Source organism: Telmatherina bonti (assembly GCF_933228915.1).
Source record: "Telmatherina bonti genome assembly, chromosome: 7".
NCBI classification, from domain to species: Eukaryota; Metazoa; Chordata; class Actinopteri; order Atheriniformes; family Telmatherinidae; genus Telmatherina; species Telmatherina bonti.
In genome coordinates, this window is record NC_136625.1 from 33,605,918 (window position 1) to 33,678,006 (window position 72,089).

General features: G+C 36.4%; 5 protein-coding genes across 5 annotated transcripts; 2 read left to right on the forward strand and 3 right to left on the reverse strand.

Annotated features, from left to right (window-relative positions):
• Positions 1-10,664: 10,664 nt before the first annotated feature.
• LOC306757889 (uncharacterized protein) lies at positions 10,665-11,319 on the reverse strand. Its single transcript, XM_079243064.1, has 4 exons — positions 11,209-11,319; positions 11,033-11,122; positions 10,873-10,949; positions 10,665-10,786 (listed from the first exon to the last, which is right to left on the reverse strand). The coding sequence occupies exons 1-4, from the start codon at positions 11,279-11,281 to the stop codon at positions 10,712-10,714; spliced, it is 315 nt and encodes a 104-aa protein (XP_079099190.1). The 5' UTR covers positions 11,282-11,319; the 3' UTR covers positions 10,665-10,711.
• A 3,148-nt stretch (positions 11,320-14,467) lies between these two features.
• ccdc39 (coiled-coil domain 39 molecular ruler complex subunit) lies at positions 14,468-30,822 on the reverse strand (the record flags this gene model as incomplete). The annotated part of the gene is made up of 24 exons (XM_079243881.1): positions 14,468-14,645; positions 16,293-16,426; positions 16,513-16,692; positions 16,792-16,932; positions 18,848-18,954; positions 19,056-19,215; positions 19,299-19,422; positions 20,270-20,478; positions 20,808-20,945; positions 21,056-21,220; positions 21,740-21,835; positions 22,094-22,165; positions 23,927-24,121; positions 24,243-24,375; positions 24,452-24,555; positions 24,631-24,822; positions 24,921-25,049; positions 26,881-26,973; positions 27,053-27,211; positions 27,508-27,654; positions 27,736-27,855; positions 28,874-28,987; positions 29,090-29,160; positions 30,765-30,822. The coding sequence occupies 24 exons, from the start codon at positions 30,820-30,822 to the stop codon at positions 14,468-14,470; spliced, it is 3,219 nt and encodes a 1,072-aa protein (XP_079100007.1).
• A 1,099-nt stretch (positions 30,823-31,921) lies between these two features.
• Positions 31,922-37,358, reverse strand: dcun1d1 (DCN1, defective in cullin neddylation 1, domain containing 1). Its single transcript, XM_079243653.1, has 7 exons — positions 37,313-37,358; positions 36,132-36,345; positions 35,889-36,057; positions 33,714-33,844; positions 33,541-33,623; positions 32,572-32,668; positions 31,922-32,475 (listed from the first exon to the last, which is right to left on the reverse strand). Exons 1-7 carry the CDS (start codon positions 37,313-37,315, stop codon positions 32,399-32,401), a joined length of 774 nt encoding a protein of 257 aa, XP_079099779.1. The 5' UTR covers positions 37,316-37,358; the 3' UTR covers positions 31,922-32,398.
• Positions 37,359-38,226: 868 nt separating this feature from the next.
• Positions 38,227-39,198, forward strand: setd9 (SET domain containing 9). The gene has a single exon (XM_079243977.1). It carries the CDS (start codon positions 38,253-38,255, stop codon positions 39,081-39,083), a length of 831 nt encoding a protein of 276 aa, XP_079100103.1. The 5' UTR covers positions 38,227-38,252; the 3' UTR covers positions 39,084-39,198.
• Positions 39,199-40,928: 1,730 nt separating this feature from the next.
• On the forward strand, positions 40,929-46,119 carry eif4a2 (eukaryotic translation initiation factor 4A2). The gene is made up of 11 exons (XM_079243178.1): positions 40,929-41,005; positions 42,444-42,501; positions 42,589-42,721; positions 42,943-43,082; positions 43,493-43,661; positions 43,752-43,861; positions 44,143-44,286; positions 44,633-44,770; positions 44,846-44,935; positions 45,167-45,246; positions 45,319-46,119. Exons 1-11 carry the CDS (start codon positions 40,977-40,979, stop codon positions 45,461-45,463), a joined length of 1,236 nt encoding a protein of 411 aa, XP_079099304.1. The 5' UTR covers positions 40,929-40,976; the 3' UTR covers positions 45,464-46,119.
• The last annotated feature ends 25,970 nt before the right edge of the window (positions 46,120-72,089 follow it).

A 72,089-nucleotide genomic window follows, 5' to 3' on the forward strand; every position in this document is an offset into this window, starting at 1 on the left:
AACGCATCATAAGTGTCATATGATATCCGTCATATAAGAGGGAGATTTATGAGTGAAGGAGCCAGTGTCAAAAGAAAGAAACTATACTAGAAAGGACGAGAAAAGTCTGACTTCTTGGAAGTACAGTTGTGCTCATATTTATTCATCCCCTTTCATCAAAGAAGAAAAAAAACAGCTGCCTGTAAAATAAGCTGAAATTGACTAAAGTAATAATAAATAAAAAAAATTATGAAAATCATTACATTATTTTCTAATTCTGGTTCAATAGAAATATTTTTTTTAAAAAGCAAACATATTATATTATTATATTTTTGACAGGTATTTTGTCCCCCTGTCCAACAGAAAAGTGCTCTAATTTGTCCAGGACCAATTTGTTTAGTTTTTTTTTTCTTTCTTCAACTCAATGAAATGAAAAACAGTGTCTTATATTACTAAATTATATTTTTGCAAATTTTTATTTATTGTTCCTTTTTAAAGTCTCCAGTTATTTGAGTGACTGTTGTAAATTCAGTCTTTTCTTTAATGAAAGGGGATGAATACATATGAACACAACTGTACATAAAAAAAATAAGGGCTGGGTCAGGAGTGAAATAAAGCTGATTTAAATTTACAGATCAACGTTTATGCTTCTGATGAGGAAGATTTCACACTTACAGTCACTTTGCAAATGGTGGACTGCTCGAAAAGAAACTGAAGGCTGTTGACTCTCTTGGTCCTCGGAGACGTATGTGCTGCTTTGATCAGATAAGGAGCTGAAGAGACGAGCTGACAAACAGTTTAAACTCAGTCAGACATCACATTCAGCTCTGTCAGCAACACAAGAAGACAAAAGCTTCAATAAAACAGCTTGGAAGCAAAGTCGCTAAATCAGATGTGGCTTAAAGACAGATGACTGATGCCTCTGACCTCATAGGAGCACCTCTCTCCCTCATGAGCACAGCTCTGGCTGATCTGCCAGGCCTGGATCTGGCTCACCAGCTTATCGCCCACATCTCCACATGAGATGCCAAACAACCTGCAACAATGGCAAAAAAAAAAGAGTAACTGCTCATGTGAGCAAAGAAACTGTGTTTTTACAGGACTCTACAGGTGAGGAGACCACTGCAGGCAGGCAGAATCACGTTCCACTGTATAAACATTCACACTGCTCTGACTGGGTCTGCAGTTTCATTGTTTCCTTATGAATTATCATGATTTTTATCAGGTGACTGAATCAAAGCTGCCATTCAGAGAGAGGAGGAGGTGATGATGAAGAGGAGCTTTAGTGGTCCACGTCATTCATTAAAAATCCAATCAAATTCTGTGGCATTGCAGCCGGTCACATACATTTTCCTTTTCTAATTGATGACAGCCACAAGGATGATAATATGCTGCATTTGCTGTTATATCCTTTATTGTTTGTATTTCACTTCAAGGTTTAACTAAGTTGATGACTTTGAGTTGCAGTAATTGTAGATTTGCTCCGTAGTACAAATGACTTTCTTGTGTGAACAAAATTTAGCAGCCAACGTGTCTTCATCTTATAAAATGACAGAAATCATGAAGAATTATTCTGTAACTGTAAATCTTTTTATCGGTCACTAAAAAAAAGAAATAGTTTGTGTTTTGTTAGTCCAGATGTTTTAACTACTTATTTACATGATATTGTAAATAAACAATCACATGAGCAACAAACCACTTTTTGTCCCTACAAACACCTGTGGATAGTAGGCAAGAGAAACCCCCCTGTACATATTTCTGTATTCATAAGCAGTGTATCTAACACACATTTAACCCTGTTAGAGTGTGACAGGAGTCATGCAACCCATAAAAACAACAAACATAGCAACACCTGTGTACATTCACTCAAATGTTGCTGCATTTGTTGGTTAAAAATGATACACAAGCTCAGACTGTCACCTCCCCAAATGAAAAAAGGAACTTTTCACATTATAACATGATACATTTTACATATTTACAACAAACTATCACATTATAACATGATGCGTTTCAAGTTTTTTATAACATGAAAAGGTCCTGGTTTGGTTTTTTTATCTGGTTGACATCTCTAAGCTGCAGCTGAGCTCAATATTAGTTTAGCCTGTAAATCATAAGAATACTCATCTTCCTCATGCAGATGATGGTTACCATTTGATTTTGCATTGAGCTGTGCGATCTGCCAGAGAGACGCCGACTGCGAGTCCCACGATGACAGCAGAAGTGAAGACGAGGAATCTCAGGTTCATTCTGAAGTCCAGGCTGCAGCGTGTAGGCAGGTGTGGTGGAGGTCTCCAAGTGTCTAACAGATCTGCCTCCAGGGCTTAAAAGAGCATCTCATGGGTCATGTGGGAAACTGGAAAAGGGGGAAGTAGACTGATTAACATGGACCATGTGAGACGGAGGACATGGCAAAGCAGGTCCTGATTTACCGTTTGTTAAACCCCTCCAACACAGAGTCAAGCCAAGTCAACTTTATTTATCAGCGCATTTAAAACACAAAGTTCTGTGTAACAAGGAGAGATAAAATACAAATAAAATGAGGGCAAAACAACAATAAAACTGATTTAAAAGACAGTAAAAGACATGCATGAAACTAATATTTAACAAATGAATGCCCAAACACAGTCTGGTTTAAAAGCTACAAAGTAAAATGAGTCCTTAAATGATATTTGAAAGCATCCAGATTGGGTGAGGTTAAACTAACATCTGCAGCAATTTACTAATCAAATATTTAAGTGTCAAAATAAATTTTACAAAATGCCCAAAATGGATTTAAAATGTTTTTTACCACAGACACAACGAATTAGCAGATGTTATCTAAATCGTAAGAGCACACATACCTGAAAATGGGAACCCACTGACGGAGACGTCTCGCGCTGCTCAGTCTGGGACCAAGCGGCAACCTCCGGCGGATAAAAGTGAAGCCTATGCGGAAGTGCATACAACTGCAGTTCCCCCTTCATCCACTAGGGGCTGCAAAACAGAGTAAATCCCCATAGACTCCCATGTTAAAAAGGCCAACCTCACAACCAGAATAAACATGTTTACAGCCTGGTTCAAAAATCCATTTTCGGTTTATAGGTCGGGTTTACCTTCATGACAACTGTGGGGGGAGTGAATTTTTTTCTAACTCCCCTGTTTAATAGTAATTTAATCTCGAAGTTTGGCAAATTTAGGGGCGTGTTCTTTTGATTGACAGGTACCAATCTCTGGCTTCAAGTAAGAAGAATGTAGAACAACCGCGGTTTTTAGCCGGTTAACAACATCACTTAGCTTTAGCCCTCTGACCTCCATTAGCTGGTTAGCTCCCGTTATCTCCGGGTTAGCTCGGTTAGCTTTTAGCTACAGGCAGCTCGGAGTCAATCATCTATCATGACGCTCACGGCTGCCCTCTCAGTTCCACCTCTTTGCCCATATTTGTATTTTCCGGGCTAGATGACACGCATGACGCTGCCAACATGGCGACGGTAGGAACCGCCCACCGAGCTTCAGTTCAGCTCCTCAGAAACCTATGGGTGACGTAACGGAGACTCCGTCCATCTCTTTATATACAGTCTATGTCTGGGACCAGTCTGGGACGCACGTCAGGTCACGTGCTGCGCGTATCCGCCGTGTGATTTAACGTAGAGGGATTATTTGAACTCTGTAGCCTATATCTCTCATAGCATATGTAGGTATTATTTATCGATCACGAGTCTTTTTTTCAGGCTCAACAGACAGATCAAAGAAAACTCAACTGTCAAATATATTCAAAACCGTCTAAACATTAGCAAAATGGAAAAAAAAAAAAAAAAAATAAAAACTCTTAGTGCGTTTTCCTGCGTGAGATATTGGTGGTGTGGCGTGAGAGCGTGTGAAGTCACGCAAATGCGTGAGTCTCACGGCCAATGCGTGAGAGTTGGCAGCTCTGCAGTTTGGAAGCAAACACAACAATTTCCAGTCTGAGTTTCAGCCTATTTGACCCACTGCTTACTCAAAACCATAGACTGTATATCGATTAGCTTCAAGTAAAACTGAATTATTGCAGTTTCTGGTGTATTATCAGTCAGCAGAGCTCGCTAATAGACAGCTAGCCAGCTAGCTATTAGCTAGCTGGCTAGCTAGGGAGCGTTGGCTCACTTATCAGATTGTATGAACTTGTTTGTTTTTCTGTTATTTCAACATAAGACTGCAGACAAAACAGAGCATACACTCTAAAAGTCTGTATTAGATCTTGTAGAGCAAAGCAAAATAGTGATTTATATAGAATAAAACTTGAAAGGATTTCTTGTAGAAGAATGCGATCAGATCTAAAGCTCACGTTGAAAGTTCCTTAAGACAACTTTAACCTTTTCACCTCAGTCTCTGCAGAAACTAAACACATACAATATAAAGTATCGCTGGGGTTAAATACAGCTTTTTGTACTCCATTAATTTAAGTACTTTTTTTTTTTTTACATGTTTTGAAAGTGATATGACATCAGCCTGTTATTTTGGGTCTGAATAGATTAACCCTTTCAACCTTTATCGGGCAAGTGACTATTTTTAATCACTTTGTTTTCTTTCATTTTCAGCATAATACAATTTTTTTTAATGTAACAACAGAATGGAGGTCTTGGTACATGCCAGAAAGATATTTCATTGAGAGTCTATAAAGAGTTAAGACCCAACCCATGAAAAATAGTTCAAAAAGTCAATTTTTTTAATATGAGGTGTTTAAGATTTTTTAAGGTTATTTAGCCTTTATTACCATGTCAAAATTCTCATTGTGTGATCTTCTGCTTTGTGGTGTCCACCAAGGGGCAGAAAACCAGTACCAGGTTGTGTTCAACAGGGTTTTGAGCAGTTTTACCATAATGTGCAGAAACTGTATATATTATACATGTTACGCTGTTGCATGTTGCATGTTATTATACATGTTTTATGGGTAAATGTGTTTATTGGACATTAAAAATAAAAACAAAAAAGGTTTTTATTTTCATTTAATCACAAAACATGACAGAGAATATGCATGGCAAACCGTTACAGAGGAGCTTTTCACTTTTTCTGTCAAGGAAAATTAAAGTAGAAAATCAGAGCGTTTCACATTCCTTTCTGAGAAACTGTGTCCATCCTGCTTGGTCCTGGAAAATCAGCTACTCCAAATGTTTCTGCTGGATGGCAGGATGCAATGTCTGATCAAACAGCTGAATTACTGCAGCCTGCAAAAGCTGATGGAAAGAAAGATGGCAGATTCTGTCCCAGCAGGAAACATCCTCAGTCATTGTAGAGGCATCTCTTTGTATTTATTATCTTTTATTTGTCCTGGAGGGACAAATAAAAGATGGGACCTGGAATTAGCTTTAAAAATATGTATTTTGAAAAAAAAAAAAAAAAAAAAAAAAACCACACACATCAATGAAAACAAATAAAACACAGAAACTTTGTGTTTGTGATTTTCACAGTTATTTTTCTCTCAGGAACTCCTGATGATTGTCTGCTGTGTTTTCATCCCACTTGGACTGTTTCTTTCCAGCTGTAGCTGGTTGCCTTGTTTGGTTTGATTGTAGAGTTGTTGTGGTTGTTCTCTATCTTACTATTCTCACTTTTCTCTTTCTTCTTCTCTTCTCTGTTCACCCACTCTCTGTTCCATCCAACAATTATGTAAACTCAGCAATAAACAAGCCTTTTATAAACAAATAAATAACTGAGTAAAATTGAGTATATTCCTGCTATCATTCTTTCTCTATCGCAGAGCATCCAGGTGCTTTTCTGTCTGTAACAGCTAGCTCTCCAACAATGCATCCCAGTTACAGATAATGTTTCTAATAAAAACATTGTTACAATGTTTTTATTAGAAACATGATCCTGTCATGACTCCTATATGTAAACACAGATGGACACTCCTGGACCAAAAACTCTGGAACTTGAAACTCCTGTTGCCTAATCAGAATATAATTGCAAACAAAATCAAGGATGCACGCAACACTTGTACATGTGGATGTGATGGAGATACTATTCAGCATGTTTTTGTTGATTGTTTCCATGTAATTTCCTTTTGGTTCCACCTACGAAGATACATCTCTCCAGAGATGAGAAAAGATTTTTAACTGAGCAACCTGGATATACTTTCTATATTCACTAACTCAAATCTGGCATAAAAAATGTACTCATTTTAAAAGTTTACAGTAACAAATCTTGGCGTGTATTTGAACAACATGGAAAATTTGAAGGAAAAAAAAAAGAAATGAACAAAACAATTAAATTATGGCAACAAATAAACCTATATGTATAACAGATCTTTTTGAGGGGTTTTGTTTGTTTTGTTTTGTTCAGCATATGGTTGCAATAACCAGTAAAATATTGAAAGCTGTGTGGCATATGCTACACAATTATCATTATAATTTACTTGTGAAATATTACATTTCACAAGTAAGATTAAATAATAATAAGCTATTTGACCAGATAAAAATAGATCAATTTAATACATCAATAAACAATGAAACATGTTAGAATCAAATTAATGTATACATTTATTTATATTGTAGCCACCTTTGTTATATGTGATTTGTTAAATGATTTATAAGTGATTTGTTATAACATCTTTGTTATATAGCATTATAAAATATATTTTATCATGAAAGCCTGTCGTTTTTAAATGTTTGACAGTGACCTGTATCATAACTACATTTCTGCCTTTGTAACAAACCAAAGAGAGAAAAATCAGAGAAAAATAGGTGAAATTATTGTTGTGATTGGGCGGGCCTACACTGACAGATAAATGCACTGGAGGCACAGGAGACCAAGGCCGGATGATCCAATTGGCATTATGGGTCCACTTGGGGGTCATGTAGGACGTTTGGACAACTAAACTAAAACTAAATGTACATAAAAGCCAGATAGTTACACCACAGTGTCTAGTGTATTGCTATTGGTACCATTAGCTGAGAGACGTTAGAAATTTTTTTTTTAATTTATTTTATTTTATTTTTTTTTAGTGTTTCATTCCCAATTTTCACAATGTTGCGGCGGGGAAGGGGGGGGGGGGCCTGGAAAATTCTGGGCCCAGGGGCCTGTGTACTTTTAATCCGGCCCTGCAGGAGACCCATCGTATCTTATGTCTATGCTTCTATTATATCTACGGTGGTTGTTTATAACGAGTTTTCCGCGGATTTTTGTTACAGTTGTAACCTGCTTCACCTACAGGCGGGCAATGTAAATGTAGCAGGTTAATTAAATTGCTTTACTTGTCCGGCAGATGGAGCACGATGCATAGAAGTGCTCTCAGAGGGATGAAGGATGATGAAGACGAACAACGGAACTACTGAGGCTGAGTAAAAATCTTCTCTAAAATCGCTGAAGGATGATAACTATTGTGAAGCTTCGCACGAATCTCCTTTAAAAACGTCTTGAAACCTAAAAGTAAACTCTATATGATACTGTCGGTTCGGAAACTGAAGGCAAATCCGTAAAACCGATGACTTTTGGAAAGATGGGTTTCTCTTTATTTTGGGTAAGAGTGGAATTCAAGCGTTGGTGGTATAGTGGTTAGCATAGCTGCCTTCCAAGCAGTTGACCCGGGTTCGATTCCCGGCCAACGCAGTGTTTTGGTTAGCACTGAAACTCTCTTTTAATGTGACTCCCTAAAAAGACGATTAAACATCTGCAGCTCACCAAAATGCTGCTTCTAAGAGTTTAACCAGGACTAACACCTCTAATCACATCACACCAGTTTATATCTTTACACTGGTTTCCAGTCACAGGACAGTTTAAAACACTTCTGATAGTTTACAATAGAGAACAGTGTAGGACCAGAATACATCAGTGATATGTTCACGAGAATATAAACCTGCAGAGATCTTAGATCCAAAGACCCCAGTCAGCTAGTCCAGACCAGAACATAGACCAGACCAGACTCCAGACCAGAACACAGACCAGAGTCTAGACTAAACCTGGAGAAGCAGCATTTAGTGGAACAAACTGCCCGTGGAGGTTAAACTCTCACCATGTCGACACTTTTACATCCATGTTAAAAACATTTCTTATCTCTTCACACCTCATGAAATCTGCACAGTAACATTAATCTGATCTTGCTTTTAATTATCTAAATCTCTAATATTATTTTATTGTGATTGTTGCTATTTGAGCTGTCTTCTTTTGAAAACACCTATAATGTTTTTATGTGAATTACTTTGAAATGTTCATTACATGAAATGTGATGTACAAATAAACCTGCCTTGCCTCGGTCTAGGGGAGGTTTCACTGTGGCTTTTTTGTCTTTGCATGTTGCATGAGTAGGTTCTCTCTGGGTACATGGAAGTCGCTTTGCCATGTAACTGCAGAATAGAATAGAAACAAATGAACTAGTTACATGTTTAAGTGTTGGTTGCATTTTATAAATTTACCATTTTAAATGGGCTCTGCAGAACCAGTTGGACAAAAGTGTGTGCATGTGTGTGATCCAATTTTATAGTCGCAGACACAGGATAACTTGTAATAGACACAAACGACACTAAACACAAGATACGATTGAGTTTCCTGAAATAAACTTTGTTCTATTATTCAGTGTTTTCAAGCAATTCCCCTACCTGGGGAGAAACAATAATGACAGGAATTTATTTCAGTGTTTTATCAGAATAAAAAGTTTATTTATCGTCAGTGAACTGGCGTCCCACTACAAAGCAATTTGACTTGCAGTACAACCTGACCAGAGTAGTTATACACAACTAAACAAACACAAACACATGGAGAAGAGATGTGACAAAAAGATGTGATAAAAGTTTTTATCATCAGTCTCCATGGCTACCTAAAGGCTGCAGCAAGGTCACATTCTATACACTATAGTTCTATCTATCTATAATTCTATAATCTTTGGGTTGATGAACTTGTCACTGAAACTAAGTATTATAAAAATTACATTGTTATTTGGTGCCATGTAACTTCTTGAATACACAACTACATGTACGGAGTCCTGTGATGGACTGGTAATCTGTCCAGGGTATATCTGGTTCTTACCCAGTGATTGCTGGGATAAACTCCAGCTTCCCACATGACTCTTAGCTGAACTAAGCAGTTAAGCAAATGGATGGATGGATGGATGAGCTCCAGAATGTTGCAAGATACATCTGCGTCTTTATTTTGCCGTTTAGCAGAAGCTAAATCCGGCTAGTTAAGGCTAATCAGCTAAAAACCAAAGCTAACAAGACTCCCAAATCATTTTTGACAAGTTGGGCTGGTTTGCAGCAATAAATTGACATAAGAATGAACAGAACAGCATCTGGCCTGATTTAGTTCTATGGTTTTCATATGCTGTTCTATAGAAAGCATTACTACTGTAATGTCCTATAAGCTACATCCTTCTTTCATCCAGGAGCTGCTCACGGTGAGAGGCGCCGAGCGGGTGTGGGCATTCTCATTGGCCCACGGCTTGGTGTCTGTACGTTGGGGTTTACCTGGGTGGATTAAAGGGTAGTTTCCCTCTGCCTTCAGGTGGGGGGGACGGGTTTTTGCACCGAACAGCAGTTCAGAGTACCCACCCTTTCTGGAGTCCTTGGAGGAAGCGTTGGAGGGTGCTCCCTCTGGGGATTCCCTTGTTCTGCAGGGGGACTTCAATGCTCACGTGGGCAATGAAGGTGAGACCTGGAGGTGAGTGATTGGAGCATGGGGAATCACACTCCTCAGCCTCCCTGGAAAGGTCTATTCAGGGGTTCTGGAGAGGAGAGTCTGTCGGGTGGTTGAATCTCGGATTGAGGAGGAGCAATGCGGTTTTTGTCCTGGTCGCGGAACAGTGGACCAGCTCTGTACCCTCTTTGGGGTCTTGGAGGGGGCATGGAAGTTTGCCCAACCAGTCTACATGTGCTTTGTGGACTTGGAGAAGGTGTTCGACCGTGTCCCCCGGGGGCTTCTGTGGGGGGTACTCAGGGAGTATGGAGTACCGGACCCCCTTGTACAAGCTGTCTGGTCTCTGTACGACAGCGTCTGCAGTAATGCGGACTCTGCGCCGATCTGTCGTGGTGAAGAAGGAGCTGAGCCAAAAGGCGAAGCTCTCGATTTACCAGTCGATCTTCGTCCCTAACCTCACCTATGGTCATGAGCTGTGTGTTGTGACCAAAAGAACGAGATCTCGTATACAGGCGGCTGAAACGAGTTTCCTCCGCAGGGAGGCCGGGCTCTCCCTTAGAAATAGGGTGAGGTGTTCGGTCATCTGGGAGGGGCTCAGAGTAGAGCTGCTGCTTCTCCGCATCGAGAGGAACCAGTTGAGGTGGCTCAGGCATCTGGTCAGGACGCCTCCCGCGTGAGGTGTTCCGGGCACATCCCTCTGGGAGGAGACCCAGGACACGCTGGAGGGACTATATTTCTCGGCTGGCCTGGGAATGCCTTGGGATCCTGGGAACGCCTCGGGATCCAGTTAGTTAAACGACACTGTCGTTAAACTAACCGGCTTAACGCCCCTACTGGGCAAAAGTTCCCCGGTTTACCTTTAAACCAGTAAACTCACAAAGATTCACTTTAGTTCCATTTAACTTTATTTGTATAAAGCCAGTTCATAACAACATCATTCCAAGACACCTTTACAGATCCAACCCAACTCCAGCAATGACTTAATTGATTATTGATGCATTCTCCTTGCTGGTAAATTATCATTAAAACAAGATAAACAATCAGTGGAATATTTTAGTGCTTAGTTTGACCATTTCTATACATCAGCTAACTTGTATGATGTCCAGTAAATATCACATTAGTGTGTTTACATCCAACCAGGACCTGTTTGGTTTCAGACTTCCATGATGCTTTTTAGCGACAGACTGAAGGTTATGTCTGGCTCGAGATCATGGATGATTTCATGAAGCTGAAAGACATAGTTTTAAAGTCATTCACACATAAACACATGGAGGAAATGTATTATTCTTCATCAGAAAGTTTGTAATGGGAGACCTTGCTTAAGACTGGAAGTGCTGTAGTTTCATTCAGCTCCAGGTTGGATAAAACAGATGCCTGAAGGATCGCTATCACTGACAAACAAAAGCAGGACACAAAAGATTTAAAGCAAAGCCAGAAATGTTCATCAGATTCTGTCATTTTAAAATACACTTACCATTAAGTTGTTGGTTAGTGGAGGGCAGGACCGCTGTTGTCTGAACCGAAGCAGTCGTCATGCCTGATGTCTCAAGTGGAGAAAAGGCCGCTGAAGAGACAATGACCACATTGAAAAACTTACAGCACCTTACCACTTTCTTTGTTTTTAATTTACCAATAATCCCTGCTCCTCACTTGTCTGTGCAGCAGACGAGGCCAAACATCCCATAAACAGGAGCAGAAGCAGCATGATGAGGCTTGTTTCCATAAAAAGAGGGAAATGTAATGAGAGGAAAGTGGATCTTGGTGTCCCTGCTAAGTTTCTGGCTGCTTTCTCTGCGTATGAGGAAATGACACCTTAAGAGAGGGCGTGGTGGCGTACGGAACAATGACTTTCCATGCAGACAGGCCTGAAGTGGCACAGCACCGCTGAATGAGGGCAAAACAAGGAAATCAGTGACACATAAAAGAGATTACGCTCCTTTTCAGGTATAAAAATAACGGATTATCATTAACCAGTGGAAAAGAAAGCAAGCAGTCCTTTTAAACTAGTCAGTCTTTATATGAGTGGGTGTCATTTTATGAGAGAAACATATAATAAAAATCCATACCAGTATATCATAGCAGAATGTCTTTATTATTTCTTCTCTGCTTCTTAAAGCGAGCAGCTAACTGCTAAAGCAGGTCTTACAACTGTCCCACGGACGTCCCAAAGTCCGTCCAGAAGCAGCCGTGGTCCAGCTTCAGATCCTGGATTAAACAATAAAACTCCCCAAGTTCTCCTCTCTTTTCTAGAACAAAAGGAACAGAGTGCTTTTTTTTTGGTCTTTATTAGCATCAGCGTCATCATTTATTCACTTTTCGCACTATATCGCACTTGGTGTGAATAGACAAAAGCGTTGATAATTTACCTCAAAATTATTCACAGTTTTGTGTAGTTTACTAGCATCAGTACCGGTGTGTAAAGGCCTTAATACATTATATAGGGTCAAAATCATCATTATCATTTGTAGTAGTTTTTTTCCAGATATCAGGAGCAGAAAAAATAAAAGTTTAATTTAGAGTTGGGGTAGGTAATCTTGCTGAGAGACATGTTCCTCTGGGTGAAGTGGTTCCTCATCCTGATAGTAGTCTATAAGTTTTGTAATCATGAACAATAAGAAATATAGTTAGACCCCTCAGTTTACTGTAAATCTGTAAAAACTCCAAACATTCAGACCAAATTGAAGTGTATTTCTTATATTTGGTAAGCTTCTTCTCCCAGCTCCCCTCCTCCCCCTCCTGCAGCGCATACCCGATAGCCACACCCTGCATATAAACAGCGTTAGGATGAAAATACAAATTAGTGAAGATGAAACTCGGAAGGCAAACATGGCTGAGAAAATGCAGGAAGGATTTCCCGACCCGGCTCGGTTTATTTGCGTCCTCCTGCTATACAGCCGAGAAAGAGAAAATCGTTGCTGCGAATAAAAAAGCCTTGGACGACGCAAGGAGCAGAACCAGAGTGCGAGAGGCCAGGACAGGGCACCACTTTCACATCTTGCTGGCTCCCCAACATTACCTACCCCAGATTTAACTCAGACTGGAAAGCAAACAGAACCCAGATGATCTTAAAATGACGACACACACGATTATCTTATTGTTTATCGAAGTGAATTTCCCCTTCCTGACCAAAAACAGTAACATTTTCTGAAGATGATCCCATAAAATGATCCTGTGGTCTGAAGTGTGTTGTGGGTAAATTTGTCCCAAAAATCTGCTCTAAAACATGTCGAAGCTGACAATCGCATGTAATAAACTTGGTCAAAAATCTCCACGTGTTGTGGGAAAAGTGACGACTTCCGAGTTGCGGCTTTGTGAATTGTGAGGTGGAACAAAATGTAGCCAATAAGGAGAGTGAGCTGACTGGGGAAGAAGGACTGATGCAAAAATAGCAACAAACATGGTCGTAGACTATAAAGTCTGAGTTCCAGCTGTCTCCAGGCTGGTTCCTAAAGCTTCTTTTGTTAGTTTGGAATTTTTCTGTCTTCAATAGTCCCCAGACCACCATCCTTTCCTCGTCTTGTATGTCCTCTTCCCTCCTGCGTGTTGTCGTTTCCAGTCGCGGCTATCTTTCTTCTTTTTCTTTCTTTTTGTATATCACACGTATAAACTGTGTATGAAAGATGGGCGGAGCCTCAGTGACGTCACCTGTAGGTTTCTGAAGGGCTGAATTGAAACTCATTGGACAGTTTCCAAACAAACTTCATATAACCGTGGCCAAACTAACCGTTTTCATCTAACCGTGTTTTGACCTTTCAAAAAATCTGCTGTCTTGCAGCGAGCTATTGGGCACCTGTCAATCTAAAGGACACGCCCCTAATTATGCCAAATTTTGAGATGATATTGGTTGTCATGAAGGTAAACCTGACCTAATAAACCGAAAATGGATTTTTGAACCAGGCTGTAAACATGTATATTTCTCTTGCGAAGTTGGCTTTTTTGACATGGGAGTCTTTGGGGATTTGCTCTGTTTTGGAGCCCCTCGTGGATGAAGGAGGAACTTCAACATTTGGACAAAAATATGTCCCTTTTGTCCAGACGCTCTTGGCTGCAGCCTGGAGAATGAGGCAGGGCTGGATGTCCAACCCAGGCCCCTCGACATTTTGCCTGGATTAACCCCAACCCTAACTCTAACTCTAACCCCACGCCCATTTCCCATCCAACCACGCCCATTGGCGGTCTAACCACGCCCATTGGACATCCAACCCCGCCCCATTCTCCAGGCTGCAGACGGGGATTATTGCCTTTTTCTGGACAGGAGCAGCAGCATTTGGATTACCTGTGGCTGACTACTGAAGACATGAAGTTTTCTAAATCCTGCTGATCCATCAGTCTTCTTATTCTAGATTTTCTCCAGGCGGTAAAAGGCTGGTTTGGGTCCTGCTTTATTATGAATAAAAGATTTCTAGATTTATCCTCTTTGTTCATCTCAAATTGATATTTATTTAGCTGAGGGAAATTCTGACACGTCCAGATGTGGATTAGAGTGAGACACATAGTTTCGCTTTGTGTGGGACCAGAGTCTCCTTGTGAGGCTGTAATGTAGAGTTGAGTCACAACGTTAATCATTAGTGTCAGAAAAGTTTAAAGTTTGTTTTCTTTGTTTGACTTCTAAATACTTTTTTTAAATCTTGAAACATAAAAAAAAGCAAACATCTTAGGATTCATCAACTTTATTTCTTTATTATAGGTTTATATGTTGGAACCATGTTACATATTTAAGACAAAATAAAAACATTAAATAACAGGAAAAGAGCTGAGTAGAAAAAATAGAGACATTGAAGAATGCTTAAAAACCACCTGAACATTTTCTGACTGCAAGTATCAAAGTAATGAAGTTTTATCGTCTCTAGTTTACATTTCTCCATTTTCTCCTCTGTGAAGAAGCGTAGTGAATGAGAGAAGCAGCGTTTTACAGCTTCTTGGACCTCCTGCTGCTGTTGCTGCTGCGGCTGCTGCCTGCAGAGCATCTGGACGTGGTGAGCGGAGGAGAGGCTGCTAGCAGCTCGGAGCTCAAATCCACTGTTCTCAGAAGGGGGGAGGAAAGTTCAGAGACTCTGGGACTGCTGCTAGCTGAGGACACAGGACACCTACAGGACAGAGGCAGAGTTCGGCTTATGGAGGCTGAAAGCAAACCCTGTCGTCCTGAACACAAGAGCCGTATAGAGTAGAGCCAGGCGATATGACCAAAACCTCATTTCCCGATATCGCTTATTTTATATTCCCATAACGATATACATAACCATATAAACCTGTGTGTAATGTTGTGTCAGTCATCAGTTATGTGTCAGATGTGCTTGGCACAGTGATCACCTTCCATCTGGGGGAACTATTATGAGCTTTCGCCTCCACTTGACGCTGCTTTTACTGCTTTTACTTGTTGACTCTATTCTTTATTGTGTATTCTTTATCCTGGTTCCTGCGCAGGTGATAAAATGAGTTAGTTGTGTCGGAGTCCGTTGTTGGGACTGTGAGCTAGTCTGTTGTCTGTTCCACGTCGGTCTTTTTATATCCAAACCGCATCCATGCGACAGAAATTTCCCTCTTTTATGAACAAGCTCATCAGTTTGGGTCGGCTAGTCATCTTTTAGTGAACTATCCTGCTTTGAAACACGTCTGCCACCGTCTTTCTCCAGTGCATCTTGGCGTAAAATACTGCAGTAAAGCAGCTTATTGTGGCGTAAACGACTGAGCCTCATATGAAACGTTAGACTTTTCTATCGTCCAAACGATACGTATCGTCATATCGCCCAGCCTGAGTATAGAGGATGCAAACCCACGTTACCACACACAGAACTGTGATCCGCCATATCAGGGGAACCAGCGCTGTTTCAGACCAGTTCAGCGCTGTCTGCTTTATTCTGAATTTCTAACCAGTTTTTCATCTTTTCACCGAGTTGAGTCCTCGGCTGCTGCAGCGGCTCGGAAAGGAGATGAATGGTAAATGGACTTGTACCTTTATAGTACTTTCCAGTCATGTTAACCACTTAAAGCACTTTAAACTCATCCATTCACACACACTCATACCCCAATGGGCACAGAGGTCAATGGCGGGTTTAGTGTCTTAACCAAGGACTTAGACATGCGGTCAGGGGAAGCCTGGAATCGATCCACCAGCCTGGAAGACAACTGCTCATCTATTTGAGCTACAGGTGGCCGGCCCCCATCCCTGCTTTGTTTGCTTAAACAAGACGTGTTTAAAGAATTATTCAGTCGTTTATCTGCAGACGTCTTTTCCTTTCATAACGCCCAGAATTTATTCAGTTATCTGAAATGAATCCACAGATCGTGTCCTCCAGATCCCCCAGATCAATAAATATTTCATTCACAGACATCAGTCGGTCCTCGAGGGCCGCTGTCCTGCAGGTTTTCCATGTATCCCTGCTCCAACACTCCTGGCTTTCTTTAAACGGATCCAACAGCCATTTAAATCAGGTGTGTTGGAGCAGGGATACATGGAAAACCTGCAGGATTGTGGTCCTGAAGGGCCGGAGCTGGACACCCGTGACATACATTATCAGTATGATGATGTAGTTGGTTTTAATCCGCATGTTTGTAAAACGGCATTAAGCGCTTTGTGTGTGTGTGTGTTTGTGTGTGCTTGAGTGATTTAAACATGTTGTAACATAGTTTACTGGTCAGAAACAAACGTGTGAATCTGGGTGTGTGCTTCAGGTTGTGTTTAGTTCCTCGTGCTCATCTTCATCACAGGGCTGATAGATGCAAACCCTTGTTACTCCTCATCATCACTGCTGGAGCAGAAGGTTGAGGAGGAATGTGTGAAATCAGACCTGAGGGAGGACAAGTTTCTGGCGGAGCTCGGTGTGGAGCTGCTGGGAGTGGAGGAAGGAGCCGGAAGGGACAGACTGGCCTGAGAAACAAAGCAAGCAGAAACATTAAAGCTAGCAGAAGTTTAGCTCTGATGGCTCCACGCTTCGTTGGGCCTCCTGTCTGCACCTCCTGGAAGTATTTCTCCAGCACCGGTCTGAGGGTGGGATCCTCCTCCATGGCCTCGCTCAGCATCTTGTTGATCCTCTTGTTGAACTCTTTCGACTCCTTCAGCTTGATGTCTCGCTCCTCCAGCGTCTCGCTCGTGGCGTTCTTCGCTGAGCGGATTTCTCTGGTCAGTTTAGAGCACTAGCAAACAGAACATGATATTTTTACAGTAAGCAGCTCCTTGACACCCGTCTTGTGTGTGTTTCCACAACATGTGGACTGTGGCGCGACAACACAAACCTGTTTTCTGGCTCGGTCGATCTTCTCTTGCAGGGAAGCCATCTCTTTCTTCAGTTTTCCACTGACAGACTGTTTGTGAGAGATTTTATCTTTCTCCGCCCGCTGCTCTCGCAGCTGACTTTCAAAGGTGTTGTTCATGTCCTGGAAATGGAGAGCAGTACACACACATAAACACACACATGAGCAAGGCACAGAGGAACACACTTCACACGCGCTCAGTTTCTCTGGAGGGCGTCGGCATACAAAGAGGCTGAGTGGGTTCGTTTTCTCGTGACGCTCCTGCAGGACTTCAGAAACGCCGAGGATGAGGTGAATTCTGTGGTTTAACCCGTAAAGATTTACTTTTTACTCAGGAACACAATGACATTTAATCTAAAAATACAAGACGTGGTAAACATCCAATGCCAAATTCTCCCTGATTTTATTCAACTGGAGCGCGAGAGGTGGTTTCTCTGTGTGAAAACTCTCCTTTTGATTTTCAAACACCACTTTCTGCCACCTGCTTTAGGAATGTTACTGCACTTCCTCTGACAACAAGGTCAGGGCTTTCCTTTCACTTCTGAGTGTTTTCATGCACAACACTGTGAATTAACACCACCAACCCCTAAAGGAAGCTTTTGTGTGTGTGTGTGTGTGTGTGTGTGTGTGTGTGTGTGTGTGTGTGTGTGTGTGTAGACATATGTGCATTCTTCTCTCTGCACACATAAAAATAGTGAAAAATATAATATTAAATTTAATATTACGAGGGCAGTGACGATATGCTTTTGTCCCGATTTGATTCCGATTTTATGAGTGCCGATTTGATTTAAATTGTGATTCTCTATGATTCTTCGATTTTGCAGATTTTTGAAGATTTTAAAAAAAAAAACGGAAAAAAACTTTTTTTGCTCGTCATTTTTCTTGATTTCAATTCGTAAAAAAAACATCACAGTAGCCAGACAGTCATTCTGCTGCTATAACGCCTGAGAAGACAAGTAAAAAGATCAATAACGACAATAAAAATTACACAAATTTTATAATGGATTATTTGTATTTATTTGAAAAAAAAATTATTTTCTAACATTAAAAAAAAATTAAATTGTGAAGCAAAAAAATCCCGATTTTTTTTTTTTTTTTTTTTTTTTCCCACCCGATTTCCCACCCCTAAATATTACTGTAATAAACTCAAATATTTATGTTAAATTCCACAGTTTCAGGGTTTACTGACTGGAAGGGAACAAGTCAGCAGGATGAGTTTAAAGCTGTTTTCTTTCAACACAGGAAATATCAGGTGATTTTCTAGTCATCAGGTGAACAGACTCTCAGAACTTCAGGACTCTGATGTGAGATAAATCCTTACAAAAAGTACAATAACTTCCATCCCTGCAGTCGCAAAGCTGCGTCTGCACTCATAGAATCTGGGTTTACGGTACATAACCAACTGGTTTTACTGGTTGTGTGTCAGCTATACAACCCAACACTGCCCCCACCATTTCCAGTGGTATTGCTGTTTCCTGCATCAAGTCATGGAAAGTTAAGCTTCTTGAAAACAAAGTTGAGCACGTAAGCAGTGCAGACGGACGAAACAGCCGTCTGTCTTTTACACCAAACCGCCTGCATCCCAAAGCTAAACGGGTTGACATCCAGTTTCACTGGTGTGAAAAACTGTCAAAACCATGAACTGCAAACACAGCAGCAATAAGTATGTGTGTGTGTGTGCATGTGTGTATGTATCGGTTTGTATGTGTGCAGGTTGTGGATATGTGTGTGTGTGCATGTGTGTGTGTGTGTGTATGAAACCAGGCTAATGTTCCAGTTTGGACTGGAGAAACTTCATCCAGCCCTGCGATGGACTGGCGAGCTGTCCAGGGTGTACCCTGCCTGTCGCCCAAAGCCAGCTGGGATAGGCTCCAGCTTCCCCGCAACCCTGAATTGGAATAAGCGGTTTGGAAAAATGAATGAAACTTCATCCAGGCTGTTGTGTGGTTCTCCCACCGAGCCAGCTTCGCACGTTGATGTGTTGTTGCTTAGTAACCGAGCAGAAGGCAGAAATGGTGGAAGAAGAGTTGGTTCTAACCTCTAAGTCCTGCTGGAGCTCTTGGACCAGCTGTTTCTTATACTTCAGAGTCTCCTGGGCGGCTCTCAGCTGCTCCTCCAGCTTCACTTTCTCCTGGTGCTCCGGACCTTTAAGGAACACGGTCAATGTTAGGTTCTGAGGAGCGACGGCTGATTCGTTAACCTGTCGAGTCGGGATAAAAGCGGCTGCGTTTTCCTGACAGACGTACTGGATGCGTTCACTTTGCTGAGAGATTTGCGGAACGCAGAGCTGTGGTTGTCAAACAAATGGATGGTGTTCTCCAGAGCTCTTGTTTCCAGCTCCATCTTGTGGATTTTAGCCTCCAAATCATCTCTCCTCATCTTAAGCTCCTCTTTCTCCTGTACAGCCTGTTAACAAGCAAACAGCCATGTTTTATGGCGTTGTTAGGTCCCAGGAGGCTGTGAGGACAGAAAGCACGACGACTTCTCACCTTGGTGATGTAGTAAGCCTGCGATTTCTCCTCCTCTCCCTCAGGATGCGCCATTGAAAGTGCCAAAACCTCAAAACGTGCCTTCATCATGTCCACCTTGGTTCGTTTCTCACTGAGTCCGACGCTGAGACAGAAGCACGTGTTAAACCAGTCATCTCACCTGTTACGGTGTGTTCACACCTGAACGCTCGGCGCTGGTCACTAAACTGTCACTTTTGTGTCCAAACTCATCCTTTTTCATTTGCCGCTTGTCTGCAGTGAGAGGGAGGAAAGGCGGAGCTTTCCTTCCGGTCAGTTAGGACAGCAAAGTTTCTGCAAGCAGCCTGCAGCTCTTGTTTGTGGAGAGATCTGCAGCGTTGAGGATCATTGTGACTTGTTTAGAGAGCATTTTCAGAAAGCCAGTGGCTGCTTCATGAGCCGCATCGTAGGCGTTCTGAGTTTGTGAATTTCCCTGCAGGAGCTGCGAGCTGATCGCTCTGATTGGTTGACACGCCGCGTTCCGCTGCAAAAGTTTGGATTTTCCATTTCTGGCGTTTGCGGCGCGTCAACCTTATAAAACTTTTTAAATTTTCGGCGTGTGACGAGCATGATGCCGCGGCAAACGCTGAAAACGCGCCGCGAGAAAGCTTGACGCCTCCTTGACGTGCCTCCACATAGACTTTACATGTAAACCTCTCAAAACGCGTCTGGTGTGAACACACCGTTACAGATCCACACTGTGACGTCCTGATGACATGAAATATAAACCACGTTGTGTTAAGCGTCACAGCTTTGATCTTTCAGATCAAATCGATTTTTATCAAATCGATAATACAATTAAGAGACAGTCATTTAGGGGTGTGAGTTCATGTAAACTGGTGTGTAAGGGATGTGTATGTGTGCTGTGTTTGTGTGATTATGTGTGAAAGAAAGCTTTTTTTTCTCTGTATAAACAGTTTTTAGAGCGTAAAACACTTTGGTGTGGATCTTACCTGACTCTCTGCCTCTCTTGCTCGCTCATCTTGAGCTGCTGGCTCAGCATGTTAATGTACTCCTCGATCTCGGCCTCTTTCTCTTTCATGGCTCTCTGCAGGTCCAGCCTCCTCTTCTCCAGCGACAGCACGCTGTCCGCCTCGTTGTACAGCAGATCCCTCATGCGCTTGGCCTCTAGCTTCAGAATTTTGTACTCCACCGTCTTGTCCTGACAAGGTTTACAAGATGCTTTATTTTTTTTGGCTTGCCATCAGATCCATGCAGCCTCACCTGTCCTGTTACGCTGATGTGAGCATGCTACAGCGGTACATTCATTTTCCATACTGCTTAGAACAATTCAGGGTCGTTGGGAGCCTAAACCACTAATCAGCTGGGAGAAGCGGATACAGCCTGGCCAGCCCACCAGTCCACCACAGACAGGAGACATTAAGAAGACTTTGTGTGTGTTGAAGCATTGAAACATGTACTCGCGACCTGAGGATGGTAGTTTAAGATAAAATATGATAGAAACAACTAGTTATTACCACGGTTACTAACCTGTTTCCTCACTATGAACTTTTTCAGTTCTTTTTCTTTGTTGTTGCAGAGAACAACGAGCTCCTCGACTTTCTCCATCAGACCCGTCTTCTGATCCTCAGATCTCTTCTTCTCTTTTCTTAAAAAGCGCACGCTGTCCTGCCGGAGACGGACACACACACACACACACACACACACACACACACACACAGCATGTGAGACGGGAAAAGGGAAAGACGCTGAGTTGTGTGGTGATGCGTCAGACTGACCTCGCACTCCTTGAGCGAGTTGTTGAGCACTTTAGTGGCTTTTTTCTTCTCCTCTAGGTCTTTGGTCAGCTCGGCGATCTTCATCTCCAGCATTTCTTTTTCGTCTGAGTGAATGTCCCCCTGCAGCCGCGCCAGCTTTCTCCTCAGCATGGCTATGTCCGTGTTCTGCGTAATGCAGGGAAGTGTGTCAACTCAGCTTTCCCACAATCACATTCGATCTCTTCACAAGGATCAGTGGTGAACATTAAAAAGCAAATAAACTCAGCAGATCGACAGTTTGTCAAATCAATCAGAATATGCTCGTTTTGCATTGATGTGTATGCGAACCCTAGAATATCGCTATTTTCGCTGGGTTTGAGGTATGTGCCAAGTTTCACAACTTTTCACGGGGGCTAAGAGTAAGTAAGTAAGTAAGTAAGTAAAGTTTATTTATAAAGTGCTTTTCACAGATAAAAGTGCTGTACATAAAAATGGGTACAATAACACAATCAGCAACAATCAGCAAGAATTAAAATCATCCAAGAATCAACCAAAAGCTCTTCTAAACAGTAGAGTCTTTAGCTGCATTTTAAAAGAGTCCACAGAGTCAAGCACACGAAGGGACAGAGGCAGCTCATTCCAGAGTCTGGGAGCAACAGACTGGAAAGACAGGTCACCACGAGTTTTAAAACGAGTTTTTGGAACCTTCAGGAGGTTCTGGCCAGAAGACCGAAGAAAGCGTCCAGAAGAGTATGGACATAGTAAGTCGGTGATATACTGAGGGGCCTGACCATGTAACGCCTGAAAGGTCAATACTAAAATTTTAAAATCTATGCGAAATTTAACAGGAAGCCAATGAAGACGTGTCAAAACAGGGGTGATGTGGGCTGTTCTGGCTGCACCTGTCAAAAGTCTGGCAGCAGAGTTCTGCACAATTTGAAGCTTATTTAGAGTTGTCTTATTTATGTAAGTGAAAACAGAGTTACAGTAATCAATGCGACTCGAGATGAAAGCATGGATGATCATTTCAAGATCTGATTTTGACAACAACCTCCTTACTTTAGAGATGTTTCTTAGATGATAGAAACTGTTTTTGGTCAGTTGTCGGGTGTGACTCTCCAAAGACATGGCCTGATCAAACACAACCCCAAGGTTTCTGAGACTGGTTTTCACAGACACAGAGGGTCAAATTTAAGCGAGTTGTGCTGAGAAGAATAAAAATTTCAACAACAATCAGCTCCGCTATACTTTGTATAGCTCAGACCCTAAATATACAAATATGAAAGCCATTAAAAATCCAATAAATAAACTAAACCTTGCACATAAGTCAAATAAATTTGTTGATTTGGCCTAAAATGAGGGGGGGGGTGTCTGTGTTTACAAGTCTGACAGCAGCAGTAAAGACTGAATGTTGACTGGTTGGAGGATGTTGTTTGCTTTGCAGACGCCTGTTTTCCCAAATGATTCTGCTGAATACCAACAACCTTCCAGAAAACTTCAACAATAGTATTTAAGATGTTCTTTTTTTACTTCAGACAAAGATAAAAGTTCATTCATTCATTCATTTTCGGAACCACTTAATCCAATTCAGGGTCGCGGGGAAGCTGGAGCCTATCCCAGCTGGCTTTGGGTGACAGGCAGGGTACACCCTGGACAGCTCGCCAGTCCATCGCAGGGCCACACAGAGAGACGAACAACCACTCACACTCATTCCTAGGGGCAATGTAGGGGAACCAATTAACCTAACATGCATGTCTTTGGACGGTGGGAGGAAGCCGGAGTACCTGGAGAAAACCCACGCAGACACGGGGAGAACATGCAAACTCCACACAGACAGGCCACTGACTGAACCCCTCCCCAGCCAAGGATCGAACCAGTGACCTTCTTGCTGTGAGGCCACAGTGATAACCGTGCCGCCCAAAAAGATAAGAGTCTTTCAGTAAAAGATTTATAAAAGTTACAAAAAATAGTATCACAGACAGTAAGCTTGAAGTTCTGCCAGTTTTCCAGCACATCTTAGCGCAGCGGCTCACTTCTCAGTACCGGTAGCGTGTAAACTGTGATGGACAGTAGCTTATTGTTTAGCTGATCTACAGACGTTTTCCAGGTACAGGTAGAGATGTATTATATTATATTATATTATATTATTATATTATATTATAACATACTATATAATAACATTTTATATTATATTATAACATATTATATATTACATTCTTCAGCTACATGTCCTCTAACTCTAAATCACAAAATATGAGGTGTCATAGTTTTCCAGATAGTTTTGTTTGATTGCACAACTCGCTCCAAAAATATCGATATCGGCTGATATCAGTATTATAAACTAAGAGTTGGACAAAATCAGTTTATTGGATATCTGTAAAAAAGTCAACATTGAACATCGATCGGAAAATATGTAAATAGTTTCTGCTGTGTGATCGTCTCAGTGTCAATATTTCTGATCCTGAAAGGCAAGACGTGAGAGAATGATGCGCAGATGTAAAGAGGTTTGGTCTCTGTTGATCTGTGTGTTAATTCTACAAAGTTCTGTTGGTAATAAATCCTGTTTGTTGTTTTATTGTAAGGTGCCTGTAAAAAATGTTTATTATTATTATTACATAATTTTACCCTGAGAGACTGAAAGCTGAAGCCGTCCTGAAACAATGTCTGGATGCTGACTGATTACAAGGGTTCAGCTTTTACATGAAGTTTTATTAGGACAGAAGCAGAACTAGTAAAACATGACTCGGACATTTAAGGTTAAAAATAATTATAATTGTTTTTGCATTAAACAAACTCTTTGTTGACCTTTTTGTTTTTAACAGTAAACTGGGTGTTTTTTCTTGAATTTGAGCTGTGAGTCACTGAGAGTTGTGAGAAATGATTTGTGCGTGCCTGCTTATTCATGATCCGCTGCTGTCGGATCAGCTCCTTCTCCAGCTTCCTGTGCTGCCTTTCCAGGCTGCTGATGGCGGATCTGGTCTTTGAAGCCTGTGCGATCAAATCCCTCTCCTTGGTCCTGGCGAGCAGCAGCTGGTCTTTGTGGAAGAACAGCTTCCCCTTGAGGTCTCGCAGCTGAGCATCCAGGTCCTACAAGATGAAAACAACAGGGTTCATCTGGATTATGTCTGCTGGGTTTTAAGCAGAATACCGAAGCAAATCCTTCAGATTAGGACTCAGGCTGTGGATCTGGCATTGTCAGCCGTCTCACTTTGATGGCCTGTTCCTCGTCCTTCAGCATCTGGTCCATCTGAGCCGCTGTCTCCTCCTCACTGAGGGCGGTCTGGGTCACGGCGTTCACCTTCTCCTCCAGTGCAGCGTTGTAAGCCACAGCGTCTCTCAGCCTACAACACACACACAGGACAGTGTGTGAGTCAAAGCACTGCAGCAGCCGTTTATGTCTCGTAATAACTCACTGACTTCTCGTTCTTATTCCGGATGTCTTTCTTTGTTCTGGCGATCTGGCTGCTCAAGGACCCCACTTCGGAGGTTTTTTTGTCCAGTGCACATTTGGAGGCCTTCAGCTGCAGAGTCACAACACAACGACATTACTGTCAAAGCTCTGCGAGCCCTGGTCAGGAACACGTTGAGAAGCTGACCTCAGTCCGCAGCCGGGTGCAGTTTTTCTCCTGCTCCTTCAGATCCTGACGCAGCTTTGCTGCTTTCTTGTTTGTTGCGTGTATTTTCCTCTCAGTTTCCTTGTTGCTGTTCTTGATAATATCCAGCAGGTATTTCTTCTCTGTAATGGTGGTCTCCTTCTCCCTGATCTTCTGGTGACCCTCGGCAAGTTGCTGGGGGGAACGGGGACAGGAGGTAGTTACTCAGGTTGCTGGTTTGTGTTTAAAGTCTGTTCTCAGGTTTGAGTCTGGTCGTATTTAGAGAGTTGTACCAGCGCATACTGCTGCATCTGAGCATCTTGTTGCTTCATCTGCTTCATGCTGTTTTCAAACTGATGGATGAGCTGCTGCGTCTCCAGGTGAGCCTGCTGCAGGTTCTCCATGGTTTTATCCAGAGCTATCTGTTTGGACAACAGAGGTACTAGTTTTATGGAGGACAACACAGAGAGAAGTGTCAGTGTGTAGAAAACATCCTAATAAACACACATTTACACTCACCAGCCCACCTGTTCAACTGCTTCTACGCACAAATATCCAACCAACCAATCACACAGCAGCAACTCAACACATCTACAGTTGTGTTCATATGTATTCGTCCCCTTTCATTAAAGAAAAGCTGAATTTTAGTCACTCAAATAACTGGAGACTTAAAAAAGGAACAATAAATAAAAATTTGCATAAATATAATTTAGTAAAATAAGACACTGTTTTTTCATTTGAGTTGAAGAAAGAAAAAAAAAATTGTTCCTGGACAAATTAGAGCACTTTTCTGTTGAACAGTGGGACAAAATACTGTCAACAGGTCCAGAAGTCTGACTGAGAGGAACAGAAAACACCTGACTGGAGCGGAAACATTAAAGGATTGTTCAACTAAATATTAGTTTATGAGTAATGTAAGATGTAATAAATTATATTATTTGTTTGCTTTTCAAAAAAATATTTCTATTGAACCAGAATTAGAAAATAATGTCATGATTTTCATAAAATTATTTATTACTTTAGTCAATTTCATCTTATTTTACAGAAAGTTGTTGTTTTCCTTCTTTAATGAAACGGTATGAATAAATATGAGCACAGCTGTAGTCATGTAGACGTGATGAAGACGACTTGCTGAGGTTCAAACTGAGCATCAGAATGAGGAAGGAAGGAGATTGAAGTGACTGAACGCAGGATGGTTGTTGGTCTGAGTATTTACTGGGATCTCCTCCATTCTGCATTAAATTTTGCACTTTACTCCAGAAATTCTCTTGAACTTTTCCTTATTACTGCAGTTCTTATTTGCAGAAAAGTCAAAACTGCTACAAGCTAATAACAGTCTGAGATAAAAGTTATGATCAAAACGGACTTTTAATGGCAACTTATTGTATTAAGGAAAGTAAACAGTGTGAGGGTGACTTGATGAAGTTCACACTGAGAACCAGAATGAGGAAGAAATGAGATTTAAGTCACTTTGAACGCAGGATCATTGTTGGTCTGAGTGTTTTCTGGGATTTTCACACACAACCATCTCCAGTGTTTCCAGAGAAGGTCTGAAGAGGAGAAAATATTCAGCGAGCAGCAGATTTCTGGACCAGAAGGTCTGGTTAATGTCAGAGGAGACTGGACAGACTGGTTGGAGATGATGTGAAATGAAATCAGCGCTGGCTCCAACTAAGATCTGCAGAACATCATCTCTGAACACACAACAGGTCCAGCCTGGAAGCAGATGGTCTCCAGCAGCAGAAGACCACAGCGGGTTCCCTCCTGTCAGTAAGAACAGGAAACTGAGGCTACAATTTCCACAGACTCACCAGAACTTTATCCTACGTGGATTTTGACTCAGCTGTGGTTAAATCTGACTGTTTAATCCACGTTTCTTCAGCTGAATAAATGTATGTATTAATGTTAATTTCTCTGTATGTCCTTACCTTATTTGTAAAATAGTTGTAAAATAGCTGTATTTCTACTTTTATATTATTATTCAGTGTTTTATTCTTATTTTTATTATCCAGCACCTTATCACCGAAAGAAGTTCCTAGTCTGTGAATTGTTCAAAGACAATGGCGACAGAAGTCTTTCTGATTCGGGTTCTAAAGGGCAGCTAGTTTAGTCCACAGTTCAGTAGAAAGGAAAAAGCAGCATCACCTCATCCATGGCGTGATCGCCTCGTAGAGAATTATGCTCCGCTTGGACACAAACACGTCTTCTCAAACAACACAGTCACTGGCAGCATGATGTGTTTTCGTTCTGTACCTGAGCAGATTTAGTCTCCGACAACTCTTTTTCAAGTGCTTTGCGCTTCTCGTTGGCCTCCAGCGTCTTCTTTTCCACAGCTGCGGTGAGCGACTGCGTCAGGGAGATCAGAAAGCTCTTAGCTGGTCTGGACTCACATTTCTTCACACGCTTCCCATATTTTCCTCTCTACCTTGATCCTCTGCTCGTCCTGTTCAGCATATTTGATGATCGCCATCGTGTCCTCCTCTTTCTGCGTAGACTCCTCCAAGAAGGCGTCCAGGGTCTGCTGGTCCCAGTTCATCTGACCTTTAAACTCTTCAAGCTTCTGTTTCGCCTTGATCAGCTTGTTCTGAAGACACAGACGGAAGGTGAGAAAGAACTTTCTTCATCTTAAGTGATTTATACGCCAGAGCAGCGTCTCCGACTCCGTCCTCGGTCCTACCACTGCAGGTTTTAGTGTCTCCCTGCTACAACCCACCTGAAATGAAAAGGTTCTCCAACATGTTGTCATATTCTGCACCTGCCTGTTAATGAGCCGTTGGTGTGTGTCGGGTGTGTCACAGCTGGGAAACCCTACAACCTGCAGGATGGTCGCTCAGGAGGACCAGAGCTGGAGACCCCTGTGTGTGCAAAACAGAGACAAACCTCTATCATGTCCTTCCTCTCTTTTAGAGATCTGAGCTCATTCTCTGTCTGAGCGGTCTGCTGAGCCAGGCGACCGGATTCTCTCTCGACGAGGGCGGTCAGGTGTTCCTCCAGCTCTATCTCTCTCTCCTTTGCCTTCAGCAGAACCTGCAAGCAGACAACCAAAAGTCTCAACAGCCAACAAATCTGTGTCCATACGCAATCTGTGCACAATATTTACGTTCTTACCTCAGCGTTTTCCAGCTCTTGTTTAGCATTTTTGAGCCCTTCAGTCATAATTTTCTTTCTTTCCTGGTTTACCTCGATGGTTTTGTTGACTTGCACCAGTTCAATCTCTTGTTTATGAAGCTGTTGTTGAATATCACATGACATAACAAAGTGTTGGAATATTTTCCCCAGATAGTTAACGTGTTTCTGCCTAATCCAGTCCACTTCTGTCATTTATGAGTCCACTTCCTGTATTTGGTCCACTTAAATGGAATGAAACCGGCGTTTATTCTTTGGTCCGAACCAGAATTTGTGTCACACATTCACATTTCCCCAAACAAAGCAAACTTTCCAAACAAATGGACTCGGATTCAAATCAAAAAGGCTGATGTGAACGTGTCCTAAACCCTCTCTTAGGTGTCACATAGGACAGTAGGGCTGTGACTATATGTTTTCATCCAGATTCGATACCGATTTTTTGAGTGCTGAATCGATTTAAATTGCATTTCTCGTAATTCTTTAATTCAATTCAATTTTATTTATTTATTTAAAACAGCTTCTGCTGACCAAAGTGCTTGACAGTTCAGAAAATACAGATAAAATCATTGAAAGTAGAATAAAAAAAGAAAAATAAACCTTAGGGTGATTAAACGATAAAACAGAAACGCTGAACGGTGGACCGCACTAAGCTGAGAACTATGTTGCCTTTTCGACACTCAGGACTGAAATATAATAATAGTAGTAAAAAACATTTTTAATTTGTCAAAAAGTTAACCATAAAAGAAAGTAAATATTTATTTTTCACTTATATATATATATATATATATATATATATATATATATATATATATATATATATATATATATATATATATATATATATATATATGTATATATATATATAGATAGATAGATAGATAGATAGATAGATAGAAAGAAAGATATATGGTTGCTAATTGAATCGTCACGCGACAATAAAGCGCGTAATTATCGCGGTACTTCACGGGATAAGCGGCAACTCAGTAAACCGTTCTTTTGACGTTTTTAATAGGTTTTATTCCATAAAAAGTCTGTAACTACTTAAACCACCGCATGTATTATGAGAGAAAGTAATAAAGATGTTTCTATAGTATGCGTAGAGTCATTAAAACAAACTTACCTCCTGTAAGAGGGCCCGGTTTGCCTCGTTGAGCTCCGGGATAGCGAAGCGTTTGTCCCAGCCTAAAGCCAGCAAGACCTCATCAATCACCGTCGCCATTTTCCTGCGCTGCGTCTTAAAAGATACAGAAAACAAGAAAATAAACAGCTTTCTTTTTCTCTTTGACAGAACTGATGACTGGTCCCTGTCTGCTGCTGTCGCCGCCGTTTGTTGTACGTCGCCCCTAGCAACCACTCCGGCTTGTTTTCCCACGAGGAGACTGCGCGAGACCCGGAGGACTGGCTGGACTGTGTTCACACAACACAAACAATAACACATTAAATAAATAAAAAATACAGTCTGTTCACAAAGATGTGTCACAATAGCTTAAAAAAACAAAATAAAACAGAAATTAAAATAATTACAAATTAAAAATATTAAAATAACATTCACAACATAAATGGTGTAATTTTATGTTCTGACTTAGATTTTCATATATATATACATATTTCATAGTCCTTGCGTATATTTATTTCTGATTATGGCTTTGTGGGCTTTCTGAAAAGGTCATGATGAACTTCAGAACTTAAGCTTAGTTACACAGCTTATTCCCCTTTACAGACATAAAGTCATGCTCATATTCATTCATAACCTTTCATTAAAGAAGGAAAAAAACAACTGCCTGTAAAATAAGATGAGATTGGCTAAAGTAATAATAAATAAAATGAAAATCATTACATTATTTTCTAATTCTGGTTCAATAGAAATATTTTTTTGAAAAGCAAACAAATAAGTAAACTTATTACATATTCCATCACTCATAAACTAATATTTTGTTGAACAATCCTTTAATGTTTCCGCTCCAGTCAGGTGTTTTCTGTTCCTCTCAGTCAGATTTCTGCACCTGTTGACAGGTATTTTGTCCCACTGTTCAACAGAAAAGTGCTCTAATTTGTCCAGGACACATTTGTTTGTTTGTTTTTTCTTCAACTCCATTAAATGAAAAAACAGTGTCTTATATTACTAAATTATATTTTTACAAATTTTTAGTTATTGTTCATTTCTTAAGTCTCCAGTGATTTGAGTGATTGTTGTAAATTCAGCCTTTTCTTTAATGAAAGGGGATGAATACATGTGAGCACAACTGTAGCAATGTGTAGAGATCTGAGATGTCTGCATTCAGACATCTGGGATCTGATTCGTTAAAACACTCTCTTCCTTGAAAAGGGTTACAGCTAACAACAGACATTTCTTGTATAGAAAAGTCAGCCCGGAACTCAGTTAGAGCATTTTCAGACTTCTGTCCTGTCAGACCTCTGGACTGTCTCTCTAAATTGCAGTTTGTATTATTCTGTTCTTTCTTTTTTACTGTTCAATAAACTTTGTAATCTTTTTCACTTCAGAACCAGACTCCTCATCACTGACAGACTTTTTCCACAACAGCCATGTCTTTCATTTTAAAGTTGTCCATTATTCTTTTACTGTCAGGGGATGTCTAACTGCAATCACCAAAAATTAAAAAAACAAAAAACAAATTGATGTTTCATATACTATAAATAGGCCAAGATAGATTACACATTTCTAGTTTAACAGCTGTATACAACTGTTGTTTTCATGTTTTAAAAGTATAGATGGTCTCATACATATTTATATTTATGTACATACATTATATATCTTCATATGAATAATTACGGCAACGTCTTTAGCTTATTTATTATAGGTGCCCATATATAATTTAATTCAATTAAATGTACCACTGAACCTTAGAAAAGGGGTAGGATTTCATTGTTTTCTATTTTTTGTTGAACGAGGATTATGTATTTGGTTGTTTTTTTTTCTATTTTTCATTCCTTTCACTTGGACTTTGCTGATTTGGTTGATTTTGCTGATTCACTGGGTCCATAGCATTTACTGCCAGGGTGACCCGGTGGCGAGCTGGCCGGGTGGGCGATCAGCCGGATGACACCCATTTTAACCACAGGTGGAATAAAGTCGCTTTGCAGATTCCAACTTGACAATTATCTAATGGTAATATGTGACACGAATTAATATTCATTAATATGATCATTTACTTTCCAGTCTGCACAAACGGCGCACTGTGTCCGAACTGCGCTGCAGTTTGTTGTATGTTTGTTGAATTGCGTCTCATTACTCTGGTCCGGTTAGAAAGCAAGTGAATTCTCCACTGTGAGAATTAAGCAAGTTCAATCAATCAACTTATACTGATTCTGTTATTTTTTAGCTGCTTTAGGCGGCAAAGTTGTGCTTCAATCCACCTAAAGCTCCTTAATTGTCCTACAAAGGACACTGTTGCACTTTACAGATGACAACCTGCAATAAATGTAAACAAAATTATGGCTTTATCATTTACTTTTTATTTTTATGATCAATTTCTCCCTGAAAGAACCATGCCTGTTTGTTTTGTAAAAAGTCTCTTTGCACTGGCAAACGCTTTCACCGCCATTTAAGCGGCCCACTCCCCGTCCACCCCTTGGCATCACTTCTCCACGGTGATGTAAAGGAGCGGACATTTGGATGTAAAGCCAAATGTGGTAATTATATTACCACATAATTATCTGTGATATTAAACAGATTTATTGTAACCAATTATGCCAATTATGTAATAAGCAATAGTGTAGTATTTTAGGGAATTTTAACTGTAAAAAAAAGCTACTAATGTCATGTTTTCCCAATAATGTTAATTATTGGCTTAGAATAAAACTATTTGTTGAAAATGTACAAACTACAGCTGCTAATATACAAATGAAACTATATTCCGCATTCTTTTTTTTTTTTTTTGTTCTTTTGCAATTTGATAGTCAAAAACCAATAGAATTATTGGGTTTATTATGTTTAAAATGCAACAAATGAGGTTTTTAGGAGCTTTAAGTGCCCATAAATTAAGAGTACCGGAACAAAAAACCTTTTTTCTAGGAAAACATTTTTCGCCATTTAAGTCGTGTTTTTCTCCACATCAATCACAAACAGAAAGGCCCGGTTAAAGATACTGAACTTAGACATTTATTGTATCTGTAGACATTTGTGTTTAAACAGCATTGTGATTAAAAAAAACAAAAACAAACAACTTACAATCAAAGTTTTATATCAACTTGTCACACAAACGCATCATAAAACAAAAACAAAATGAAGAAAGCACACTAATAATAAAATTCAATATTTAAAGAACGTCCCTTTGCAATACCTTGAGTTTACGTTACAATTCAGGCGTTTTATCGGCCTGCGTTCGAAGACAAACATCCACGAATGACACGAGCCCAGATGGCAGCGCCTCTGCCGTTGGCTTGAGCGCACACAGAAGCTCAATACTTTAAATGAAAGTTTAGATGAAACCATCGCAAGCTGACCAGCAAAGAGATCTGCCTTTCATCTGTTTACATACAGACAGGTTTTTATAAAGTCTCTGAAGAGTAAAATATTTCAGTCCTGAGTGTCGAAAAGGCAACATAGTTCTCAGCTCAGTGCGGTAAACCGTTCAGCGTTGCTGTGGAAACCTCCTGTGGGACGTTTCCTGCGTAACATCAGCACTTAAACGGCTGTGCTTCTGGTCCCGACATGCGGCCGTGCAAACTCCACAAAGTCATCGATGAGGACGGGCCACGCTCCTGTTGACACAGCAGAAACGTTCTGTCACATGACCGTGCAAAGCATGCTGGGAGACATCAATGCTGGGCAAGCCACTTTGTTTCCATCCAGTTTACCTTCCTCATCATAATTCGACATGTCATCTGTGATCATCGTGCTGAAGTCTAGTAAGAGGTTCCAAGTGTCCTTGGGAATAGATCTTTTGTGGTGTTCCTGGAAGAAAAACAGCATAATGCTTAGAAATACAGTGAAAAAGCATTTACAGGTTCTTTTTTGCATCTTTGTCACACCTAAACTCTCAGATAATCAAGAAAATGATTAATAAATACAAAAAAATCATGAAATAAGTTTTACATTTAGGGGGAAAAAGTTATCCAGTCCTGTTATCTCTCATTTGGTGTCCGCATGAATGAACTTTGTTCCTTCTGTCTGTTGCTTGCAGTGACTTTTTATATCCAGCAGATGTCGCCGACGTGCGACACACACCATGAAGCATCCTCGACCAATCACTGCTGCTTCTTCAGGCTCGCCTGCCCTGCTTGTTTTAGACATGATCCTCCTCTAAAGCACCTGAGTCAAATGACTGAACTTCCTCATCAAGTTCTTTGCAGACTGTTAACGAGCATTTATTTCATTCAGGTGTGACGAGGTAGGGTCGCCTATAAAGCAGGGGTGCCCTAGTCTGGTCCTGGAGATCTACCATCCTGCTGTTTTTAGCTGCAACCCTTCTCCAACACACCTGAATCAAACAAGTGGCTCGTTAGCAGGCCTCTGCAGAGCTGAATGACATGCAGAAGAGGAGTTCAGCTGTTTGACTCAGCTGTGCTGGACAGGGGTTGCATCTAAAGGTTGCAGGATGGTAGATCTGGAGGACTGGATTTGGGCGCCCCTGCTATAAAACATGCAGAGCATGAGGGCCTGAAGACCGGATTTGGGAAACACTGCCTTAGTCTGATGACTGTTTATGTATGTTTTGATTATCCGACATGTTGGAGTGTCACAAATAAAGAGAAGTAAGTATCTGTATGTTTTCACAGCACTGATGAGACATCAGTCAACACCTGATGTGTTATTTACAAACTTACAACTAAAAATTTGTTCCACAAGTTCAGGAACTTGAATCTTCCAGCCAGAACTAAATTCCAATATGCGATTGCCATATCCAGATCTGGAAGAAAAGCGGAAGAAGATCAATATAAAAACATGGAATAAATCAAAAAACCTATGAACGATATGAGGGATGATGAAAGCTCCTTACCCAAACCCTTCTGGCCGGGGTTCTTGGCAAAATTAAATGTAAACTGGTAAAAGTCCTTAAATTTTCCCTGGTCCTTTAACTCCTGCTCCATCTTTGGCAGCTGGGCTTTGAGCTTCTCGATGCTGTCACAGCTGTGAGGCCACAGAGCAAACGTTCAGTATTCATGAGGATTACAGCAAATCTAGCACACACACACACACACACAGGTAGATATTTCTAAGCTGAACACAAAGTGTAAATTACTCAGACTGGAGGATATGGCCTAAACATACGATCTGAGCCTATTTTATTTCATTTTTTCTTTATTCTATTAAACTTATTTAAATCATGCAAACGTGACAGACTGACTGAAACGGCTGCATCTATCGCACAGATCTGCAACGTGGCTGCATCTGCGGTCTCTTCCACCTCGATCCTCCATCGTCAGACGTGATCCACTGGGAAAATAATTCCAGGATAAGTCGTCTCTTAATGGGAACTTGTGGGGTGAACCCGCCTGGTGCATCTTGTCAACAGCAGGTGTGTGAAGCGAGCGACAGCTCATCTCACTGTTAGTGCTTCCAGAGAGACACTATTGTGGTCCTGGTTCAGTTCTGGACCCTCAGGGCTCTCTGGTGAAACCGGTGTTGTGCCATAAATCGATTATCTGTCAGAAACGGATTAGGTGGTGATGTGAACAGCCTGTTAGTACCGTGTACCACAGTCTCTCTCTGAGTCTTTGCTCTGCAGCTCTTCCTGTATAAAATCGACGTAACACACAAACACCAGTGAGTGTGTGTAGGGTTTGGTTTTATGAGTTAAATGGATTAATCTGCAGACTACTACAAAACAAAATCTAATTCAGCCCATGTATGTGCTAAATAGCCTTTTTTTTTTTTTTAGTAGCCAAAGGGGTTGGACTTTTGCTTTTTCTGGCGACTAACAGCTCCTGCTGCTGAAAGGAGCCCTCAGGTTGCAACACGAACAAGTGAACTCAGGCATGAAAGACAAACGGGGCTCTGAAACCAGATGCTGTAAGAGCTGCCTGATCACCAGACTAAAAAGGAATCTGGAGAAATAAAAGAACTTATTTTTCCTTTTCAAACTATTTATAAAGCACTTTTCTTGCAACCGGCAACAAGAATAAAAGAACCAGTTTCTGCTTATCAAAATAAAATCTTCACAAACCAAAGTATTATTTTAAAAACACACACCACATAATCTCCTTCACACATGACATGTAAGCACAAGCTTTGTACCAGCGTTGTATGGTTTAACCACCACAGTCTGAGTCCTGCTGCTGACCATGTCCATCCCTTTATGAGCACAGTGTAGCATCTTCTGATGGAAACTTCCAGCAGGATGATGCACCATGTCACAAAGCTCACATCATCTCCATGACGATGAGTTCACTGTCCTCCAACGGCCTCCACAGTCACCAGATCTCAGTCCAGCAGAGCAGCTTTGGCATGTGGTGGAACGGTAGATTCTCATCGTGATGAGGTGGAACGGGAGATTCTCATCACGATGAGGTGGAACGGGAGATTCTCATCACGATGAGGTGGAACGGGAGATTCTCATCATGATGAGGTGGAACGGGAGATTCTCATGGTGATGAGGTGGAACGAGAGATTCTCATCACGATGAGGTGGAACGGGAGATTCTCATCAAGGTGTGGTGGAACGGGAGATTCTCATGGTGATGAGGTGGAACGGGAGATTCTCATGGTGATGAGGTGGAACGAGAGATTCTCATCACGATGAGGTGGAACGGGAGATTCTCATCAAGGTGTGGTGGAATGGGAGGTTCTCATGGTGATGAGGTGGAACGGGAGATTCTCATGGTGATGAGGTGGAACGGGAGATTCTCATGGTGATGAGGTGGAACGGGAGATTCTCATGGTGATGAGGTGGAACGGGAGATTCTCATGGTGATGAGGTGGAACGGGAGATTCTCATGGTGATGAGGTGGAACGGGAGATTCTCATGGTGATGAGGTGGAACGGGAGATTCTCATGGTGATGAGGTGGAACGGGAGATTCTCATCGTGATGTGTAGCAACTGTGTGATGCTGTGTGAGCAAAACCTCAGAGGAATGTTTCCTACACCTTTTTTAATCTATGACACCAAGAATGAAGTCAGGTCTGTAGGAAAAAGATCCAACTCAGAACTAGCAACGTAGAACATAAAGTCTCACCCCTGGTCCGTCATGCCATCTATGAACTCCTGCTTTGAGAACTCGCACTGTGTTGCTGCCCTGAACTTCCAGGCTATGAGAAGGACACTTATACTGGCAGGGTCCAGACCCAGGTCATCACAGAACTGCTGGATCCCATCAATGCCTATTTTGTTGTCATCGTGAGGATCTAAATGAGAGAAGAAAAGAAATTTGGCATTTCTTCAAAGCAAAATGTGAAGCTTTCTCAGTCATTTTTCATACCTCTGTATCTGTTGTACAGCTGTTCAAGCTTCTTCTTGTCTAAAGCCCCCTTAAGATTTGAAACATAGAGCTCTGGGTTTTGGAAAAACTTGTCTGTGGCAACATCTAATTTCCAGTCATTTTGAGACAGACAATTGACTGCAGTCTTCTCGTTGGATTGTGTGAAGATCACAAACTGTCGAACTTTATCCTTCTGAGAGGACTTCAGCTTGTTCTACACAAAGACCACACAACAAACACACAGACTAATCAGAAACAGGAACATGACACACATTTTATCATTAACTACGTGATACTTTGGTCAACATGTTACAGCAGGAGTTGCTAGAGCATTATGACTGCAAAGATAAGCTAAGTGTTAGCTACATACGAGGTTGAAGTTAACTTCTGATTCGCAATATGTGTTAAGGACAATTCCACTGAATTTTCTGAAAACTAGACTACATTAGACGAGGTCCTGACAAAAAAAACTACAAGACCTAGACTCTTAAAACCTGGACTGAACTATTCTACATACTATGCAGATTCAAGAAAATGAAGTTTCTGATTTGTGAAACCTTTAATCTATTTGTGAAAATGCAAATTAGGCTCATTTTGGGACATTATTGGCATCTGGACCACATTAGACCAGGTCCTGACAAAAAAACTACAACACTTAAGACTCTGCAAACCTGGACTGAAACATTATATATACAATACAGTGTCATTAAAACATAGTTTCTTATTTGCGAATCAGAATCAGAAACGATGTTTTAATGACTCTGCATAGTATGCAGAAAATATAAACAATGATGAACAACATTGTAAACTACCAGAAACAGCTGTTCAAACCGACATGCAATGTGTGAAAATCTTATGGTACATACAACCTTTAAGTCAATCTATTTTTTTAGTTATTCATAGCTGCTTCAAATATGTAGAACTTAATTATCAGATAGCTTTGAGATTTAAAAAAGAAGAAAAAAAAACTTAGCATGCCAGCTAAGCGACCGTATGCTAGTACCTTAGCTAATGCTAATGCTAACAGGAGCTACGTTTGCTTCAGTTAACTAAATAAAACTTTCAGTGCTTAAATGCTTTTTTTCTTACTGAATTGAACACCTCTTATTGACACTTTTTGTGGTAAAAAAACTGTTAGTACTTTTTCAAGGGGGAAAAAAGCGTAAATAGTCATTTTTTACCATGTTTGTCTTAGACTGAATCTCTTTCCTCCCATCCAGCTCGAAGCTGAAGTTAGCTTCCGGTTCATAGCTTCAGGTTCTCCGTAAAGGCTTTTTTCCCCTTCTTCTTTTTTTATTTTTTTATTTTTTTTTTTAAATTAAAACAAATCTTTAAGAAAAATGGCTAGAATTAAAAAAGTTTCAGAGTTATTCCACAAAAATATATGTATTTTCCAGGTCTGTCTCATTCATGAAATTGTCATTTTGTTCATGAAATGCTAATAATTTAGCACACATTGTTTCAGGTAAAGGACTCTTATACTGTCTGATTTTGACTTATTCTAGAATTATATAGATTCATAATTGCCGTTTATATCTGTAAAATGCTAATAAAATAACTTATTGTGGTATAAAGCCGTATGGGAGGAAAAAAAACACTATTTGAATTGTCTTAAAAAATCTCATTAAATAACTGCACGTTCGTTCATCTACATGCTTTGTATTATATGTCAATTCTGATTGTGAGTTTTATCATTTTTAGGCAGGACTTAGTTTAATGTGACATAGGACATAAATAAATTAAAAACAAACAAACAAACGAACAAAAAAAACCCCAACAAAACTGGGACTCGGAAGCAGTCAGCGCCGTACCAAATGTCAAGTTTAGCAAATAATAACAAAACACCATTTCCGGTTGTCGCATTCCGCTCTGAAACAAAAGTGTAGCATTAGTTTCTTCGTCAGTTATAGCTTCCTCTAAATCATGTTATTGTCTTGTAATTAGTTAGAAAAAGTTATATAAACTTCTCGTTGACTGATCATATTTTAATCAAAGTCTGATTGGTTGAGAACAAACTCTAAAACTATTACATGCGCTTTTATTTTCTTAGGCAATCTTCCGGAAGTAGTTTCACATATCATGGACGTGAGCTTGTTCCTCAACCGAAACACGTATTTCTGGATGTTTACAGCGGCGCTAAGAAGATTTCAGAAGAAATGGAGATCTTACCGGCACAGGTTCGTGCCGTGGGTCGTGTTCAACCTGTCTAAAAACGAGAAAACTCTGCGGAAGGTGTGTGATGACAAAGTGATCCCGGATGAGCAGGTTTCTCAGAGTCTGCTGAAGCTCTTTAGAGCCTTGCTCAGGAGCCAAAGCAAGATCCGAACCTCGCACTTTCTGCAACACTTTACTAGTGACCAAGAGCAGTGTGGTGAATATCCAGCCAGACAAGATGTTATGTTACAGTCTCTGGGGTTTTGCATTGACCGGCAGCCCAGCTCTTTACCCTCTGCAGGAATTGGGGTGTTTGTCACCATGGGGTTTGTACCAAAAGGAGCAACAGTTGCCATGTATCCTGGTACCATCTACCAACCCTATGAGCCCATCCTCCTTCAGTCCATCAGGAACCCCTTTGTTTTCAGATGTATTGATGGAATCTTGATTGATGGAAACGATAAAGGCATCTCCAGGATGGTGTTCAGGTCATGCAGTGGCCGAGACAGAATGGGTCCTTTCTTGACAAGTGACACCAGCTGGCTGACAGACAGTCCTCAAAACCCACTGGCAGTGGGTCAGTATGTCAACAACTGCTCCAATGAAAGGCCCGCTAATGTTTGTTATCAGGAGTATGATGTGCCGGAGAAGTTCCCCATGGAGCTCCGCCAGTATCTCCCCAATGTCAACTACAGCCAGGACACACACCGGCCTCTGCGCTGTGTTGTCCTGGTGTCTCTCAGAGACATTCGAGCAGGGGAGGAACTCTTCTCCAACTATTACACCATTGTGCATTAAAATATTTTCACTCCAACTAAAAAAAATTGGTGTTTTTAAGTAACTATTACAGCAATGTTGTTACTGTAATAAATGGAATAATATGTACAAGCAGTTCTTTGTACAATTAAGAATACACTGGAATAAAATTTAAATATACTTTATCATTGTTATGCTAAACGATACTCCTTTTGTAAACTCAAAATTGCTTTAAAGCTACTCGCCTCAATTTACAGGCAGAATATAGAAATGGTAAAGATAGAACAGATGGGTGACTTTTTTTTTTTTTTTTTTTAGCAAATAAAGGTACTTATGTGTCAAACAAGTCAGTGTTTCAGAAGCATAAAAATAAAGTAGTCATTGGGACACTTTAAACATCTCATTTTAACGTTCTTACTAGTTACAAACCTGCTCTATCTAAGTAGACATTAAACTAGTTTTGTTGAATGAGAGGATGAGATGCTCTGGTTTAACTAAGTTAAAAAACATACAGATTTTGACATAAAAAGAAAATTCCTTCTCAGATTTAATCAAGCTCAACCAGAAGGTGGAGAAGAATGATCGAGGTAGGAGCACCTCCAGTTAAAATTCAGTAAGATGTTTGTTGGATTATTTATTTAGTGTTTATTGTTAACAATGTCTTTTGGCAATATGCTGTTAGAAAACGTGTTTATTTGGGTTTTAAATGGAGCCACATTTGTTAGGAAATTGAATATGTGTGATGAGCAGCATAGTTGAGTATGTAATTCAAAGATTTCTTTATTTAACAGTCAAAGAACCATAAACAGCCTCACCAGGGCCTAAATCCACAATGACAGCGCTCTTCCACCATACAGCAGGTTTTATCAAAGCCTTCCAGGCGGCTCTGGCTGTGTGTGCTTCTCTTATACACTGCTGAGGCTTCTGTTTGTTAAATGAAGAAGCTGTTAACTTGCCAACATGTCTTGTTTTTTCAGACTTCAGTGATCTAATCCTTCTAAACGACATGATGTTGGGAGAGACAATCTGGCAACTTTTCATACAACTTACATTCCCATCTCTGCTGCTCGTCCCACAAATGCATTTTCCTTGTAAACATGGCTCCATTTCAAAGGGGTATAAACATGTTTTCTATAGCTGTGGCATTTATTACAAATAAGCATTGTTACAGGTTACAACAATCTACCAAACAGTAATTTAGGACTTTTTGTGCTAATTTTACCCTGAGCGGTAACTTGCAACTTGATGCTGTGGATAAAATAGTTAAAACTAGAATAGTGATGAGGGAAAACAAGAGAAACAAGAAAGAACTTGTTCTTGATCTTTTAAGCTTAACGTGTTGGGAAGGAAGCATTCCTGAGACGTTTTGACAGTCTGACCTGCAAAAACTGCTTGTGTCAACAGTAAAAGTTTGACAAGTTACTCTGTACAGTCAACTTTCTTGGAATTGTTGGGGACAGATCTCACACTGAATCAAGATAAGGTAGCTTATAGAAATATGTTGGTCCTTTTAAACTATTACAGTTTATACAGTTGTTTATTTTATTTTATTTTATTTTTATTTTTATTTTTATTTTATTACTTCACCACAGCCCTTCCTCAAAAAAGCATCTTGCGCAACCTTGCCAAGCCGAGTTTTGACCCGTCAGAGACACTGTAGCAGCCGGCGCACTGACTATTACTGCATTATCCTTCCGCTGAAAAATCTAGTTCGTAACTATTTTAACAATTTAGTACTTTGCAGAAAGCCTATTTGAATAATGAAAATAGTCTATAAAGCGTAGTGAGACCCAAAAAATAATTCTGTCAACTGAAAGTCGTTTGTCAATTTAAGTGACCGTTACATTTATTTGAGAATGTAGTCCGGCCGCATAAAGGCAGTTGGCAACGCCATCAGCGATCTTTTCAGTCGCATGCTGAAGTTGGGAACGGATCATGTCTAGCGATTCTGCTGATTACAACAGGTAATGCACCACATTTGCTCTTTTTTTTTATTTTAGAAAACAAAAGAATACATGATATTTGTTTGTACTTAACCGCTTGAAAACTTTAAGCCCACGTTAAGAGGCAGAATTTGCTATCATCTTGGTAGCTAGGGCCCTGACTGCTGTCAGGGTGATTCGGTTGTTAGCAGTTAGCTACGTGACGTTAGCCTAGCTGCTATGTTAGCAGTTAGCTTCGTGATTTAGCCTAGCTGCTATGTTAGCAGTTAGCTTCGTGATGTTCATGGTTTCCGAAGAAAATATCTCAAAAGACACGAAGAGGTGTGATTTACAAAGATTTGCTACAATATTTCATTGAATGTGAATTCTTTATAGGTATATATGTATTGTCACAAAAAAGTTAGCTTCGTAATGTTAGGGGTTAGCTTCGTGATGTTAGCCTGGTTGCTGCTCCTAGTGGCCGTCAGTACGCGTGTTTATTACACGTGTTTCGTTTTCTAACTGCAAGCCACAAACTGTCTCTTCGCCTAGCTGTACAGGTCAGGGAGCGTGTTCCTGCTGTGGCTGTCCAGAGGAGCTACCAGGCTAGGCTACACAGCGGCCTACGTCTCGGTGGAAGCCGCCTTCGGCACCGCAGGCCCAACTATCCGACATATTGGCTACCGTTGAGGGAGGCAAAGCTCCATGTTGAAATCCTCACCTTGTTCTAAAACCACGTTTCAGGCTTCTGAGACCGGTTTGTGACGGGTGTGTGTACATGTCTGAAACCTTTTGAAATTACATAAATTTTCGGAGGGCAGGTAGTTTAGTCTCGGCTCGTGGAATTTGACACGTGCACCCGCTGAAGCTCCGGACTGTGAAATGAGATACTCAGGGCGTGACCCGGACCACCGTGGACCCACTCAACTGTCCGGGAAGTAGATTTTAGTCCATCTCTTCCAGCTGATAATTCAATTCAACTTTATTTGTATAGCGTCAAATCACGGCAATGCCATCTCAAGACGCTTTACAGACAGAAAAAAAACATAATGAAAGCCAATTCATAATAGCCTGTATAAGGAAACCTACAGACTCAATCTCCAATCCCGAGCGAGCGCACTGGTGACAGTGGGAAGGAAAAAACTCCCTTTTAACAGGAAGGAAACCTCTGGTAGAACCTGGCTCAGGGACAGGCAGCCATCTGCCTCTGCTGTGTGTGTGTGTGGGGAAGGAAGAGGACAGAAAGACAACAGGAACTGCTACTCCTGGCCAGGGAGACCTGCTGAGACAGGAGACAAACATGTTAGACTGAAGACATGAACTTATGGTTTTAATTCAAAGTCCCACGTGACGACGTTGGTAAAAACGTGCTGCTTGTGTCGGACTCCCAGGGTCACCAGTCTTCCCACTGGATTTTCATCTGGTTTAAAGCGTTTTTAATGTGCTGTTTAGTAAAATCTGACCCACTTCTCTTCAACAGCTCAAGAGATAGAGACCATGGGGGGCCTGATGGGATGGAGCCTGATGGTGTCATTGAGGTAGGTTCAAATAAAATGGCTATAAATGCAGATCCAGTCATTTCAAAGTACTAAAACTTCACCACGTTTTTTTTCCCTTTTAAATAGAGCAACTGGAATGAGATTACGGACAACTTTGATGATATGAACCTGAAAGAGACTCTTCTCAGGGGAATATACGCTTATGGTTTTGAAAAGCCGTCTGCCATTCAGCAGAGGGCAATCATCCCTTGTATTAAAGGTACTGAAATAAAATTAATAAGTGAAATGTTCTCCAGTTGAGTGAAATGATGCTTTACCATCTTTCGGGACTTACCCTACAATGGGGACAATATTTCATCACTGATCACTCTGCCTTGCAAAATGGCTTTCTATCACACTTATTGAGCTATTGTTCTGAGCCGTTTAAAGACCATGTTTTAGACATTTTTTATTTATAGTAATGTATTTTCCTTCTGTCAGGCTATGATGTCATTGCCCAAGCCCAGTCAGGCACTGGCAAGACGGCCACGTTTGCCATCTCTATCTTGCAGCAGCTGGACATTGAGCAGAAAGAGACTCAAGCTCTGGTTTTGGCTCCCACCAGAGAGCTGGCTCAGCAGGTACGCTGTTCCTGAGGTCATGAAAAACCTCAACAGTGTCTCAGACCTAGGCAGCAAACTGAGGACACTGTTCAGATCCGAAGGTACCATCTCTTTACAAATTTAACTTTTTTTTTTTCTTTCTTTTCTGAATTGAAAGCCTCCTCTTATGATTGGTGCAGCCCTGTCCATGGCTGCATCGATCTTAAAAGGCGAATTGTCTGGTTGTGTCAAACGTTTTTGTGAAAATCTGAGTGATGTGATGGCATACCATCTTTCGGGACTGACTCTTGACATGGAGAGTTCCTTTTGCTTTACTGATCACTTGGGATTGATATTTCTAGTTTTCTTTTTGTTTGTTTCACTGTCCTGAATTTGTTTTTTCCTCTTTTTTTTTTTTCTTTTTTTTTTTTTTTTTTAAACCAAACTAGATCCAGAAGGTAATTCTGGCTCTTGGTGACTACATGGGGGCAACCTGCCATGCCTGCATCGGAGGGACAAATCTCCGTAGTGAAATTCAGAAGCTCCAGGCCGAAGCCCCTCACATAGTTGTGGGCACACCAGGCCGTGTGTACGACATGCTGAACAGGAGACATCTGTGTAAGTACCATCCTGGTGCTGCTGAGCTGAAGCTTTAGTCTGTGAATGTCAACCTGATCTCATCTGACTGCTTTCTACGTTGTTCTTCAGCCCCTAAATGGATCAAGATGTTTGTTCTGGACGAGGCCGACGAGATGTTGAGTCGAGGGTTCAAGGATCAGATCTATGAGATCTTCCAGAAACTGAGCACAAACATTCAAGTAAGCAGAAACAAACTGCGTGATCTTCATCATCATCCTTCTGCCTTAACAGAAGTCTGCTATAACTGTGTGATCCAGATTTTTCTGTTTCATGCAGTAATGCTAGCAGATCACTGTGCAGAAGGAGATTAATGAGCACTGTGCTGAAAACGAGACGCGGTCGAACCTCTTTCTTAATGTTCGTTGGTCGCCGTCTCAAGGTTTAGTGCCACAGATGTGTCAGCAGTGAAATGTCCCGGCTTGTGTAACTTTTTCTTCTCAATGTGTTGCTGCTTCTTCAGGTGGTTTTGCTCTCAGCCACAATGCCAGCCGACGTGCTGGAGGTAACCAAGAAGTTCATGCGAGATCCCATTCGCATTCTGGTGAAGAAAGAGGAGCTGACTCTTGAGGGTATCAAGCAGTTCTACATAAACGTGGAGAGAGAGGTTTGTTTGAATCAGCAACGTAGTTCATAGATGCTAGGGTTGTCATGTGCTGCTGTTTACGCCACAAGCCCTTCTCTTTAAAGCATCCTGCTGAAACTGCTCTCACCAAGCCTTGGGGTTTGGCTCGGGCAGACATGTGAGCATGGGTACACCAGGGAAGGAGATAAATGACACAGGATTGCAAACGAGGCTGGGAGGGACCTCTTTCTTAATGTCTGGTTTCCTTTGTCTCCAGATCCTGTGTTACACACAAGCTGCTTTTTAATCCCTCTAGTCAGGTGCATAACTGCCGCTGCTGCTCGTGTTGGGGCTCGTTGACGGTAATGGTTTCGTTGTTCATCTGCAGGAATGGAAGCTGGACACGCTGTGTGATCTGTACGAGACTCTGACCATCACCCAGGCTGTCATCTTCCTCAACACCAGGAGAAAAGTGGACTGGTTGACTGAGAAGATGCACGCTAGAGACTTCACCGTGTCTGCTCTGGTAAGACCGCTCGCACTGGAGCTGAACGTCCATGTTGATGCTGTGCTTTTCCTGACACGTGTTCTCCATCTGCAGCACGGTGACATGGACCAGAAGGAGCGCGACGTGATCATGAGAGAGTTCAGGTCCGGCTCAAGCAGAGTGTTGATCACTACTGATCTTCTGGTTAGTACGCCGTTCGTCTGACGCTTCAGCCCAAAATGTTTGTAACCCTGCGACAGTCCTCACATGACCAAGCAGCAGAACTTTTGGGAGATGAGGGCTCGTTCTCCACAATGGATTCTTCTACGGCAGGAATCTGTTACTTTTACACGAGCAACATTCATACACGCCCAACGTAGTCTGCTTTGATTTGTTTGAGATCCAGACTGAATTTGTTTTGGTTCCTCGTCTCAGGCTCGTGGGATTGATGTTCAGCAGGTTTCCCTGGTCATCAACTATGACCTTCCGACAAACCGAGAGAACTACATTCACAGGTAAGTTTTACTCGTGTTGAGCCGTCAGCGCGGTCGCCTTCATCGCTCTGACGGCTGATCCTCTCTCTGCAGAATCGGTCGCGGTGGCCGTTTTGGCAGAAAAGGAGTCGCTATCAACTTTGTCACTGAGGAGGACAAGAGGATTCTTCGGGACATCGAGACGTTTTACAATACAACTGTGGAGGAGATGCCTATGAATGTGGCTGACCTGATTTAAGCCCCGAGGTGGTCGTCTTTTCTTTCTTTTTTTTACGCGGTGATAGCGATCGTCCACTTGCATTGTGCTTATATTATCAGAGGGGGAAAAAAACTTCTCAATGCTAAACTTTGGATCAGAATTTTGGTATGTGTTAAAAGCGAGGTGACTTCTATGGTGGTCCCTCTTGGACAGTTGTAGATTCTGACCTCGTCAGCTGGCCGGTTGGAGCTACAAAGCCATGGGGTCTGTAAACATTAAGGTCCTTATCAGGTATTTCTTTACATGTTCAATTAAAATGCGTGTATTCGATGTTCTCCACCATTTAGTAACTTTCTTGTGGACTAAAAGGTATAAGTGCTGTATAAAGTCTGCAAATTATGTTATGCTAACATATGTGCGATGTCTTGTGGGCCTGCTTAATAGAGGCACTTTTCATGTTATACTGTAGATTCACTTGCTTTGTTTCTTTTGTGAATGTGTTTAATTTAATGTACCATATTTTTTTAATCCCACTTGCTATATCAGAATTCTTCACTGGTTGGCCATATTTTGCTGACGTGGTTTTACCCTTAACAGAGTATATCACACCCCCACCCACCCACCCTGACTATTTTCAGAGTTCCCCCTCCTCTCCAGAATTGTATGAATGTCTTAATAAACTGAAATTGCTGTAAGTAAAACTTTTGTGTCTTGAAGTGTTTGGTTTATGAGCCGATGGTTGGCGGCGTGCTGGTTCCACGCCGGCTGAAGCAGTCTTCAGAGTTCTGCAGCAGGAGAGAGGCGGTTTGTGGGGAAGAAATGGAGTTTAAGCGCCACCTGCTGGCTTCAGTAAGACCACCTAACGTCTGATGGGAGGTGGCGTTCCTGTTCCACATTATCCAAACTGGTCGGCTCTTTTAGTAGAACGACTGTTTGCGGTTTGATGTTTCTCACTTTCAGTCCTTTTGCAGAGACGTGTACATTTTTGAGAGTTTGTAGGACTGGTTTTTCCTTCGAGGGAATTCCAGTTCATACTGGGTAGAGATGCAACACTACCAGTATCTGTATCGGCTCAATACCAAGCGTGTGTACCGATACCACACAAGTCTTAAAAGAAAGAAATACCTAAAATGTTAAAATATGAAATTTTTTGTTCCACTAAAAGCTAGGTCTTTGTTTCAAAACAACACATTTAGTTGTATTTAGTTAATTGTGCCAAATCAGAATAAAACTTATTGTTAGATCTGTAATGTTGCATTGGTGAGGTAACTTCAGAAAGGATGGGTCATTTATTACAACCTGATGAAATCAGTTATAACAGCAATAATAACCATAGTCACAATAATGTTCACATAAACAGGTTTGGTATCACCAAATATTCACATTTCAGATATTGGTTTGGGATCAGAACTCCCAAGAAGTGGTTTGCTGCATCCCTATATACTGTGGACAAGACTACAGAGTTGGTGAAAGACTTCCAGAAGCGGCGATCGGCTCGAAGCAGCTCTGTATGCTCGGTGTGGACGTGGTGGAGGAAGAGAAATATGAGTGTGATGATCAACAGCAGTACAAGAAGGCCTGCAACAGACTACTTCCTTCACTGTGTGCAGCAAGATGCTGGAAATCTTTTACCAGTCTGTTGTGGCCAGTCACGTTCTGCTCTGCTGGGAGGGTCTGGATAACCCTGACCACCCTGTACTGGTCAGACAGTGGAATGCCTTTTCCACAAGGCTCGGGGACCGATACAGGAAGTCATTCCTGCCCACCTCAATAACACATCATCCTTGTGTCATAGATAACATCCAGACCGTTACCATATCTCAGTATATATTACACTGTTATTATATCTCAGTATATATTAGACCGTTAATATATCTCAGTATATATATTACACGGTTATTATATCTCAGTATATATTAGACCGTTACCATATCTCAGTATATATTACACGGTTAATATATCTCAGTATATATTAGACCGTTACCATATCTCAGTATATATTAAACTGTTACTATATCTCAGTATATATTACACTGTTACTATATCTCAGTATATATTAGACCGTTACCATATCTCAGTATATATTAGACCGTTACCATATCTCAGTATATATTAGACCGTTACTATATCTCAGTATATATTAGACTGTTACTATATCTCAGTATATATTACACTGTTACTATATCTCAGTATATATTAGACCGTTACCATATCTCAGTATATATTAGACCGTTACCATATCTCAGTATATATTACACGGTTACTATATCTCAGTATATATTAGACTGTTACCATATCTCAGTATATATTACACGGTTAATATATCTCAGTATATATTAGACCGTTACCATATCTCAGTATATATTAGACTGTTACGATATCTCAGTATATATTACACGGTTAATATATCTCAGTATATATTAGACCGTTACCATATCTCAGTATATATTAGACTGTTACCATATCTCAGTATATATCACACTGTTAATATATCTCAGTATATATTAGACCGTTACCATATCTCAGTATATATTACACTGTTACTATATCTCAGTATATATTAGACTGTTACCATATCTCAGTATATATATGACGGTCACTATATCTCAGTATATATTACATTGTTACTATATCTCAGTATATATTAGACCGTTACTATATCTCAGTATATATTACACGGTTACTATATCTCAGTATATATTACACGGTTACTATATCTCAGTATATATTTGACCGTTACTATATCTCAGTATATATTACATGGTTACCATATCTCAGTATATATTAGACTGTTACTATATCTCAGTATATATGACACGGTTAATATATCTCAGTATATATTACATGGTTACTATATCTCAGTATATATTAGACTGTTACTATATCTCAGTATATATTACACCGTTACTATATCTCAGTATATATTACACGGTTAATTTATCTCAGTATATATTAGACCGTTACCATATCTCAGTATATATTACACTGTTACCATATCTCAGTATATATTACACTGTTACTATATCTCAGTATATATTAGACTGTTACTATATCTCAGTATATATTAGACCGTTTCCATATCTCAGTATATATTAGACCGTTACCATATCTCAGTATATATTACACGGTTACTATATCTCAGTATATATTAGACTGTTACCATATCTCAGTATATATTACACGGTTAATATATCTCAGTATATATTAGACCGTTACCATATCTCAGTATATATTAGACTGTTACCATATCTCAGTATATATTACACGGTTAATATATCTCAGTATATATTAGACCGTTACCATATCTCAGTATATATTACACTGTTACTATATCTCAGTATATATTAGACCGTTACTATATCTCAGTATATATTACACGGTTAATATATCTCAGTATATATTAGACCGTTACCATATCTCAGTATATATTACACTGTTACTATATCTCAGTATATATTAGACTGTTACCATATCTCAGTATATATTAGACCGTTACTATATCTCAGTATATATTACACGGTTACTATATCTCAGTATATATTAGACCATTACTATATCTCAGTATATATTAGACCGTTACCATATCTCAATATATATTAGACCGTTACTATAACTCAGTATATATTACACGGTTACTATATCTCAGTATATATTAGACCGTTACCATATCTCAGTATATATTAGACCGTTACTATATCTCAGTATATATTACACGATTACCATATCTCAGTATATATTAGACTGTTACTATATCTCAGTATATATGACACGGTTAATATATCTCAGTATATATTACATGGTTACCATATCTCAGTATATATTAGACTGTTACTATATCTCAGTATATATTAGACCGTTACTATATCTCAGTATATATTACACGGTTACTATATCTCAGTATATATTAGACCATTACTATATCTCAGTATATATTAGACCGTTACTATATCTCAGTATATATTACACGGTTAATATATATCAGTATATATTAGACCGTTACTATATCTCAGTATATATTAGACTGTTACTATAGCTCAGTATATATTACACGGTTAATATATCTCAGTATATATTAGACCGCTACAATATCTCAGTATATATTACATTGTTACTATATCTCAGTATATATTACACTGTTACTATATCTCAGTATATATTAGACTGTTACTATAGCTCAGTATATATTACACGGTTAATATATCTCAGTATATATTAGACCGTTACAATATCTCAGTATATATTACATTGTTACTATATCTCAGTATATATTAGACTGTTACCATATCTCAGTATATATTAGACGGTTACTATATCTCAGTATATATTACACGGTTAATATATCTCAGTATATATTAGACTGTTACTATATCTCAGTATATATTACACTGTTACTATATCTCAGTATATATTAGACCGTTACCATATCTCAGTATATATTAGACCGTTACCATATCTCAGTATATATTACACGGTTACTATATCTCAGTATATATTACACTGTTACTATATCTCAGTATATATTAGATCGTTACCATATCTCAGTATATATTAGACCGTTACCATATCTCAGTATATATTACACGGTTACTATATCTCAGTATATATTACACTGTTACTATATCTCAGTATATATTACACGGTTAATATATCTCAGTATATATTAGACCGTTACAATATCTCAGTATATATTACATTGTTACTATATCTCAGTATATATTAGACCGTTACCATATCTCAGTATATATTAGACTGTTACTATATCTCAGTATATATTAGACCGTTTCCATATCTCAGTATATATTAGACCGTTACCATATCTCAGTATATATTACACGGTTACTATATCTCAGTATATATTAGACTGTTAACATATCTCAGTATATATTAGACTGTTACCATATCTCAGTATATATTACACTGTTACTATATCTCAGTATATATTAGACCGTTACTATATCTCAGTATATATTACACGGTTAATATATCTCAGTATATATTAGACCGTTACCATATCTCAGTATATATTACACTGTTACTATATCTCAGTATATATTAGACTGTTACCATATCTCAGTATATATTAGACGGTCACTATATCTCAGTATATATTACATTGTTACTATATCTCAGTATATATTAGACGGTTACTATATCTCAGTATATATTAGACCGTTACCATATCTCAGTATATATTAGACCGTTACTATATCTCAGTATATATTACACGGTTACTATATCTCAGTATATATTAGACCATTACTATATCTCAGTATATATTAGACCGTTACTATATCTCAGTATATATTACACGGTTAATATATCTCAGTATATATTAGACCGTTACCATATCTCAGTATATATTACACTGTTACTATATCTCAGTATATATTAGACTGTTACCATATCTCAGTATATATTAGACGGTCACTATATCTCAGTATATATTACATTGTTACTATATCTCAGTATATATTAGACTGTTACCATATCTCAGTATATATTAGACGGTTACTATATCTCAGTATATATTACACGGTTAATATATCTCAGTATATATTAGACTTTTACTATATCTCAGTATATTTTACACTGTTACTATATCTCAGTATATATTAGACCGTTACTATATCTCAGTATATATTACACGGTTAATATATCTCAGTATATATTAGACCGTTACCATATCTCAGTATATATTACACTGTTACTATATCTCAGTATATATTAGACTGTTACCATATCTCAGTATATATTAGACGGTCACTATATCTCAGTATATATTACATTGTTACTATATCTCAGTATATAGTAGACGGTTACTATATCTCAGTATATATTAGACCGTTACCATATCTCAGTATATATTAGACCGTTACTATATCTCAGTATATATTACACGGTTACTATATCTCAGTATATATTAGACCGTTACCATATCTCAGTATATATTAGACCGTTACTATATCTCAGTATATATTACACGATTACCATATCTCAGTATATATTAGACTGTTACTATATCTCAGTATATATGACACGGTTAATATATCTCAGTATATATTACATGGTTACTATATCTCAGTATATATTAGACTGTTACTATATCTCAGTATATATTAGACCATTACTATATCTCAGTATATATTACACGGTTACTATATCTCAGTATATATTACACTGTTACTATATCTCAGTATATATTAGACCGTTACTATATCTCAGTATATATTACACGGTTAATATATCTCAGTATATATTAGACTGTTACCATATCTCAGTATATATTAGACGGTCACTATATCTCAGTATATATTACATTGTTACTATATCTCAGTATATATTAGACGGTTACTATATCTCAGTATATATTAGACCGTTACCATATCTCAGTATATATTAGACCGTTACTATATCTCAGTATATATTACACGGTTACTATATCTCAGTATATATTAGACCGTTACCATATCTCAGTATATATTAGACCGTTACTATATCTCAGTATATATTACACGATTACCATATCTCAGTATATATTAGACTGTTACTATATCTCAGTATATATGACACGGTTAATATATCTCAGTATATATTACACGGTTACTATATCTCAGTATATATTAGACCATTACTATATCTCAGTATATATTAGACCGTTACTATATCTCAGTATATATTACACGGTTAATATATCTCAGTATATATTAGACCGTTACTATATCTCAGTATATATTACACTGTTACTATATCTCAGTATATATTAGACTGTTACTATAGCTCAGTATATATTACACGGTTAATATATCTCAGTATATATTAGACCGTTACAATATCTCAGTATATATTACATTGTTACTATATCTCAGTATATATTAGACTGTTACCATATCTCAGTATATATTAGACGGTTACTATATCTCAGTATATATTACACGGATAATATATCTCAGTATATATTAGACTTTTACTATATCTCAGTATATTTTACACTGTTACTATATCTCAGTATATATTAGACCGTTACTATATCTCAGTATATATTACACGGTTAATATATCTCAGTATATATTAGACCGTTACCATATCTCAGTATATATTACACTGTTACTATATCTCAGTATATATTAGACTGTTACCATATCTCAGTATATATTAGACGGTCACTATATCTCAGTATATATTACATTGTTACTATATCTCAGTATATAGTAGACGGTTACTATATCTCAGTATATATTAGACCGTTACCATATCTCAGTATATATTAGACGGTCACTATATCTCAGTATATATTACATTGTTACTATATCTCAGTATATAGTAGACGGTTACTATATCTCAGTATATATTAGACCGTTACCATATCTCAGTATATATTAGACCGTTACTATATCTCAGTATATATTACACGGTTACTATATCTCAGTATATATTAGACCGTTACCATATCTCAGTATATATTAGACCGTTACTATATCTCAGTATATATTACACGATTACCATATCTCAGTATATATTAGACTGTTACTATATCTCAGTATATATGACACGGTTAATATATCTCAGTATATATTACATGGTTACTATATCTCAGTATATATTAGACTGTTACTATATCTCAGTATATATTAGACCATTACTATATCTCAGTATATATTACACGGTTACTATATCTCAGTATATATTACACTGTTACTATATCTCAGTATATATTAGACCGTTACTATATCTCAGTATATATTACACGGTTAATATATCTCAGTATATATTAGACTGTTACCATATCTCAGTATATATTAGACGGTCACTATATCTCAGTATATATTACATTGTTACTATATCTCAGTATATATTAGACGGTTACTATATCTCAGTATATATTAGACCGGTACCATATCTCAGTATATATTAGACCGTTACTATATCTCAGTATATATTACACGGTTACTATATCTCAGTATATATTAGACCATTACTATATCTCAGTATATATTAGACCGTTACTATATCTCAGTATATATTACACGGTTAATATATCTCAGTATATATTAGACCGTTACCATATCTCAGTATATATTACACTGTTACTATATCTCAGTATATATTAGACTGTTACCATATCTCAGTATATATTAGACGGTCACTATATCTCAGTATATATTACATTGTTACTATATCTCAGTATATATTAGACTGTTACCATATCTCAGTATATATTAGACGGTTACTATATCTCAGTATATATTACACGGTTAATATATCTCAGTATATATTAGACTTTTACTATATCTCAGTATATTTTACACTGTTACTATATCTCAGTATATATTAGACCGTTACTATATCTCAGTATATATTACACGGTTAATATATCTCAGTATATATTAGACCGTTACCATATCTCAGTATATATTACACTGTTACTATATCTCAGTATATATTAGACTGTTACCATATCTCAGTATATATTAGACGGTCACTATATCTCAGTATATATTACATTGTTACTATATCTCAGTATATAGTAGACGGTTACTATATCTCAGTATATATTAGACCGTTACCATATCTCAGTATATATTAGACCGTTACTATATCTCAGTATATATTACACGGTTACTATATCTCAGTATATATTACACTGTTACTATATCTCAGTATATATTAGACTGTTACCATATCTCAGTAAATATTAGACGGTCACTATATCTCAGTATATATTACATTGTTACTATATCTCAGTATATATTAGACGGTTACTATATCTCAGTATATATTAGACCGTTACCATATCTCAGTATATATTAGACCGTTACTATATCTCAGTATATATTACACGGTTACTATATCTCAGTATATATTAGACCGTTACCATATCTCAGTATATATTAGACCGTTACTATATCTCAGTATATATTACACGATTACCATATCTCAGTATATATTAGACTGTTACTATATCTCAGTATATATGACACGGTTAATATATCTCAGTATATATTACACGGTTACTATATCTCAGTATATATTAGACCATTACTATATCTCAGTATATATTAGACCGTTACTATATCTCAGTATATATTACACGGTTAATATATCTCAGTATATATTAGACCGTTACTATATCTCAGTATATATTACACTGTTACTATATCTCAGTATATATTAGACTGTTACTATAGCTCAGTATATATTACACGGTTAATATATCTCAGTATATATTAGACCGTTACAATATCTCAGTATATATTACATTGTTACTATATCTAAGTATATATTAGACTGTTACCATATCTCAGTATATATTAGACGGTTACTATATCTCAGTATATATTACACGGTTAATATATCTCAGTATATATTAGACTTTTACTATATCTCAGTATATTTTACACTGTTACTATATCTCAGTATATATTAGACCGTTACTATATCTCAGTATATATTACACGGTTAATATATCTCAGTATATATTAGACCGTTACCATATCTCAGTATATATTACACTGTTTCTATATCTCAGTATATATTAGACTGTTACCATATCTCAGTATATATTAGACGGTCACTATATCTCAGTATATATTACATTGTTACTATATCTCAGTATATAGTAGACGGTTACTATATCTCAGTATATATTAGACCGTTACCATATCTCAGTATATATTAGACCGTTACTATATCTCAGTATATATTACACGGTTACTATATCTCAGTATATATTAGACCGTTACCATATTTCAGTATATATTAGACCGTTACTATATCTCAGTATATATTACACGATTACCATATCTCAGTATATATTAGACTGTTACTATATCTCAGTATATATGACACGGTTAATATATCTCAGTATATATTACATGGTTACTATATCTCAGTATATATTAGACTGTTACTATATCTCAGTATATATTAGACCATTACTATATCTCAGTATATATTACACGGTTACTATATCTCAGTATATATTAGACCATTACTATATCTCAGTATATATTAGACCGTTACTATATCTCAGTATATATTACACGGTTAATATATCTCAGTATATATTAGACCGTTACTATATCTCAGTATATATTACACTGTTACTATATCTCAGTATATATTAGACTGTTACTATATCTCAGTATATATTACACGGTTAATATATCTCAGTATATATTAGACCGTTACAATATCTCAGTATATATTACATTGTTACTATAACTCAGTATATATTAGACTGTTACCATATCTCAGTATATATTAGACGGTTACTATATCTCAGTATATATTACACGGTTAATATATCTCAGTATATATTAGACTTTTACTATATCTCAGTATATTTTACACTGTTACTATATCTCAGTATATATTAGACCGTTACTATATCTCAGTATATATTACACGGTTACTATATCTCAGTATATATTAGACCGTTACCATATCTCAGTATATATTAGACCGTTACTATATCTCAGTATATATTACACGATTACCATATCTCAGTATATATTAGACTGTTACTATATCTCAGTATATATGACACGGTTAATATATCTCAGTATATATTACACGGTTACTATATATCAGTATATATTAGACCATTACTATATCTCAGTATATATTAGACCGTTACTATATCTCAGTATATATTACACGGTTAATATATCTCAGTATATATTAGACCGTTACTATATCTCAGTATATATTACACTGTTACTATATCTCAGTATATATTAGACTGTTACTATAGCTCAGTATATATTACACGGTTAATATATCTCAGTATATATTAGACCGTTACAATATCTCAGTATATATTATATTGTTACTATATCTCAGTATATATTAGACTGTTACCATATCTCAGTATATATTAGACGGTTACTATATCTCAGTATATATTACACGGTTAATATATCTCAGTATATATTAGACCGTTACAATATCTCAGTATATATTACATTGTTACTATATCTCAGTATATATTAGACTGTTACCATATCTCAGTATATATTAGACGGTTACTATATCTCAGTATATATTACACGGTTAATATATCTCAGTATATATTAGACTGTTACTATATCTCAGTATATATTACACTGTTACTATATCTCAGTATATATTAGACCGTTACCATATCTCAGTATATATTAGACCGTTACCATATCTCAGTATATATTACACGGTTACTATATCTCAGTATATATTACACTGTTACTATATCTCAGTATATATTAGATCGTTACCATATCTCAGTATATATTAGACCGTTACCATATCTCAGTATATATTACACGGTTACTATATCTCAGTATATATTACACTGTTACTATATCTCAGTATATATTACACGGTTAATATATCTCAGTATATATTAGACCGTTAAAATATCTCAGTATATATTACATTGTTACTATATCTCAGTATATATTAGACCGTTACCATATCTCAGTATATATTAGACTGTTACTATATCTCAGTATATATTAGACCGTTTCCATATCTCAGTATATATTAGACCGTTACCATATCTCAGTATATATTACACGGTTACTATATCTCAGTATATATTAGACTGTTAACATATCTCAGTATATATTAGACTGTTACCATATCTCAGTATATATTACACTGTTACTATATCTCAGTATATATTAGACTGTTACTATATCTCAGTATATATTACACGGTTAATATATCTCAGTATATATTAGACCGTTACCATATCTCAGTATATATTACACTGTTACTATATCTCAGTATATATTAGACTGTTACCATATCTCAGTATATATTAGACGGTCACTATATCTCAGTATATATTACATTGTTACTATATCTCAGTATATATTAGACGGTTACTATATCTCAGTATATATTAGACCGTTACCATATCTCAGTATATATTAGACCGTTACTATATCTCAGTATATATTACACGGTTACTATATCTCAGTATATATTAGACCATTACTATATCTCAGTATATATTAGACCGTTACTATATCTCAGTATATATTACACGGTTAATATATCTCAGTATATATTAGACCGTTACTATATCTCAGTATATATTACACTGTTACTATATCTCAGTATATATTAGACTGTTACTATAGCTCAGTATATATTACACGGTTAATATATCTCAGTATATATTAGACCGTTACAATATCTCAGTATATATTACATTGTTACTATATCTCAGTATATATTAGACTGTTACCATATCTCAGTATATATTAGACGGTTACTATATCTCAGTATATATTACACGGTTAATATATCTCAGTATATATTAGACTTTTACTATATCTCAGTATATTTTACACTGTTACTATATCTCAGTATATATTAGACCGTTACTATATCTCAGTATATATTACACGGTTAATATATCTCAGTATATATTAGACCGTTACCATATCTCAGTATATATTACACTGTTACTATATCTCAGTATATATTAGACTGTTACCATATCTCAGTATATATTAGACGGTCACTATATCTCAGTATATATTACATTGTTACTATATCTCAGTATATAGTAGACGGTTACTATATCTCAGTATATATTAGACCGTTACCATATCTCAGTATATATTAGACCGTTACTATATCTCCGTATATATTACACGGTTACTATATCTCAGTATATATTAGACCGTTACCATATCTCAGTATATATTAGACCGTTACTATATCTCAGTATATATTACACGATTACCATATCTCAGTATATATTAGACTGTTACTATATCTCAGTATATATGACACGGTTAATATATCTCAGTATATATTACATGGTTACTATATCTCAGTATATATTAGACTGTTACTATATCTCAGTATATATTAGACCATTACTATATCTCAGTATATATTACACAGTTACTATATCTCAGTATATATTACACTGTTACTATATCTCAGTATATATTAGACCGTTACTATATCTCAGTATATATTACACGGTTAATATATCTCAGTATATATTAGACTGTTACCATATCTCAGTATATATTAGACGGTCACTATATCTCAGTATATATTACATTGTTACTATATCTCAGTATATATTAGACGGTTACTATATCTCAGTATATATTAGACCGTTACCATATCTCAGTATATATTAGACCGTTACTATATCTCAGTATATATTACACGGTTACTATATCTCAGTATATATTAGACCGTTACCATATCTCAGTATATATTAGACTGTTACTATATCTCAGTATATATTACACGGTTAATATATCTCAGTATATATTAGACCGTTACAATATCTCAGTATATATTACATTGTTACTATAACTCAGTATATATTAGACTGTTACCATATCTCAGTATATATTAGACGGTTACTATATCTCAGTATATATTACACGGTTAATATATCTCAGTATATATTAGACTTTTACTATATCTCAGTATATTTTACACTGTTACTATATCTCAGTATATATTAGACCGTTACTATATCTCAGTATATATTACACGGTTACTATATCTCAGTATATATTAGACCGTTACCATATCTCAGTATATATTAGACCGTTACTATATCTCAGTATATATTACACGATTACCATATCTCAGTATATATTAGACTGTTACTATATCTCAGTATATATGACACGGTTAATATATCTCAGTATATATTACACGGTTACTATATATCAGTATATATTAGACCATTACTATATCTCAGTATATATTAGACCATTACTATATCTCAGTATATATTAGACCCTTACTATATCTCAGTATATATTACACGGTTAATATATCTCAGTATATATTAGACCGTTACTATATCTCAGTATATATTACACTGTTACTATATCTCAGTATATATTAGACTGTTACTATAGCTCAGTATATATTACACGGTTAATATATCTCAGTATATATTAGACCGTTACAATATCTCAGTATATATTACATTGTTACTATATCTCAGTATATATTAGACTGTTACCATATCTCAGTATATATTAGACGGTTACTATATCTCAGTATATATTACACGGTTAATATATCTCAGTATATATTAGACTTTTACTATATCTCAGTATATTTTACACTGTTACTATATCTCAGTATATATTAGACCGTTACTATATCTCAGTATATATTACACGGTTAATATATCTCAGTATATATTAGACCGTTACCATATCTCAGTATATATTACACTGTTACTATATCTCAGTATATATTAGACTGTTACCATATCTCAGTATATATTAGACGGTCACTATATCTCAGTATATATTACATTGTTACTATATCTCAGTATATAGTAGACGGTTACTATATCTCAGTATATATTAGACCGTTACCATATCTCAGTATATATTAGACCGTTACTATATCTCAGTATATATTACACGGTTACTATATCTCAGTATATATTAGACCGTTACCATATCTCAGTATATATTAGACCGTTACTATATCTCAGTATATATTACACGATTACCATATCTCAGTATATATTAGACTGTTACTATATCTCAGTATATATGACACGGTTAATATATCTCAGTATATATTACATGGTTACTATATCTCAGTATATATTAGACTGTTACTATATCTCAGTATATATTAGACCATTACTATATCTCAGTATATATTACACGGTTACTATATCTCAGTATATATTACACTGTTACTATATCTCAGTATATATTAGACCGTTACTATATCTCAGTATATATTACACGGTTAATATATCTCAGTATATATTAGACTGTTACCATATCTCAGTATATATTAGACGGTCACTATATCTCAGTATATATTACATTGTTACTATATCTCAGTATATATTAGACGGTTACTATATCTCAGTATATATTAGACCGTTACCATATCTCAGTATATATTAGACCGTTACTATATCTCAGTATATATTACACGGTTACTATATCTCAGTATATATTAGACCGTTACCATATCTCAGTATATATTAGACTGTTACTATATCTCAGTATATATTACACGGTTAATATATCTCAGTATATATTAGACCGTTACAATATCTCAGTATATATTACATTGTTACTATAACTCAGTATATATTAGACTGTTACCATATCTCAGTATATATTAGACGGTTACTATATCTCAGTATATATTACACGGTTAATATATCTCAGTATATATTAGACTTTTACTATATCTCAGTATATTTTACACTGTTACTATATCTCAGTATATATTAGACCGTTACTATATCTCAGTATATATTACACGGTTACTATATCTCAGTATATATTAGACCGTTACCATATCTCAGTATATATTAGACCGTTACTATATCTCAGTATATATTACACGATTACCATATCTCAGTATATATTAGACTGTTACTATATCTCAGTATATATGACACGGTTAATATATCTCAGTATATATTACACGGTTACTATATATCAGTATATATTAGACCATTACTATATCTCAGTATATATTAGACCGTTACTATATCTCAGTATATATTACACGGTTAATATATCTCAGTATATATTAGACCGTTACTATATCTCAGTATATATTACACTGTTACTATATCTCAGTATATATTAGACTGTTACTATAGCTCAGTATATATTACACGGTTAATATATCTCAGTATATATTAGACCGTTACAATATCTCAGTATATATTATATTGTTACTATATCTCAGTATATATTAGACTGTTACCATATCTCAGTATATATTAGACGGTTACTATATCTCAGTATATATTACACGGTTAATATATCTCAGTATATATTAGACCGTTACAATATCTCAGTATATATTACATTGTTACTATATCTCAGTATATATTAGACTGTTACCATATCTCAGTATATATTAGACGGTTACTATATCTCAGTATATATTACACGGTTAATATATCTCAGTATATATTAGACTGTTACTATATCTCAGTATATATTACACTGTTACTATATCTCAGTATATATTAGACCGTTACCATATCTCAGTATATATTAGACCGTTACCATATCTCAGTATATATTACACGGTTACTATATCTCAGTATATATTACACTGTTACTATATCTCAGTATATATTAGATCGTTACCATATCTCAGTATATATTAGACCGTTACCATATCTCAGTATATATTACACGGTTACTATATCTCAGTATATATTACACTGTTACTATATCTCAGTATATATTACACGGTTAATATATCTCAGTATATATTAGACCGTTACAATATCTCAGTATATATTACATTGTTACTATATCTCAGTATATATTAGACCGTTACCATATCTCAGTATATATTAGACTGTTACTATATCTCAGTATATATTAGACCGTTTCCATATCTCAGTATATATTAGACCGTTACCATATCTCAGTATATATTACACGGTTACTATATCTCAGTATATATTAGACTGTTAACATATCTCAGTATATATTAGACTGTTACCATATCTCAGTATATATTACACTGTTACTATATCTCAGTATATATTAGACCGTTACTATATCTCAGTATATATTACACGGTTAATATATCTCAGTATATATTAGACCGTTACCATATCTCAGTATATATTACACTGTTACTATATCTCAGTATATATTAGACTGTTACCATATCTCAGTATATATTAGACGGTCACTATATCTCAGTATATATTACATTGTTACTATATCTCAGTATATATTAGACGGTTACTATATCTCAGTATATATTAGACCGTTACCATATCTCAGTATATATTAGACCGTTACTATATCTCAGTATATATTACACGGTTACTATATCTCAGTATATATTAGACCATTACTATATCTCAGTATATATTAGACCGTTACTATATCTCAGTATATATTACACGGTTAATATATCTCAGTATATATTAGACCGTTACTATATCTCAGTATATATTACACTGTTACTATATCTCAGTATATATTAGACTGTTACTATAGCTCAGTATATATTACACGGTTAATATATCTCAGTATATATTAGACCGTTACAATATCTCAGTATATATTACATTGTTACTATATCTCAGTATATATTAGACTGTTACCATATCTCAGTATATATTAGACGGTTACTATATCTCAGTATATATTACACGGTTAATATATCTCAGTATATATTAGACTTTTACTATATCTCAGTATATTTTACACTGTTACTATATCTCAGTATATATTAGACCGTTACTATATCTCAGTATATATTACACGGTTAATATATCTCAGTATATATTAGACCGTTACCATATCTCAGTATATATTACACTGTTACTATATCTCAGTATATATTAGACTGTTACCATATCTCAGTATATATTAGACGGTCACTATATCTCAGTATATATTACATTGTTACTATATCTCAGTATATAGTAGACGGTTACTATATCTCAGTATATATTAGACCGTTACCATATCTCAGTATATATTAGACCGTTACTATATCTCAGTATATATTACACGGTTACTATATCTCAGTATATATTAGACCGTTACCATATCTCAGTATATATTAGACCGTTACTATATCTCAGTATATATTACACGATTACCATATCTCAGTATATATTAGACTGTTACTATATCTCAGTATATATGACACGGTTAATATATCTCAGTATATATTACATGGTTACTATATCTCAGTATATATTAGACTGTTACTATATCTCAGTATATATTAGACCATTACTATATCTCAGTATATATTACACGGTTACTATATCTCAGTATATATTACACTGTTACTATATCTCAGTATATATTAGACCGTTACTATATCTCAGTATATATTACACGGTTAATATATCTCAGTATATATTAGACTGTTACCATATCTCAGTATATATTAGACGGTCACTATATCTCAGTATATATTACATTGTTACTATATCTCAGTATATATTAGACGGTTACTATATCTCAGTATATATTAGACCGTTACCATATCTCAGTATATATTAGACCGTTACTATATCTCAGTATATATTACACGGTTACTATATCTCAGTATATATTAGACCGTTACCATATCTCAGTATATATTAGACCGTTACTATATCTCAGTATATATTACACGATTACCATATCTCAGTATATATTAGACTGTTACTATATCTCAGTATATATGACACGGTTAATATATCTCAGTATATATTACACGGTTACTATATCTCAGTATATATTAGACCATTACTATATCTCAGTATATATTAGACCGTTACTATATCTCAGTATATATTACACGGTTAATATATCTCAGTATATATTAGACCGTTACTATATCTCAGTATATATTACACTGTTACTATATCTCAGTATATATTAGACTGTTACTATAGCTCAGTATATATTACACGGTTAATATATCTCAGTATATATTAGACCGTTACAATATCTCAGTATATATTACATTGTTACTATATCTCAGTATATATTAGACTGTTACCATATCTCAGTATATATTAGACGGTTACTATATCTCAGTATATATTACACGGATAATATATCTCAGTATATATTAGACTTTTACTATATCTCAGTATATTTTACACTGTTACTATATCTCAGTATATATTAGACCGTTACTATATCTCAGTATATATTACACGGTTAATATATCTCAGTATATATTAGACCGTTACCATATCTCAGTATATATTACACTGTTACTATATCTCAGTATATATTAGACTGTTACCATATCTCAGTATATATTAGACGGTCACTATATCTCAGTATATATTACATTGTTACTATATCTCAGTATATAGTAGACGGTTACTATATCTCAGTATATATTAGACCGTTACCATATCTCAGTATATATTAGACGGTCACTATATCTCAGTATATATTACATTGTTACTATATCTCAGTATATAGTAGACGGTTACTATATCTCAGTATATATTAGACCGTTACCATATCTCAGTATATATTAGACCGTTACTATATCTCAGTATATATTACACGGTTACTATATCTCAGTATATATTAGACCGTTACCATATCTCAGTATATATTAGACCGTTACTATATCTCAGTATATATTACACGATTACCATATCTCAGTATATATTAGACTGTTACTATATCTCAGTATATATGACACGGTTAATATATCTCAGTATATATTACATGGTTACTATATCTCAGTATATATTAGACTGTTACTATATCTCAGTATATATTAGACCATTACTATATCTCAGTATATATTACACGGTTACTATATCTCAGTATATATTACACTGTTACTATATCTCAGTATATATTAGACCGTTACTATATCTCAGTATATATTACACGGTTAATATATCTCAGTATATATTAGACTGTTACCATATCTCAGTATATATTAGACGGTCACTATATCTCAGTATATATTACATTGTTACTATATCTCAGTATATATTAGACGGTTACTATATCTCAGTATATATTAGACCGTTACCATATCTCAGTATATATTAGACCGTTACTATATCTCAGTATATATTACACGGTTACTATATCTCAGTATATATTAGACCGTTACCATATCTCAGTATATATTAGACCGTTACTATATCTCAGTATATATTACACGATTACCATATCTCAGTATATATTAGACTGTTACTATATCTCAGTATATATGACACGGTTAATATATCTCAGTATATATTACACGGTTACTATATCTCAGTATATATTAGACCATTACTATATCTCAGTATATATTAGACCGTTACTATATCTCAGTATATATTACACGGTTAATATATCTCAGTATATATTAGACCGTTACTATATCTCAGTATATATTACACTGTTACTATATCTCAGTATATATTAGACTGTTACTATAGCTCAGTATATATTACACGGTTAATATATCTCAGTATATATTAGACCGTTACAATATCTCAGTATATATTACATTGTTACTATATCTCAGTATATATTAGACTGTTACCATATCTCAGTATATATTAGACGGTTACTATATCTCAGTATATATTACACGGATAATATATCTCAGTATATATTAGACTTTTACTATATCTCAGTATATTTTACACTGTTACTATATCTCAGTATATATTAGACCGTTACTATATCTCAGTATATATTACACGGTTAATATATCTCAGTATATATTAGACCGTTACCATATCTCAGTATATATTACACTGTTACTATATCTCAGTATATATTAGACTGTTACCATATCTCAGTATATATTAGACGGTCACTATATCTCAGTATATATTACATTGTTACTATATCTCAGTATATAGTAGACGGTTACTATATCTCAGTATATATTAGACCGTTACCATATCTCAGTATATATTAGACCGTTACTATATCTCAGTATATATTACACGGTTACTATATCTCAGTATATATTAGACCGTTACCATATGTCAGTATATATTAGACCGTTACTATATCTCAGTATATATTACACGATTACCATATTTCAGTATATATTAGACTGTTACTATATCTCAGTATATATGACACGGTTAATATATCTCAGTATATATTACATGGTTACTATATCTCAGTATATATGACACGGTTAATATATCTCAGTATATATGACACGGTTAATATATCTCAGTATATATTACACGGTTACTATATCTCAGTATATATTAGACCATTACTATATCTCAGTATATATGAGACCGTTACTATATCTCAGTATATATTACACGGTTAATATATCTCAGTATATATTAGACCGTTACTATATCTCAGTATATATTACACTGTTACTATATCTCAGTATATATTAGACTGTTACTATAGCTCAGTATATATTACACGGTTAATATATCTCAGTATATATTAGACCGTTACCATATCTCAGTATATATTACACTGTTACTATATCTCAGTATATATTAGACCGTTACTATATCTCAGTATATATTACACGGTTAATATATCTCAGTATATATTAGACCGTTACCATATCTCAGTATATATTACACTGTTACTATATCTCAGTATATATTAGACTGTTACCATATCTCAGTATATATTAGACGGTCACTATATCTCAGTATATATTACATTGTTACTATATCTCAGTATATATTAGACTGTTACCATATCTCAGTATATATTAGACGGTTACTATATCTCAGTATATATTACACGGTTAATATATCTCAGTATATATTAGACTTTTACTATATCTCAGTATATTTTACACTGTTACTATATCTCAGTATATATTAGACCGTTACTATATCTCAGTATATATTACACGGTTAATATATCTCAGTATATATTAGACCGTTACCATATCTCAGTATATATTACACTGTTACTATATCTCAGTATATATTAGACTGTTACCATATCTCAGTATATATTAGACGGTCACTATATCTCAGTATATATTACATTGTTACTATATCTCAGTATATAGTAGACGGTTACTATATCTCAGTATATATTAGACCGTTACCATATCTCAGTATATATTAGACCGTTACTATATCTCAGTATATATTACACGGTTACTATATCTCAGTATATATTACACTGTTACTATATCTCAGTATATATTAGACTGTTACCATATCTCAGTAAATATTAGACGGTCACTATATCTCAGTATATATTACATTGTTACTATATCTCAGTATATATTAGACGGTTACTATATCTCAGTATATATTAGACCGTTACCATATCTCAGTATATATTAGACCGTTACTATATCTCAGTATATATTACACGGTTACTATATCTCAGTATATATTAGACCGTTACCATATCTCAGTATATATTAGACCGTTACTATATCTCAGTATATATTACACGATTACCATATCTCAGTATATATTAGACTGTTACTATATCTCAGTATATATGACACGGTTAATATATCTCAGTATATATTACACGGTTACTATATCTCAGTATATATTAGACCATTACTATATCTCAGTATATATTAGACCGTTACTATATCTCAGTATATATTACACGGTTAATATATCTCAGTATATATTAGACCATTACTATATCTCAGTATATATTACACTGTTACTATATCTCAGTATATATTAGACTGTTACTATAGCTCAGTATATATTACACGGTTAATATATCTCAGTATATATTAGACCGTTACAATATCTCAGTATATATTACATTGTTACTATATCTAAGTATATATTAGACTGTTACCATATCTCAGTATATATTAGACGGTTACTATATCTCAGTATATATTACACGGTTAATATATCTCAGTATATATTAGACTTTTACTATATCTCAGTATATTTTACACTGTTACTATATCTCAGTATATATTAGACCGTTACTATATCTCAGTATATATTACACGGTTAATATATCTCAGTATATATTAGACCGTTACCATATCTCAGTATATATTACACTGTTTCTATATCTCAGTATATATTAGACTGTTACCATATCTCAGTATATATTAGACGGTCACTATATCTCAGTATATATTACATTGTTACTATATCTCAGTATATAGTAGACGGTTACTATATCTCAGTATATATTAGACCGTTACCATATCTCAGTATATATTAGACCGTTACTATATCTCAGTATATATTACACGGTTACTATATCTCAGTATATATTAGACCGTTACCATATCTCAGTATATATTAGACCGTTACTATATCTCAGTATATATTACACGATTACCATATCTCAGTATATATTAGACTGTTACTATATATCAGTATATATGACACGGTTAATATATCTCAGTATAAATTACATGGTTACTATATCTCAGTATATATTAGACTGTTACTATATCTCAGTATATATTAGACCATTACTATATCTCAGTATATATTACACGGTTACTATATCTCAGTATATATTAGACCATTACTATATCTCAGTATATATTAGACCGTTACTATATCTCAGTATATATTACACGGTTAATATATCTCAGTATATATTAGACCGTTACTATATCTCAGTATATATTACACTGTTACTATATCTCAGTATATATTAGACTGTTACTATATCTCAGTATATATTACACGGTTAATATATCTCAGTATATATTAGACTGTTACAATATCTCAGTATATATTACATTGTTACTATAACTCAGTATATATTAGACTGTTACCATATCTCAGTATATATTAGACGGTTACTATATCTCAGTATATATTACACGGTTAATATATCTCAGTATATATTAGACTTTTACTATATCTCAGTATATTTTACACTGTTACTATATCTCAGTATATATTAGACCGTTACTATATCTCAGTATATATTACACGGTTACTATATCTCAGTATATATTAGACCGTTACCATATCTCAGTATATATTAGACCGTTACTATATCTCAGTATATATTACACGATTACCATATCTCAGTATATATTAGACTGTTACTATATCTCAGTATATATGACACGGTTAATATATCTCAGTATATATTACACGGTTACTATATCTCAGTATATATTAGACCATTACTATATCTCAGTATATATTAGACCGTTACTATATCTCAGTATATATTACACGGTTAATATATCTCAGTATATATTAGACCGTTACTATATCTCAGTATATATTACACTGTTACTATATCTCAGTATATATTAGACTGTTACTATAGCTCAGTATATATTACACGGTTAATATATCTCAGTATATATTAGACCGTTACAATATCTCAGTATATATTATATTGTTACTATATCTCAGTATATATTAGACTGTTACCATATCTAAGTATATATTAGACGGTTACTATATCTCAGTATATATTACACGGTTAATATATCTCAGTATATATTAGACTTTTACTATATCTCAGTATATTTTACACTGTTACTATATCTCAGTATATATTTGACCGTTACTATATCTCAGTATATATTACACTTTTAATATATCTCAGTATATATTAGACCGTTACCATATCTCAGTATATATTACACTGTTACTATATCTCAGTATATATTAGACTGTTACCATATCTCAGTATATATTAGACGGTCACTTTATCTCAGTATATATTACATTGTTACTATATCTCAGTATATAGTAGACGGTTACTATATCTCAGTATATATTAGACCGTTACCATATCTCAGTATATATTAGACCGTTACTATATCTCAGTATATATTACACGGTTACTATATCTCAGTATATATTACACTGTTACTATATCTCAGTATATATTACACGGTTAATATATCTCAGTATATATTAGACCGTTACAATATCTCAGTATATATTACATTGTTACTATATCTCAGTATATATTAGACGGTCACTATATCTCAGTATATATTACATTGTTACTATATCTCAGTATATATTAGACGGTTACTATATGTCAGTATATATTACACGGTTAATATATCTCAGTATATATTAGACTTTTACTATATCTCAGTATATTTTACACTGTTACTATATCTCAGTATATATTAGACCGTTACTATATCTCAGTATATATTACACGGTTACTATATCTCAGTATATATTAGACCGTTACCATATCTCAGTATATATTAGACCGTTACCATATCTCAGTATATATTACACGATTACCATATCTCAGTATATATTAGACTGTTACTATATCTCAGTATATATGACACGGTTAATATATCTCAGTATATATTACACGGTTACTATATCTCAGTATATATTAGACCATTACTATATCTCAGTATATATTAGACCGTTACTATATCTCAGTATATATTACACGGTTAATATATCTCAGTATATATTAGACCGTTACTATATCTCAGTATATATTACACTGTTACTATATCTCAGTATATATTAGACTGTTACTATAGCTCAGTATATATTACACGGTTAATATATCTCAGTATATATTAGACCGTTACAATATCTCAGTATATATTACATTGTTACTATATCTCAGTATATATTAGACTGTTACCATATCTCAGTATATATTAGACGGTTACTATATCTCAGTATATATTACACGGTTAATATATCTCAGTATATATTAGACTTTTACTATATCTCAGTATATTTTACACTGTTACTATATCTCAGTATATATTAGACCGTTACTATATCTCAGTATATATTACACGGTTAATATATCTCAGTATATATTAGACCGTTACTATATCTCAGTATATATTACACGGTTAATATATCTCAGTATATATTAGACCGTTACCATATCTCAGTATATATTACACTGTTACTATATCTCAGTATATATTAGACTGTTACCATATCTCAGTATATATTAGACGGTCACTATATCTCAGTATATATTACACTGTTACTATATCTCAGTATATATTAGACCGTTACCATATCTCAGTATATATTAGACCGTTACTATATCTCAGTATATATTACACGGTTACTATATCTCAGTATATATTACACTGTTACTATATCTCAGTATATATTAGACTGTTACCATATCTCAGTATATATTAGACGGTCACTATATCTCAGTATATATTAGATTGTTACTATATCTCAGTATATATTAGACGGTTACTATATCTCAGTATATATTAGACCGTTACCATATCTCAGTATATATTAGACCGTTACTATATCTCAGTATATATTACACGGTTACTATATCTCAGTATATATTAGACCGTTACCATATCTCAGTATATATTAGACCGTTACTATATCTCAGTATATATTACACGATTACCATATCTCAGTATATATTAGACTGTTACTATATCTCAGTATATATGACACGGTTAATATATCTCAGTATATATTACACGGTTACTATATCTCAGTATATATTAGACCATTACTATATCTCAGTATATATTAGACCGTTACTATATCTCAGTATATATTACACGGTTAATATATCTCAGTATATATTAGACCGTTACTATATCTCAGTATATATTACACTGTTACTATATCTCAGTATATATTAGACTGTTACTATAGCTCAGTATATATTACACGGTTAATATATCTCAGTATATATTAGACCGTTACAATATCTCAGTATATATTACATTGTTACTATATCTCAGTATATATTAGACCGTTACTATATCTCAGTATATATTACACGGTTAATATATCTCAGTTTATATTAGACCGTTACCATATCTCAGTATATATTACACTGTTACTATATCTCAGTATATATGAGACTGTTACCATATCTCAGTATATATTAGACGGTCACTATATCTCAGTATATATTACATTGTTACTATATCTCAGTATATAGTAGACGGTTACTATATCTCAGTATATATTAGACCGTTACCATATCTCAGTATATATTAGACCGTTACTATATCTCAGTATATATTACACGGTTACTATATCTCAGTATATATTAGACCATTACTATATCTCAGTATATATTAGACTGTTACTATATCTCAGTATATATTACACGGTTAATATATCTCAGTATATATTAGACCGTTACTATATCTCAGTATATATTACACTGTTACTATATCTCAGTATATATTAGACTGTTACTATATCTTAGTATATATTACACGGTTAATATATCTCAGTATATATTAGACCGTTACCATATCTCAGTAT

Bases quoted from the DNA above. Each gene is read 5' to 3' on its own strand.
- LOC306757889 (XM_079243064.1), bottom strand. From the start codon at position 11,281: ATGGAAACAAGCCTCATCATGCTGCTTCTGCTCCTGTTTATGGGATGT. The intron at 10,950-11,032 runs GTAAGTGTATTT...TTTGTTTGTCAG, and splicing joins CACTAACCAACAACTTAATG to TGATAGCGATCCTTCAGGCA. The intron at 10,787-10,872 runs GTCTCCCATTAC...TATGTCTTTCAG, and splicing joins CACTTCCAGTCTTAAGCAAG to CTTCATGAAATCATCCATGA.
- dcun1d1 (XM_079243653.1), bottom strand. The intron at 33,845-35,888 runs GTGAGACTTTAT...GTGGCCTCACAG, and splicing joins GATGGCATGACGGACCAGGG to CTGTGACAGCATCGAGAAGC. The intron at 32,669-33,540 runs GTAAGTTTGTAA...TTTTTCTTCCAG, and splicing joins TGTGGAACAAATTTTTAGTT to GAACACCACAAAAGATCTAT.
- setd9 (XM_079243977.1), top strand. From the start codon at position 38,253: ATGTTTACAGCGGCGCTAAGAAGATTTCAGAAGAAATGGAGATCTTAC.
- eif4a2 (XM_079243178.1), top strand. From the start codon at position 40,977: ATGTCTAGCGATTCTGCTGATTACAACAG. The intron at 44,287-44,632 runs GTTTGTTTGAAT...GTTCATCTGCAG, and splicing joins ACATAAACGTGGAGAGAGAG to GAATGGAAGCTGGACACGCT. The intron at 45,247-45,318 runs GTAAGTTTTACT...CTCTCTCTGCAG, and splicing joins CGAGAGAACTACATTCACAG to AATCGGTCGCGGTGGCCGTT.